Source organism: Labeo rohita, chromosome 16, assembly GCF_022985175.1.
Source record: "Labeo rohita strain BAU-BD-2019 chromosome 16, IGBB_LRoh.1.0, whole genome shotgun sequence".
In the NCBI taxonomy this organism is placed as follows: domain Eukaryota; kingdom Metazoa; phylum Chordata; class Actinopteri; order Cypriniformes; family Cyprinidae; genus Labeo; species Labeo rohita.
The window spans coordinates 32,595,599-32,667,687 of record NC_066884.1 but is presented as its reverse complement, the minus strand read 5'-3'; the positions used below and the strand labels follow the sequence as shown (position 1 = coordinate 32,667,687).

The 72,089-nt window shown below is 38.9% G+C and overlaps 1 protein-coding gene across 1 annotated transcript; it reads right to left on the bottom strand.

The window, feature by feature from the left end:
- Positions 1-18,755: 18,755 nt before the first annotated feature.
- sall3a (spalt-like transcription factor 3a) lies at positions 18,756-42,355 on the bottom strand. The gene is made up of 4 exons (XM_051132394.1): positions 42,210-42,355; positions 33,718-36,822; positions 31,169-31,503; positions 18,756-19,202 (listed from the first exon to the last, which is right to left on the bottom strand). Exons 1-4 carry the CDS (start codon positions 42,289-42,291, stop codon positions 18,771-18,773), a joined length of 3,954 nt encoding a protein of 1,317 aa, XP_050988351.1. The 5' UTR covers positions 42,292-42,355; the 3' UTR covers positions 18,756-18,770.
- Between the last annotated feature and the right edge of the window lie 29,734 nt (positions 42,356-72,089).

Here is a 72,089-nt window from a genome sequence, read left to right as displayed (position 1 = left end):
GTTAAAACAATGTTTTAAACAATCGAATAATTAATTTATAATATTTATTACAATTAATGTTTAAATTATAATAATACATTTCAATAAGAGGACAAGACTACTTATGTACAAATATATGCCAAGTTCCAAAATATATCCGGTTATTTTCAAGTATGTCACTTATTTTTGTTTTAAATATTTTTGGAAAAAACAAACATTTATTTTTGTGAATGAACTACAGTTTGCAATAACAATCCAAAACATGACAGTGTTTTGTGCTTGAGCGCCACCAAGTCGTGTTTTACTGTAACTTAAGCAGCTCCAGGCACGTGGACAAAAGCACCAATCTCATTGGTCTGCCAGTTTTTAACGCGGCGCGTCAAACCAAAAAAACGAGCCCGAGGTGTTCTTTAAAAAATTACGCTTTTACGCCTGGCGTTTTGCGCGTCAGTGTGTACACTTACATTGGCGCCCTCTGTTTAGTCACGGCGCGTTAAACGTCGGCAATATTCGCGCGTGATATTCGTCCCGGTGTGAACAGGCCTTTACAGTGTTTTGATTAAGTTTTGAGTATTTTGGGTGCTGGGTCATATCGCTATACACCAAACAACTATACAATTTGCAGAAAGATAAAGCTGAAAACCATCAGAAAAGTGAAAAAAAGAATGATTAGATGGAGATGAATGACATACCTAGCAGCATATAGTAAGGAGCATTCTTCTGTTTATGATATATAATGTTACCCAAAGCCTTGACATCATCATCTGGGAGATAAATTCAGTTAAATCACTTGCATTTATATAGATATTTTCTTTCAGATAAACTTTCGCAGCAGCATTGCCAGTTCAAGGTAGGGAGGTCTGCCGGGCCCTGCAGCCTAGACTCAGGTTGGCCCAGTGGAGTGCTGAAGATAGGGAACACCGAAAAGATAACTGCCCCAAAGGAAGGAGGTTTAACCAGTGTAGTGGGTGTGGGAGAGACAAACTTGTAAGCAGAGATCAGCCATGGCTCCAGAGCAGAAGCAAACTCTGGTGGCTTTGGGGAAGAATTGGACATTGGTGACAGAGCCATGCAACAAACAATCTAACAAACAAACCTGAATCTGTGCTTTCACACTAAAGACAAGAACCACACAAACAAATAACGTTTCTGTTGACTGTAAAAACAAACAAACAAACAAACAAACAAAAAAAAGCTGAATCTTATGTTTGAGGCCTTAGAGGTGATGAAGGCTTTTTGTACAGGAATTATTTTAGTTTGTGTTCTTTATGATTTACTTTATGAAATCATCCCACCCCCCCCTCTCTCCAACTCACTTCCTGACGTACCCTGTCAACGAAAAAAAATGCAAAAACACCCCCCCCTCCTCCAAAAAAAACCAAAAACAACAAAAATTCAAATATGCAAAATTTTCATAAATGAATAAACAGTATTTATTAATCTTTGTTAATGTTAATTAATGAAAATACAGCTGTTCATTCTTAGTTCACAGCTGAAATCAACTGCACGACAAAGGAGTATCCAATATACAATCTTTAATAATAATTCCACAGGGGAAACAACCAAGAAATCCAGATACAATCCAAAACAGCAAAGCATATCCAACTTTAATAACCGGCAACTGAAAGAACATAATGGGGAGTATTTTATACAAACACAAGAGAGGAACTAATGACTTAATTAACTAAATGCAGGTACATCTAAATGACATAATCAAGGAACTAAACTAAACAAAAGAAACACAACAAAAGTCCATGATTTTCTCAAAATCATTGTGACACGATGACTGATATTCAATATATATATATATATATATATTCAATGGCCACACTTTACATTGATTGTTTGTATTAACTGTAACACTACATGTTGTAAATGCATAATTATTTTGTGGAGCTACTTGCTATGACATTGGTATTGCTTTTTGTTATTTGCTATTTATATTTATAGTAACATGTGAAAGAGAAAATGCATCATTTCAGAGGATGCCATAACTTCTAAATGGTTCTTCACATTCCCCAGAAAAAAAACAAAAAAAGAAAGAAACCGTAAACTTAATATGTGAGAGTTACAAAACATAGATAGATAGATAGATAATGCTATGAATGAACACCTCTGAGAAAGCATTAAACCTTTTGTCATAGTGTTTTTTTTTGTTTTTTTCCTTTGTTTGGCCTGTAGGTGGCGCACACAGCTGGAAAACAGCTCGCCTGAGCGAAGAAAAAAAACAAAAAAAAAAAATCAGACACATCAGTAAAATAATATATCACAGCTGTCAGGAATCATATCATGATCTTTTTTAATGATCTGTTGTCACAGTCTGTGTGTAGCTTCATGCACCTTGTTAAAAATATTTTGAGGTCAGTCAGACATGAAGCGTTTCGTGGTAATTGATTACCATTGCCCTGCAGCAGAGCTCTGCATTTGTCATGTTAAAGGTAGATGCAGTAGCTGATGAACAGCATTGATGATAAATATGTGTATGCAATTACTGACCCATCATGAAACTGATTACTCAGAAAACCTTATATATTATATATATATATATATATATATATATATATATATATATATATATATATATATATATATAAAAATAGTTTTGTTTGTTTTTGAGACAGACATTTTAAGGAAGGAAGTCCTCATAAGAATTACATAAATAAGAGACTGAAGGCCTAACAAGAATTAAATAAATAAGAGACTGGTTAAAAAAAAATAAATAAATAAATAAAAAAAAATAAATAAATAAAAAAATCCAATAGCCTAAAAAGTAGGATCAGTTTCCTATTAGGCAGATTTATTCTGTTTGATTTGCCTCCTACATTATCACAGAACAGCTCTCTCGAGATCACTGACAATAGAAACAGCTGCTATTTCATAGCTAATTACAACATTACATGAATGCAGGACAGAATGTTCCTAACCATATTTATTTATTATATTTTTTATTCAGTTATGTAGTGCAATATGTGAGAATTCAGTGGACTCTCTGCTTATACTCTGTATAAATGCACTGTTCTGTAACAGCCTAATAATCAGTTGGAATTCTGCTTGTTTTTCAATGGCCTCTCAAGCATATTTTAAATTCAATTAGTGATAAATAAAAATAATAAATCATATTCATCATACACATACAATAAGAGGCCTACAGAGACAGTACATCTAGCACTGCTGCTAAATTTGCATCCAGTAATTCAAATCATTTAATTTAAAAAGGCTTCTTTTAAACAATGCTCTTTTAAAACTTTAGAATATTAAATTATATGATTGAATTTCATAAAATTACTCCACTCCTAGGTTAAAATAAAAGTCTTTATATTTTTGATCAACCCTGAAAAATGAAGATTGAAAATTTTTATTTGATAATGGTAAGTGATAAACACAGGAATGTCTGGAATGCAATAATTATAAAAACATGGCAAAAACAGGGCAAGAAAATGCACAGTGGCTTGCAGGCAGAAAGAATTCCTAATGAAAATGTGTGAGAGATTATTGGTTAAGGCTGGGGTTCTCAACTCTGGCCCTCGAGGTCCACTGTACTGCAGAGTTTAGCTCTAACCCTAATCAAACACCTGAACAAGCTAATCAGTGTCTTCAGGATCACTAGAAAGTTACAAGCAGGTTAGTTTGTTTAAGTTGGGAGCTATTTTTTTTTTTTTTTAGGAAAGTGGACCTCGGGGGCCAGAGTTGAGAACCCTTGGGTATTTAAAATGGTAACATTTTATTTTAAGGACCAATTCTCACTATTAACTAGTTGCTTATTAACATGCCTATTACTAGCTTATTAACTATTTAATAGTACTTATAAAGCACATATTAATGCTTTGTTCTGCATGGTCATATTTTAGATCCCTTTGATCCTACCCCATACCTAAAGTTAATAACTACTTTACTAACTATTAATAAGCAGCAAATGTGGAGTTTGTTAAAAGAAAACTCCTAGTGCATAGTGAATATGCATTCCATATATATATATATGGTTTGGTTCATAGTTAAAAAGTATACTAGTTCAGTTTACTAATTTTGACCATACTTTTGGAGCCCCATCAGTCAAATAACCATTATGCATCCACTAGTCAGTAGCTGCTGTGTTAATTGTTTAAACTAATTTTGTAGTATTCTTGCACTGTAACCAGGCCTGCATAATAATACTGTTTTTCCCCTTTTTTTCTTTAAGCATTACATACATTTTTGAGTGTCTGATTAGATCAAGTAGTTATGGTGTCTGCAGCTTGGTCATGAATGTCATCTGTTTAATGTGGTTGGAGAGGCATTTCTTTAATTTCATTTACACTGGTGTTTGGATGCAGCTTTTTTTATCCTTTGGACAGCGTTCAGTTTTTTTTTTTTTTTTTGGTCTTTAGTGCACTGTGTTGTGTAAAACCATATTAGAATTTAATTAGAAACCAATAACTTGTTACTGTAAAGTCTGTGTAAAGCAATATTTAAAAAACAAAAAAAACAAAACAAAACAAAAAAAAAAAAACCAACAACAACACCACCACCACCACCACCACACATTTACATTTTGGCAACGTCAGCACCACATTCCATTTATACTATGGCAATGTTGCTGTCTATGTGCTCGCAACATTGTAGCAAAGTAGAAATGTAAGATGCGAAAGGGCTGTTGTGCGACATTCAAAAAATTACGAGATGCATTCCGACCACATTTATTTATTATGCAGAAAATAACCATTCCCCTTTATGCATGTCGTTATATTTTTGTTTAATAACTAACTAACTAAATAAATAAATAAATGTATATATCAACATATATCAATATCTTTCTTTTTAATGTTTACGGTAAATTAAGGAATTAAAATCAACACCTGCCATCAGAAATTTGGAAGAAAAAAAAAAAAAAAAAAAAAAAAAAAAAAAAAAAGGCAATATAGGGTCATATAATTTACCTTTATTAAAATATTGTGTAAAAAAAGCATTATGTATACATTTGTAGAAGAATGTAATACATTAGATATTTTTACTCCAAGTTTTTTAAACCTTTTAAATCAAAAAGGTTTGTTCTGATTAATTCACTTATATGTTAAGTGACCATTTCTGCTGATTACAGTTGTGTGTTGACAAATTAATGTCTTATGTTTAATTTTGCCACACCTGCAAATGGCCGGTGTCGTGAAAAAATTTACCAGTCAAGAAACTAATTTTGCAAGAACAGGGAGTTACTTTAACTATATGCATGTATAAATAAACTCGGTGCGGAACCAATTGCTGTACTGCTGCAGACGTAACCGCTACTGGAACGCACTGCCGGACCACAACCGTGTACAGTGTAAATGCTCAAATCCGTTAACATGAACATGCAACATGCAAACGGAGTACATCCATCGTCAGTGAAACACCATCTCTCGATAAAACACTATAACGCCAGGTATGTGTCACCACATTCTCAGGTTAGAATAAAGAAGAGAAAAGTTAATCTTCCGAAATAAAGCAGCAATATATTCTCAGGTTAACATTATTAAAATCTTGTCTAGGGACAAGCTTAGCCATCACACTGCTCTGTCTTTATCAGCCCATTTGTATGCATTATTTGATTCGCTCTTTGTTGCTTAGGATGAAACAATTAACCAGTCACTTAATTCACAGAAAAGCAATTTAAGACTTTAAGACATTTTTTAAGATCCATGGAAACCCTGTATAAGAGTCTCTGGCCTTTAGCATACATACAACCTGACCCAGGCTGTTACATCTAAAGTACAAGTAAAGTTTTTAGAGCCCAACAAGTACTTCTCATTTGACCATACAAGGTATTTAGACTACTATTTATACTACTATTTATATAACCAATCATGAAGAATCATGTCACCACTGTAAAATATTTATTGTCAAATTAAAAGTAATGTATTTGAAACAATTATAGATTAGTGGCTTTATTTCATACCACAGTAAAACTGCTGTTATACATTTAAAAATAAATAAATAACTGTTATATATTAGTAAAATAAGTCATTGCTTCACATCAACAGCTTTATTTAGGTTTCATATTTGACATTTCATAACCAAAACTTACAGGTAGAGTAACCATAGTCCATCAATAAAGAAAACACATAGTGCCAAAAAGTTTGAAGGGTTAAAAGTACTGTAACGGTATTCCATTGGAGGTGAGTTTAAGAACCCATGTGCACTTTTAAGTCCAAAAGTGACATCCAAAATACAAATAAATAAAGGCAAGACTCTGACCTGATTTGACTTGAACAAACAGAAACAAGAACTCATCAACAGAGGCACAGGGACAATACTCCACAAGCAGGGCCGCATTAAGACCTCACTGGGCCCCAGGGCTATGACTTACTGCAGGGCCCCCCATTACAATAATAATAATAATAATAATAATAATAATAATAAAAATTAAAAAATTATATTATATATATATATATATATATATATATATATATATATAGCTTTAAATAAATGTTTTCTAGCATTTACATTTCATAATTCAAAAAAAAAAGGAAAAAAAAAACCTAGCCTAATAAAAATAAGCTTACTGAAGTCAAGAAAACAGACACGACTTACGTGAGAAGGAAAAAAAAAAAAAGAAAAAAGTCTTTCAGTGATTTAGTCAAAGACAGTGATTTCTTTCTAATGTTTGACACAAATGTTAACAGCATCTAGGCTGCTTTAGAGAAATAGTTCTGCTTTAGAGTACACAAATTCTGTTGTTATTCTAAACCTGTATGAGTTTCCTTCTGCTGTTGAATGCAAAAAATATAATTGAAACAATACTGGTAAACAAACAGCTGCTGGACCCCCCTTCATAGTATGAAAAAAATATAATATAATGGCAAGATAGCCTACACATGCTTTACCTTACACTACGTTCATTTTTAAGACACAATTGACTGCGTTGACGAGGAGACAGACATTTTGGCACGTAAAAAGAACTCAAGTTTAGTCAGGCGCTGTACGAGCAGGCTGAAATCATCTTAACGCACACATTTGCCAAAATTAATTCCACCTTGCTGCTTAATGTCATTGAACAGTTACATTTGTTTTAAACCACAACGCTTAATATGCATTTAAAAAAAAAAGGCTTAGCCTACATCATGACACGTAAAATGACTTACATATTTCAACCAGGTTATCTCTCAACCAGTAGACGTTGTTCAAACACAAAAAGCAATAGGCTATACATCCAGCAAGTTTATAATCAAACTAAACTTATATCTGTGGGAACGATGACACTGTGTTTTTATCTGCTCCATGTGCCCGGTCCACTTGGTATTCCACAACTTTCACACCATCATCAGCTTTACTAAAATAACCTAGATAGGGATTTGACTAACTCATGTTTTCCCCTCTCTTCATTTTTTCAGATAGTCCCCTTTGTTTTCAGAAAAGCTGACATTTTTACTTATGGAAGATAAATTCTATTGCGTACCATTTCCAGATTATGCCAGAACGAAGTGATGAGAGCTGAATGCGGACATTAGGCGCAGCGATCACCCGAGTTACGTGCACAGGTCGTTCAAAATTGAAATATAGAATAAATGCATTTGATTTGTAAACCAAATTCAAACGCAAAGTTTTAATCTCTAATGGTAATGCATGGAATTTACGGAAAAACTCCTAATAGCGCTAATATGTGGGGGGGCGTGGTGGGGCTTTGGCGATTGGCGCTACCGATGGCCAGTCAATATACTCCACAGCCAATCATGGGCCCCCTCCTTGCTCGGGCCCTGGGGCTTCATGCCCGCCTAACCCAATGGTTAATGCAGCCCTGTCCACAAGAGACAATAGTTGTGTTCGGCTTAACGCAGCGCTGCACAGCACAATCAGATTCTGACTTCAGATTCCATTTCACGATTGGCCAGATTCACCGCATGACAATGATCATGTTTCGGATTTATTCTAGCATAATGCTCACAAATCTGTGTTTTTAGAACAGTAATAGTTTTTTTTTTTACTGTAGTCGTAATGTTATGTTGAGTCACATTTAATCATAAAACACTGATAAAAGGATATATAAACCCACTTTATTAGTATTTAAATGGTATATGTTTACGTTGAACATTATTCTTGTTCAGATGGCGCTGTATTAAGCAGTGTATAAAACATGTTTCTGTTGCTCATGAAAATGCTTTTGAAACCTCTGTGTATGCATTTAATTCACTTCATCTTTGATGAACATGACAAGACAATAACCAATCACATGATACATACACTAGGTACACTAGGTGTGTTCAACTTAATGCAGCACTGCACAGGTTGATCAAATTCTGACTTGAAGCAGTGCATGCTGGTTAGAAATTTTCTCTGACTTGACGACACGGATGGCACGTGATTGTCACGAATGGCATTAAAGTACCATGAAAGCGACAAAGTCCCTTTAAGGCAAGTCATTTCACTCGGCGGCCATCTTTGAAATGCCTCTCAGGCATGCAGGTGATGCTCCCATCTCTTTGAATGGGGAAACATCAAATTCTCCAAAACTGTTTACCAAGCTTACTATTAAATTTCATATTTGAAATCACCAATGAAATCTGGCAACAACCGCTTCATAAATGTTGGTCCTCATGCTCCAATAGAGTTTAAAAAAAAAAAAAAAAGCGTATTTTTCAGGCTAGATCAGTCAGTGTGCATGCGCAGTCCTGAGTGCACGTTTCAGAACGCCGACTGTTTCTATGTTTCTGTGACGCGCTGACTTTACCGATTTGCGACTGGCTTTTTTACTCAGAGGGTGGGGCTTTCCTTGATAGAGCAGCCACAATGAGCGTCACAATTTTCTTGCAACACTGGATATTCTGGCATTGTATTAAGCAGTATATGAAAAGTGTTTCTGTTGCTCATGAAAACACTTCTGACATGTCTGTGTATTTGACAAATTTTGCATTTAATTTACTTCATCTTTGATAGAGTATGCAAACACCGCAAAAGCATCACTAACGAGAGCAGAAAGTGTCCGACTTGTCGGTACTTTGCAATCGACTGCTCTCGGCTGATTTTGTTGACCGCCATCTGTAGCCGTAGTTCAAGTCGAACACACCTAGGAATACATGAGGATCAAGGGATTCACATGACAGGGTGGGAACCATGACTAAACTACAAAATAAAAAGACATGAATACATGAAACAAATCCCAACAACAACAATTCATATTATAGTTAATACTGACAAAATTATCCACAAATTATGTTTTTTTTTTTATGAGGTATGTAAGTGTTGCAAGTCTCAGCTCCGGAGACCTGACAGCCAGATTACTGTGAATACAGCAAACAAACAAACAAACAAACAAACAAACAAACAAACAAACAAACAAACGAGTCTGGAATCGCGTGTCAGCTCCTCGGTTTGTATATTTAATCGACAAACATTCAATACTCACTGTTCACAAACAATTGTTTTTCTTCCAAGAAAAACAAATGAAGCCTCAGTATTACTTTTCATTGTCTCTTTCTTTCATCCTTTCCACCATGTATCTTCTGCATTTAATCTATTTTTAACATTTAAAAATACCTCATTCATGTTCTTTCAAGCATCAACAGTTAAATCTAGTATGTTTATCATATTATGCATATATGCTAACTTTACCCGTGTTTCACAGTGTAAAACATTTGTGACACTTGTTTTGCATTCAGTTTTCTATAAATGAACAACAAAGTATTAACAGCTATATACAGGCTATCACCCGCCTCTCTGCACAAGCTGATCATGTGATCAGTAAACGCGCCAAGCGCAAGTCAAGAGTGAACCTTAAATGGAGCATTTACCTTAACCGATTAACTTTTCAACATAAACTAATAAACATTTACCTCAGATTTACCAAATAATAACATGTTAAACTTCAATAGGCAACTTAACATAAGTATTTACAGCATTTCCACCACTACATGGCCTTCACAACACATAAAGGGAATAAAGTGTACGATTTTCACATAACATCACAAATGGATCTAACTATACATCGCAATTAAACAGATGTTACAAAATGTAAACAGTTTTCCCATATATTCATATTATTTACCTGTGAATACAGGAAACAAACAAGAGAGTCGGGAATCCCATGTCTTCTCTGCCAGCTCTTCTGTACCTATGAGCAGCAGCAGCGGATACAGTCCATATACGTGATCTTTCCGTATCAAAATAAGAGTCTCTGCTCAGATGGTAAAAAAGGTAAGAGTTCTTTTTCAGCGTTCAGTACACGTAATTTAAAAACTGTTATATTTGTTGGTTACCTTTTCATATTTGTGTATACATTTTCTGTGGGCACCACATAAGCTCAGATTAATGAGGCAATAAATCAGTTTCAAAAAATGAACACAAACCTGACCTAATTGAAAGAGGTGGAAGTAGTTATACCTGCGAGAACAAAGCCAGTAAATCCTAGTCCAATGCGATAACATTAAGTAACACAACTTGAGGGTTAAGCAATGGCCCTGAATGGTGGTTAAATGTAAACAATAGCCGCTTTTCCTCTATCGGGCCGAACCGCTCTCTTTGCTTAACCGTTCCATTCCGTGCCGATCCGGGCCAGTCAGCACGGATACGGTTTCATTTTCCACTGTGGTGCTGATAACGGAATTCTTTGAAATGTAAATACAAATTGCCTTGGTAACGCAATTGTAATGTAAACAGCGATATGGACGATATTACTTAGTTAAATAACAGAAAAAAAGGACACAACCCTTGGCGCAAAAAATTAAATAAACAGAAGGCGACGACAGGTATAAAGTTACTAACATGCTGAGGGGATATGCATGCCAATGGAGACGGACACAGAAGGTAAAATTCCTTTCTAACAATACCACATTTATTGATAGTATTAATGCATGAGCTATGAATGCAGTGTAGTTGTTTACTTGGCTGTTTGATCAAATAGCTGTCAGACCCTTTGGGCTGTTTTGTCTGTGTTTTCCCTGTGTATGCCCATATTTGGACTTCCCGTTTCCGTTTCTTGTTTCACGTCACTGTGGCCGTTTCTCAATACCAAGTACGCAAAGTTCGGACTTGCGTCCTTTGTAGTTCGGACTTGGTAGTTTGACTTTGGAGTACGAACTCCCGAGGACGGGAGGACGCAAGTCGTGTAATTCTGCAAATGGAACAGCAGTGTACTTGATAACGTCAGTCAGCTCGCCTTTTCTACTCCGGTTATGTTCACTGTATGTATTTACAATACGACGAAATATGATATCAACCACCACTGCCTATTTTCGTTTTAATTTAACCATATTAATAGCTGCAAAAATGTAGTTCAGGGAATGTACAACATTACAGTGAAACGAAATGTTATATCAAACAACATTGCCTCTTTTCTGTTTCTGTATCTAAACATATTAATAGCGACAAAAATGTGGTTCACGCAACGCGTACACGCATTACAATAAAACGAAGTGATATCAAACACCACTGCCTCTTCAAAACATTAACCACAACCCTCTTTTCGTACTCATTAAAAAAAAAATTAAAACATATTAATATGTGATTTAGACGATATGTGCACTGTGTATAATACATCTTTACTTTATATATAATAAAATGAAACATGACAAGCACAGCTCTGCCTTTTTTGTTAAATGTCAGTTTTAATTAACAATATTAGCCATTATAAAAGTATAGGTATAACGTATAAGAGACATATGTAATCGGAAATGAAGACAAAAACAATTCAGTCGAATGCATGTTAAAAAGTCAGCATTGAATTACGATTGATAAATAATTTATGAAGCATAACTTTGATAAGATTCACGAGACCATTAATAGATTAAGGAGACCAAAAATTAACTGTTAGATTTACCCAAAACGAATTATACCTCTCGATTAACCACTACAGAGACGTGAGGACCAGCGGCAAACGTCAGAAGGACTAGCCGTGGTGAGGCTCTCTCTGCGGGATACACGACCACTGAGCTCCCGGTGTTCGCCTGGAACTCACATGTCCGAAATCGGCGAAACAAATTTTCAAATAGGCGCGGTCTTTGTAAATAAACTGCAGATTTGAGTTTTAAACAACGACATTCTCGCCTGAAATACTCTTAAAACTTCATTTCATGACAGAATAACAGTAATATTTTGAAAATTATGCGGGATTTCGCCTCCGCCATTAACGCTCGCTGATTGGTGCGAAATGCATTCTGGGATACATGGCTGCTCAAGTTCGCACAAGTCTCCTCTTGATGCATCCTTGATAAAAAGGGCGGAGCAAGAACACATCCGGGGATTTGAACTGTACTTGGCCAGATGTGAACTTTAAATTGGAACAGTACTTGGGCGACGACTGATGACGTTTCACAAGTCCGCCAGAACACAAGTACAGACAAGAACGCATATTGAGAAACGGCCTGTGTCTTCGTTACACCTGTCCTCCCCTGATTGGTTGGTTCTATGTATATATGTTTGGTTGTGTCTAGTCTAGGTTGTAGGTGTTTATATGGTCATTCAGTTTCGTTTCTTGTGCGTTGTGTTTGTTTGGTTTTTCCCCGCTGTTCCTGCCTTCATTTCGGATTATAATAAATATTTATGCATTGGACCTTCTCGTCTGCTCCTCATTCCCCGCGCAACACCCGACGTGACAATAGCACGCTTCCACTTAGGACACTCTATGACGACGCAGTAACAACCTTCATAACGCAATGTCCACATTCACACAGCAGCAGAATAGGGTTGTCAGTCCTGTATTTGAGTCCTGGTCATTTATGGGTGTGACAACTAGGGTTGGGTATCGTTTGGGGTTTTTTCGATACCGGTGCCAAATCGATACTTTTAAAAAAGCCACAAAGTGGTGGATGACACAAGAATATATTTTTATTGGACAAAAAAGTTATTTAAATTGAACAATGTATTAAAAGTAAAAAAAAAAAAAAAAAAATAGTAGTACTATACATTATTAAGTCAATGCAAAATGCAACAACAATAAAACCTAAGCCACCTAACCCAACTACAATAATTTAACAGCTTAAAATTTCGGCAATTCTTTTGCAGAAATATGACTATATGTGATGAAATCTGGGAAAACCCGTCGGATGTCGCGGTGGGACGTTTTCAGGAAATTCGTTTTTCATTAAATTATTATTCTATAACATCTTGTCTATTATCTCTGAAAATATCTCTTTGAAATGCACTTGTTTAGTGCAGAAAAATAGACATTTATTGCAGCAAGCAGAAATGACTGTCTTTCTCCTACGTTTAGAACGCCCTGCGGAGGTGCTTTCCCTTAACACCACAAAAACAGTTAACCTATCAAAATAAACCACGTAACATATTTAGTAAAGGCGTATCAGTTCACATTCTCCACCAGTCCTGTGTAAAGTACGGCAAGCAAAGTTATTTATTTATGTATTTATTTATTTTAATATCGTGAGATGGCGGAGCACAACAACGCCGTCTAAAGTACTGCAGCTGCTCACTTAACCGATCTCACTCGTCTCAGTCTGCTCAGTTTTGGTGATGTCAGTGCCCTAAATGATATTACGGGCTATTTCACATCCAGAGATGAAGGATCGGATGATGAAGTTACTAAAGAGGAGTCGTCCGATGACAGTCTGTTTTATGCACAGTGCGCGGACAGTTGCGCTGCGCTCGCTTTTACTACAAGGTAGGCTGCATTATTTACTAAACATAAAATGGGTGATCAACGGAAAACAAACGTTAGTCTGTTTGTGTAATGATGCAGTAGCGCTCCTAACTTGACAGACAGCTCTCGTTAAACCCGTAAAGTGAAAGTGAAAGCCGTCTCACTTTAAAGCCGTTTTTCTCAAAATCCCATTCCTGAAAATCATCGCTATCAGCCAACCTAAGATAGCCATAACGTAGGTGATGTAAAAAATAAAAGTTTTGGAAAGGGACCTGAACTCAGCTTTCATATGGTGTCAAAACCTAAAAAAGGTAAAATTTCACCATGTGGGTTTTCCTAGATCGCATCACATATTTGCCGTCTCTGGCAAAATACGACACCTCTCCAGCTGATGTCTGCAAACTGTCAAACACGGTGCATCCCTCTGCTTTCAAGTTTATTCCACATACCATCAAATGTTTCATTAGGTTTGTCGCGTTTTCCCCTTCACACGCAACTGCTGTAAAACATTTGCTGCACGTCGCAGTGTCTGAATCATTTCTCGTGAAATATAGCCACACTTTAGAATGTTTAGTTTTTGGCATTTTAAGTTAGACGCGTTTAATGTAGCTAGCTAAGCTAACGGCAAACCACCTGCTGCAGTCAGAGCAAGTGTAACGATAGTTGCAGCATTCACGCGCTTCTCGGATGGTCTCATTTCCAGACGATTTGTGCTTTTAATTCGAAATGTGAAAATGGATAGTAACTACAAAGATATCTTGGATTTCTATCATCAAAGCTTTCCGACGTTCACGTGAGTTTTGTCATTCGGTAAATACATTTTCTGATCATTCTGACACCCCATGAATGCAGTATTTAAATTTAACTGGCGATCATGCATGTTGATGAATCAATGCTTCTACATCCGTGTCATAGCACCAGAAGACAAATATTTCAATCGACAGTTAAGGCATTTAAGTGGCACCGAAATGAGGCACCGAAATTCGCGTTCTGATTCGGTCCGGTACATACCGGTCACATGGGTAGTTGTCACTAGGGTTGGGTACCGATTTGGCACCGGGTTTCGGTACCCAACCCTAGTGACAACTACATTCTATAACCAAACTCGCATATGTAAATTTTCAGGACTTGCAGCTGCGTTCTCGGGAAACACATGCGCTGTGTGAACGGAACAGGACTGGACAACCACAAATGTGCATCTACCGTGTGTTCTTTCATGTGTGGTTTCGGTAACTTACAGTGACAGAGAAATGAGCTGCGTGTCATCTGAAAGTTTTATATCCAGTCTCCAATGGAGCTGTTTCCGTCAGTTTTGTGTTCTGTGCTTGGCTCAGATACTCTGCTCTTCACCCAAACATAAAAGCTGTTGTCGGTTAATGAAGGTTTGATGAATGAACTCACTGACTCTTGTCATGTCAGAAAGTGATAAAACTTTAAGTTTTTTGGACGTCGCCATCTTTGATATTACTTTTGTCACTGTTGCTATGGTTACTGGTAAGGAATAGGGCTTGACTCCCATTGCACATTCATATAGACAGTATTCTAAGCTGCTGTGTGAACGGGAGACTCACAAATTCTCTGAATTGCCTTTACATGGACTTTAACTATCTCAAACATTTTTAATTAACGCTAATAAACTTAAAGCAGCTTGTAAATAAATTTGGTTAAACTTTATTTCAAGGTGACACTGTTACAGTGCAATTACATAAATACACAATTGTTAATATTAAATAAGTCTGTTTACTTACATGTACTTACTGTAAGGTTTGATTTAGGGTTAGTTAATGCATAACTTACTGTTACGGAATTTTTTTTATCAGTGACAGAAAAACCTGAAGGCCGTCGACACTTTGACAGATTACACTAAGGGTGATCTATTGTAAATTGTAGTTGTAATTCTCACCCCTGTCCAGTTGGTGGAGTGCGCTCCAGTCTGGCAGAAGAGCAGGGGATCCAGAACATAAATGACACTGTCACGAATGTTTTGTTTACGCATAGACCAGTACACAAAAGCTACAACGATCTATCACGGCACATTAAAGAGCACCAAAACGGTATTTATTGCTTGGATTTCCTAATGAAATGGACAGAATTTAAAATCTGAGTCTTTGTTTTGTATCAAAAGTAACACAAAGCCTAGCCTATTGCTATTTATTGGATGGAAGGCGCACTGTGTACTGCTCATTCATTAGCTGAAAACAGCATAGACCAAAAGATCGATTGGTATTTAAGAGTCAATATTGGTTTATCACAATGAGAATATATTAAAATCGAGAAATAATTTGTGTTTTGTTTTGTTTTGTTTACCCAGCCCTAACGTATTTTGTTGTTTTTAAACAGTGCGCTGTTGTCCTGTAAGTTCATGATTAAAAATGAAAATGTAAACAAAAATATAGGCAATTAAATGTTATTATAATTAAAATATGAAAATTAAAATGATGGGTAATAATAGATTATGACATAATTTTTACCTGTCCTTCAAAATGACGGACAATGTTAAAGTCTAGTGCAACCTCTGATTTTGTGCTATAACTTGGAAACTGGAAGAGACTTGGAAGAGACTGCTACTTAAACTGAGGTGCAATAGTGATCTGTCACGTCACATTTAAAAGAGTCAAAATGGCATTCATTGTTTGTATTGCATGATAGAATGTACAGGATTTGAAAGCTGAGACTTTGTTTTTTATCAAAAATAAGAAAGCACAGAGCTCTTTGCAATTATTGGATGCAAGGCGCGCTACAAATATAGAGAAATGGTGTAGAGAAAAACTGCGGATCTGGCAATGCTGGCTTGAACTACTTGTGATTCATATGGTCAAATAGAACCTGCTTTAATGTCGCTATTTTTAACTGTTAATGCCTTATTGTCACGTTAATTTTGACAGCCCTAAATTCAACAGAGACTTTCTTCACTCACAGTATGAGTTGCAGTCTGACATGTTTTTCTGCCACCTTTTGATTGACAGGATATAATTGGCCCTGATCATCGGCTGATTTTGAACAGTCTTTTATTGGCCGATAACAACTGTTGGCCAATACATCGGTGCATCTCTAGCTTGGATATCTAGTATCTAGTATCTAATGCAGTTAAATACGGAAATTTGTGTCCAGAGGTGTCCAATACTTTTGGAGCCTCTGCAAGTTTATGTGATAATGCTCTAATTTAGGTTACAGAAATATTTTAAATAATATAAATGATTTGAATTGTTTCCACAGTTTAAAATTCTGAGACAAAATTATTTGACATAAAAGAAATGATCATAAGTAGAAACAGAGACAGCATTAAATAGAATCTGTTCTTATTTTATTTGAGCTTCATTGGACAGAATGTCTTGAAATTTGGGGGCAGAAAGCTCATATTTCTGTGCTACATCCAGAACCCACATTTACAACCCCCACAAGTGATCCCACATTGATACAATCTCACAAACAAGACCATTCCACTAAAATGTGTATTCACAAACATGACAAATCAACTTTGTTGTGTGTATGTGTGTGTGTGTATGTGTGTTTTGTTACAAAATATTAATACCAGTTCTGTTTGTACTCAGTAGAACACAAGCTGTTAACACAAGCTGTTTTGTAGAACTGTTTTATTTACTTACAAAATATAAAAAAGGGCTTGTGATCGTAGCAGCTTTAAATATCAGAACTGTCCCATTGTGTAGCATTTGTATAATGACCTTTTTTCTGTGTTTATTTCCATATATATTTAGAATTAAAATTTAGAAAAAATAAATAAAATTAAATTAAATAAATTAATAGAAACTCAGAGCAATTAAATATATACTAATACTTGCTTTTAATTTATATCATACATATTAAGACACAGAACATTAAAAATAGGACCATGGCTAAAAAATCAATGTAAAAATTAAAATAAAAATTACAACCTTTTTGTCTGGTCAAGCATCTAGATAATGAATAAAAAAGTTCCTCCCCTTTTCGCATAAGACAAGCAACCATATATCTATCCGCATAGAAATCCACATCTTCATCTTTTTTTTTTCTTTTTTTTTTTGGCTATGTCAGCTGACACATATATAGGTAAGAGGGTCATACTGCTAAAGAAAGCAACATAGTGATAGAAACCAGTAAGCATCATGCAAACCATTCAAGGCACATATATATATATATATATATATATATATATATATATGTGTGTGTGTGTAAGTTTGGCTCCAAAACGCAATAAATGCCATTAAAAAAAAAAAAAAAAAAAAAGAGAGTTCCTGCCAAAATCAGTATTGTATCTGGTCGGTATTGTACAGTCCATTTTTAATTTTTATGCAAAATGCGATATTTGCCATGTAATTCTGTCATGTTTTCTCCCTATCTTTCCAAACCACGACAAACGCCAGTCTCCCTTCTCAGCAGAACGCGATACATCCGCTCAACCAATCACAGAGCACAGTTTCGTTTATGAATGAATGTACGTTTTTAAATGAATCTAGTGAGTCAGTGAATCAATTACAAATTCCTAAAGACAGTGACTTGCTTTATTCCTGAATTAATCAGCCGTTTGAACGAATCAAATTAATGAATGATTCAGTAATTAAATCAGTGACTTCTATATTCAAAATGTCGTATTTAAAACATTAATCTCAACATGAATACATGAATTCGATTGCACGCATGCCACCACTGAGCCTCATTAAACATATGAAAATACACTTTTGTGCCACCTCTGTAGTACAAATTAATTTTGTTATTACTGATTTCATTTGATTGGTAACTTATTCTACTTGTTCTTATTCTGTTGTTCTATTTAGAAATAAAAAAAAAAGATAATAAAAAAGACATAAAAGATGACAAACTTTTAATAAAGTTAGAAAAATGCCATTACAATTTTTAATGTTATTATAACCTAAAGATGCTATGTGAAAGTTTGAAACAGAAAATAGTCGTTTTCATCTTGCCAATTTCTTGGTAAAGAAAACACATTTTTACTCAAATTAATCAAAATGGATTTATAGAATTTTGGAACCAAACTGTTTATATATATATATATATATATACTGTATATATATATATATATATATATATATATATGACACACAAGTTGTTGTTTTTGTTTTGTTTTTTTGAATGAATGTATAGCAGGACAACACTAAATACTAGAATTCAAAATCTAAACAGCATATCAGATTTAATTTGTACAGTATAATACATACCTCAAACTGGATTCAGTATTATTTTCCAAATTTTAATTAGTTCATTAGTCGATTTTTCTGTATCCTTTTCTAAATGTAAGTCATCAATTAATCTCGATTTCATTGTCCTCTTCCCTGAATCTGGAGAAGGGATGTCCAGTTCCCATTTCCAGGTTAGTCTTCTCAAGTCCAGTGAGTGGAGGGCTGCTTCCAGTACGAGACCTCTCCATCCCTCCTGACATTCCTCCTACAGCAGGAATGCCACCACCACTTAGACTAATGGGAACGGATGGAATGCCTCCATTCTGAATGACAGAGATCTCATTGTTTTTCATTGCTAGTCCATTGGTAATGGCTACGGCATACTGATTCCAAAAGCCTGGGTCTACGTTTACTGCTCGTGCTGCAAGATCCTTCTGAAACATTTCACTGAATTTTATGGCATCTCCACCTAGAAGAGCCAATGGATTGTCCACTGACAGTCGTCTTCCCCGCCTGGCTGGGGCATTGTTCCACATGTGGGTTCCCATGTGGACCTGAAATAAGAATGCTAGTTCAGTTCATATGCATCACAAACAAACAATAAATAAACAATTTTCATTTATGCATGTTTGATGTGATTATGAGTATACTTTAGTAATATTAGTCTGTTTCATAAATGTATATCAAATACATATAGCTTTGAACACTTGCTTTAGTAAAATTGTAAAATTTTCATTTGAAGTTATTAACTCTTAAAATCTGTTAAAAGATCTATTGCTAAAGATCTGTTTAAAATAAATAAATAAATAAATAATAATAATAATAATAATAATAAAAGGACATAGTATCCCAATTATGACCTTATGACATTATTAAAACCAACTAAAACTACATAATACTGTCAGGGTTATGTTCTGTTTTGTCTCGTTTTTTCCTAGTGTTTTTCCCTTGTGTTTGGTTTAGTCTTTGTCTCCCCCCTTGGTTTGTTTAGTTTTGGTTTAGTCCAGGTTTCCCCCCCTTAGGTTTGTTCTTTTGGTTCAGTCTTGCCCTTATTTGTACTTCCCCTCGTTTCCTCGTTTGTGACCACTCCCCTGTTTCTGTGTATTTAAGTTTGGTGGTGCCCCTGGTCTTTGTCGGTGATTGTATTGTTTCACAGAGTGTTTCGTTGTGGTTGCTGGTCTCTGCTGTTCTCCGCTGTTCTCCCTCGGTTCCTGTTCTTTTTGGATTGTTTAATAAACTTGCAATTATTGGATTCCGCTCTCCTCCTGTTTATTCTCGCACACGACGACATACCCGTGACAGAATCACCGACCTCAAGGACAACAACATGGATGCCGAGAGGAGGATCATGGGCATTCGTCGGGGATTGAGGCCGGTGGAACGATATGTGGAGGAATTTTTGGAGGTTTGTCATCTGGTGAGTTGGAGCGATGCGATGATTAATACATGTTTTCTAATGGGGCTAAATAATTCCCAGTTGCTCAGTTCCATACCCTATGAGGATCGCTATAAACCGGTTGCTGAATTTATCAACCAGGTCCTCACCCTCAGTCATTCCGGTTTTTACGTTGATGTGAAAGATTCCGATCTTTCCCCCATTAGAGAACACGTTGCCGCTCCAGCCCACCATCAGCCAGCTTCCTCCACATGCCGTCCCGACCGGTCCGCTCCCTCTGGTCTTCCTGCGCTTTCTCCTGTTCGTTATTCCTCCTCTCGCATCGTCAGTCGGGAGATCGCGGCCAGCCCTCCGAGGTCATGGCCAACCTTGATGGCCAGTGTGCTAGACTCACCACTAATGTCTGTACGCAAAAGGGCTGCCGCCACGCCCGAGTCTGCACACGAAATGGCCGCCGCCACGCCCGAGTCTGCACGCAAGATGGCCGCCGCCACGCCCGAGTCTGCACGCAAGATGGCCGCCGCCACGCCCGAGTCTGCACGCAAGATGGCCGCCGCCACGCCCGAGTCTGCACGCAAGATGGCCGCCGCCACGCCCGAGTCTGCACGCAAGATGGCCGCCGCCACGCCAGAGTCTGTTCGCAAGATGGCCGCCACGCCAGAGTCTGCTCGCAAGAGGGCCGCCACGCCAGAGTCTGTTCGCAAGATGGCCGCCACGCCAGAGTCTGCATGCAAGATGGCCTCCGTTCCTGAGCCCCCGGCCAAGATGGCCTCCGTTCCTGAGCCCCCGGCCAAGATGGCCTCCGTTCCTGAGCCCCCGGCCAAGATGGCCTCCGTTCCTGAGCCCCCGGCCAAGATGGCCTCCGTTCCTGAGCCCCCGGCCAAGATGGCCTCCGTTCCTGAGCCCCCGGCCAAGATGGCCTCCGTTCCTGAGCCCCCGGCCAAGATGGCGTTCTTGCTAGTGCGCCCTCAAGTGACCGCGCCGCCAGAGCCCACGTCTCCTTTGTCACTTCCTGAGCTTAGTCAAGACTCAGCTCCATTTCCTGAGCCAAGGCAGGACACAGCTTCGCTTCCAGAGTTAAGTCAAGTTGCAGCTATAGTCCCAGTGTCAAGTCAAGCTGCTGCTGTTGTTCCAGTGTCAAATAAAGTGACCGCTGTTGTTCCAGAATCAAGTCAAGCTGCAGCTGTGTCTTCTGAGGCAAGTCATGTCGCAGCTGTGTTTACTGAGTCAAGTCAAGTTACGGCGACGCTTCCCGAGTCAAGTCAAGGAACGGTTACGTTCCCCGAAGCAAGTCAAGTGGCAGCTGCGACCCCTGAGTCAAGTCTAATCAAAGCTGTATCTTCTGAGTCAAGTCAAGTTCCAGGTGCGTTCCCTGAACCAAGTCAAGCTACAGCTGCTGTTCCAGTATCAAATCAAGTTAACACTGTTGCTCCTGTCTTAAGTCAAGTTACAGCTGCATTTCCTGAGTTCAGTCAAATTTCGGAGTCCAGCCAAGTTGCAACTGTGTTACCCGAGTCAAGTCACGTCACGGCTGAGTCAAGTCACGTCACGGCTGAGTCAAGTCACGTCACGGCTGAGTCAAGTCACGTAACGGCCGAGTCAAGTCAAGACACAGCTCCACTTCCTGAGTCAAGTCAAGCGGCCGAGTCAAGTCTAGACACAGCTCCACTTTCGGAGTCAAGTCAAGCGGCCGAGTCAAGTCAAGCGGCCGAGTCAAGTCAAGACACAGCTCCACTTCCGGAGTCAAGTCAAGCGGCCGAGTCAAGTCGAGCCACTGTTGCAGTTCCTGAGTCGAGTCAAGCCACAGCTGTAGTCCCAGCGTCAAGTCAAGCCGCGGCTGAATCGAGTCAAGCCACGGCTATACTTCCCGAGTCAAGTCAAGCCACGGCTGTAGCTGCTGAATCGAGTCAAGCCATGGCTGTAGTTCCTGAGCCGAGTCAAGCCATGACTGTACTCTCTTCCACCAGAGAAGCCGCGCCCATGCCCCCAGAGGTGTCAGCCCCGGCTGTAGAGCCTCCTATGGGGGCGGCGTCAACCCATAAACTCTCTGCTTCTCCCCTTCCTCTGTTCACCTCCTCTATCCCTGCTCTCCCCAGGTCCCAGGCCGTGACGCAGTTGCTCGCGCTGCCCAGGGAGGCCCTAGCGCGCCCTCCAGAGTCGGCTCCTCCTCCAGCGCGCCCTCCTGCGCGCCCTCCAGAGTCGGCTCCTCCTCCAGCGCGCCCTCCTGCGCACCCTCCAGCGCGCCCTCCAGAGTCGGCTCCTCCTCCAGCGCGCCCTCCTCCACGCCCTCCAGAGTCGGCTCCTCCTCCAGCGCGTCCTCCAGAGTCGGCTCCTTCTTCAGCGCGCCTTCCAGAGACGGCTCCTCCTCCAGCGCGTCCTCCTGCGCGCCCTCCAGAGTCGGCTCCCCCTCCAGCGCGCCCTCCTGCGCGCCCTCCAGAGTCGGCTCCTCCTCCAGCGCGCCCTCCTGAGTCAGCGCGCCCTCCTGAGTCAGCGCGCCCTCCTGAGTCAGCGCGCCCTCCTGAGTCAGCGCGACTCGGGAAGTATAGCCGTGGCTTGACTCGATTCAGCCGCGGCTTGACTTGACGCTGGGACTACAGCTGTGGCTTGACTCGACTCAGGAACTGCAACAGTGGCTCGACTTGACTCGGCCGCTTGACTTGACTCCGGAAGTGGAGCTGTGTCTTGACTTGACTCGGCCGCTTGACTTGACTCGGCCGCTTGACTTGACTCGGCCGCTTGACTTGACTCCGAAAGTGGAGCTGTGTCTAGACTTGACTCGGCCGCTTGACTTGACTCAGGAAGTGGAGCTGTGTCTTGACTTGACTCGGCCGTGACGTGACTTGACTCAGCCGTGACGTGACTTGACTCAGCCGTGACGTGACTTGACTCAGCCGTGACGTGACTTGACTCGGGTAACACAGTTGCAACTTGGCTGGACTCCGAAATTTGACTGAACTCAGGAAATGCAGCTGTAACTTGACTTAAGACAGGAGCAACAGTGTTAACTTGATTTGATACTGGAACAGCAGCCGTAGCTTGACTTGGTTCAGGGAACGCACCTGGAACTTGACTTGACTCAGAAGATACAGCTTTGATTAGACTTGACTCAGGGGTCGCAGCTGCCACTTGACTTGCTTCGGGGAACGTAACCGTTCCTTGACTTGACTCGGGAAGCGTCGCCGTAACTTGACTTGACTCAGTAAACACAGCTGCGACATGACTTGAGTCAGCGCGCCCTCCTGAGTCAGCGCGCCCTCCTGAGTCAGCGCGCCCTCCTGAGTCAGCGCGCCCTCCTGAGTCGGCTCCTCCGTTAGCGCGCCCTCCTGCGCGCCCCCCTCCTCCAGCACGCCCTTCAGCGCGCCCTCCAGAGTCTGCGCGCGCTCCTCCTCCAGCGCGCCCTCCAGAGTCTGCGCGCGCTCCTCCTCCAGCGCGCCCTCCTGAGTCAGCGCGACTCGGGAAGTATAGCCGTGGCTTGACTCGATTCAGCCGCGGCTTGACTTGACGCTGGGACTACAGCTGTGGCTTGACTCGACTCAGGAACTGCAACAGTGGCTCGACTTGACTCGGCCGCTTGACTTGACTCCGGAAGTGGAGCTGTGTCTTGACTTGACTCGGCCGCTTGACTTGACTCGGCCGCTTGACTTGACTCCGAAAGTGGAGCTGTGTCTAGACTTGACTCGGCCGCTTGACTTGACTCAGGAAGTGGAGCTGTGTCTTGACTTGACTCGGCCGTGACGTGACTTGACTCAGCCGTGACGTGACGTGACGTGACTTGACTCAGCCGTGACGTGACTTGACTCAGCCGTGACGTGACTTGACTCGGGTAACACAGTTGCAACTTGGCTGGACTCCGAAATTTGACTGAACTCAGGAAATGCAGCTGTAACTTGACTTAAGACAGGAGCAACAGTGTTAACTTGATTTGATACTGGAACAGCAGCCGTAGCTTGACTTGGTTCAGGGAACGCACCTGGAACTTGACTTGACTCAGAAGATACAGCTTTGATTAGACTTGACTCAGGGGTCGCAGCTGCCACTTGACTTGCTTCGGGGAACGTAACCGTTCCTTGACTTGACTCGGGAAGCGTCGCCGTAACTTGACTTGACTCAGTAAACACAGCTGCGACATGACTTGAGTCAGCGCGCCCTCCTGAGTCAGCGCGCCCTCCTGAGTCAGCGCGCCCTCCTGAGTCAGCGCGCCCTCCTGAGTCAGCGCGCCCTCCTGAGTCGGCTCCTCCGTTAGCGCGCCCTCCTGCGCGCCCCCCTCCTCCAGCACGCCCTCCAGCGCGCCCTCCAGAGTCTGCGCGCGCTCCTCCTCCAGCGCGCCCTCCAGAGTCTGCGCGCGCTCCTCCTCCAGCGCGCCCTCCAGAGTCTGCGCGCGCTCCTCCTCCAGCGCGCCCTCCAGAGTCTGCGCGCGCTCCTCCTCCAGCGCGCCCTCCAGAGTCTGCGCGCGCTCCTCCTCCAGCGCGCCCTCCAGAGTCTGCGCGCGCTCCTCTTCCAGCGCGCCCTCCTGAGCCAGCACCTTATCCAGCGCTCCCTAGGGCTGTCAGAACCATAAAATCCCCCAAGAAAATTTTTTGGGGGGGCTACTTCCTTGTTCAGCCATGGCCTCCTGAACTGTTTACCCGGCCATGGCTTCCCGAACCCCTGGACCCGCCATGGCCACAAGGACTGTGTGCTTGGCCATGGCTCCCCGAATCCTCAGACCCGCCATGGGCCCCTGAGCTCCCTGATCCGCCCTGGAGGCCGTCTCCACATCCGGTGCCTCCTGTGTCCCTGCCTACCGGCCTCCAGAGCACCCACCCCCCCCACCCCAGTGTGTGTTACGGCGCGAGTCGCGCCTTGTAGGAGGGGGGGGTAATGTCAGGGTTATGTTCTGTTTTGTCTCGTTTTTTCCTAGTGTTTTTCCCTTGTGTTTGGTTTAGTCTTTGTCTCCCCCCTTGGTTTGTTTAGTTTTGGTTTAGTCCAGGTTTCCCCCCCTTAGGTTTGTTCTTTTGGTTCAGTCTTGCCCTTATTTGTACTTCCCCTCGTTTCCTCGTTTGTGACCACTCCCCTGTTTCTGTGTATTTAAGTTTGGTGGTGCCCCTGGTCTTTGTCGGTGATTGTATTGTTTCACAGAGTGTTTCGTTGTGGTTGCTGGTCTCTGCTGTTCTCCCTCGGTTCCTGTTCTTTTTGGATTGTTTAATAAACTTGCAATTATTGGATTCCGCTCTCCTCCTGTTTATTCTCGCACACGACGACATACCCGTGACAAATACTTAATACAGTTTATGACAATTTTTGATTAGGCAGCATCACAAAATTAGTACGCTGTTGTCAGATAATGATATAGCTATAAAAAAATAAAATAAAAAAAAGCAGTTTAAACAGTTTAAACAGTAATTTTGTAAATTGATTTTTATTTTTATTTTTTTACTGAGTCATAGCAGGTTACTGAGTCATATCATCTAATGTTATATTGTGTAATCCAACTGTTCAAAATACCCAGGGGAGGGGGCCCTCACACCCTCACAGCCAAACCGAAGCCGGGGGAGAGGTCTAGATCTGTGAGTATTCACTTCCACAAGTTCCAGACCAAGGACTTGGTATGCTAATTTATTATTCTACTGATATAAATAGGGCCGGCAAATCTTAAATTTGAGGCAATACTAAGGGATCTACAAAGTTTAAATTGTTAGTATGCTACTGATCCAAATAAAGACCTGTATAAAGATCGCCTTCGTCTGCAGACAGAATTTGACCTTTTGACTACAAATAAGGCTGAAGCACAGTTGATTAAATCCAGCCAACGTTTTTTTGAACTGGGGGACAAGGCAGGTAAATTATTGGCCCATCAAGCCAGAGCGTCAGCAGCATCAAGGTTGATTTCTGGAAAAAGGTCACCACAGGGAGAGGTTTTTCATGATCCATACAAAATTAATAGCATTTTCTTCAAGTTTTATTCAGATCTTTACACTTCGAAGCTTCAAATTTGCACCGACTATGAGGAATGGCCTTTGGATAGAATAACAACTCTTAAGACTCTTAGTCTCCCACTTATTTCATTTCTATCAAGTCAGGCACTTTGTTCTAAAACTATTCCCACATTTCCCAAATCACCCACATTAATCCCCATTGGATGAATTCTTAAAACTTGAACCATACTTAAAACATTGTAATTCTGTCATTTATAACCTGATTCATATTATTCCAGGCCCTGCAAGTCAGATTAGAGGGGACTGGAAGAGGGACTTGAAATGTGAGTTATCTGATGAACACTGGGAATGTATTCTTAATCTCGTTCATACATCAATATGTGCAAGACGTAGCCTGATACAGTGAAATATGTAATATAGTGTTTACAATACTAATGCTAAACTTGCTAAAATATATCTATCTGCCAGTGATGCATGTAAGCACTCGCCAGCGGATCTTATTCATATGCTGTGGGAATACCCAAAATTATTTGATTAATGGTCTAAAATACTTAAAACTCTGAAGGAAGCCTTTGACATAGATCTTGATCCAAATCCATTTTTGGCCATTTTCAGCATTTTTATCTAAAGGTCGATTCTGACCTTTTGGTGATGGTTCAAAAGGCTCTAGCCTACTTTGTTAGTGAGATGTCTCATTCTTTAAAAAAAATGGAAACATGCCTCACCCCTTCTTTTGATACATGGCTGGTGCTGTTACTCACTGGTTCTTTAAGGACCTTTTATAAACGGTGGCACTTCTTTTTACATTATTAGTTGGATAACTCTTTGGACACTTAAACTGAGCAACATTCCTTTTCATTCATTTTAATTTAACATGTTATTCTTGTAAAATGTCTTGGATTCTCTCTAGGACTTTTCACTTGAAGTTGTTAATCCTGGGTCATCCTAAACCCCGGATAAACAGAATCCTGGGTTATCTGTAATCACGTTTCACACTGCTCATACTATACCTGGGGTTAACTGTTAACTGGGTATTCATTATTAACATTCATTATTAACAGACGTTTCACACTGTACATTCTTAAACCCCGGGTTAATGTTCTTATTTTCATATTTGCAGTGCCACTGTCACTGATGAACAGCAGGCAGTGGCGTAGCGGACGGCACACAGGGCACGCACTGCGTGGGGGCCCCCTGTGTTGGTGGGCACCACGATAACCTCCCCGTGCTTACTTGCATCGTATCAGTTGTCGACAATAGCCAGAGATGCTGTGAAAAGCATCAAATATTGGCAATATTAAGAGGATTTAGCACTGCAATCATCAATGAAAATTAAGAGCACTTTTATTTCATGCACTGATTTTCAAAAACAACCTGTTTAATGCGAAATACATTTATTCTCAAGGTTTTTACTATACGGGCCACAAGAGAAATATTAAGGGAGTCATTTAACACAGTTATATACCATTATCAGCATATGTTGAAGTAGACTGTCTTTCATCGTCTCCAAGAGAGTATGTGCCACTAATGCAGCATTAGAAAGCTGTGTCAGTGTTTTTACTTTCACTTTCTGTATAGTATTCACTAGAGTTGGGGTACTCGGACTCGTACTCAGACTCGAGTCCGGTCTCGAGTACAATTTTTAGGCAACTCGGACTTGTCACAGACTCGGATGCATTTTTACTCGAACTTGACTCAGACTCAAGCCTTTCGGACTCCATCCGAGTCCAGGGACAGTTGACGGAAATGTGACTGACCCGATGCATTATCACGAAAAAAGATTTTTAGTATTTGCATGTGTTTTTAAGTCTTGTCCAGTAGGCTACTTGAAAGCCGACGGTTTATGTGCGCACACACTCAAAGCGCGCTCACAGAACGCGCCTCTCAGTCAGTGTGCGAATGCCGAGTTCTCTTTCGCTTTTAATAGCTTGTGTTATTGCTACACAAATGCTCGTCTTGAAGACTTTTCATGTAAATTAAGTCGGTTTTGTCTTAAGTAAACCTAAACAGTTGGGAGAAATGATGCGTCAAAATATTTGATCTATGCATCAGATCTTAAAGCGACAGCAGTGTAAACCTGCAGCCGCCGACCGCGTCATAAATATTAATCAAACAACAAAAGAAAAAGAGAAAATCACTCACTTTTCTTGACTGAATCACTTATTAACTTCAAAAAGAATCGTCTTTAATGTATACAGTGCAGATTTTGCAGTTTTATTTTAACATTTATTACTTCATGAGTAGTCTATTTCTGTAGTAGTCTTTAGATAGACCTGCCTAAAAAAACTTTAAAAAACTAAAAATTCTATTTTTAAAAAGATTTTTTTTTTTTTGTATTTTTAATAAATTAATTTATTTATCCTTTTGCTTGTAAGTAATACTTGGAGTGTTTATTTGTCTTCAGATAAGCTAGAGAATGTTTTACCTGCATTAGTTAATTACTTTTTGCTGTATTAAAATTATTATTATTTTTTAAACATGGTGGCAGTTTCTAGCTTCAAAGAAAAATAATTTTTCTAACATCTTAGCGGCAATGGTTTTTATGGGTCCAAAACCACCTTAGGTGTGCATGATTTTCTAATAATTCAATGGCCCATCATCAATTATTCCTTATACACACTTAAAAATAAAGGTGCTTCATGATGCTATAGAAGAACCTTTTTTGAATGGTTCCATAAAGAACCTTTAACATCTGAAGAACCTTTCTGTTTCACAAAAGGTTCTTATAAAAGAGATGCATTTTCTGTTCTTAAGGTCCCATTCACCAAGATACCTACTTCTTTACCCCCACCCTTGAATTTATACATTTACTATAAGGATGAATAATTTTTCACATTCTAAAACCTGTTTCACTCTGAAATATGTCACAATACATGAGTCAGCCATAACTTACATGACTTAAGTTTGCTAAGCAGAGCAGGACACTAACTATGAGATGGCGTGAAATCAAAAATCAAGATCCACTAGTGGTTTGCTTTTCTTACATTTCAAGTGACATTGCGTTTTTCTAATTGTAAAGGTTAAAAACAGCGGTGCCCAAACTCAGTCCTGGTCCTTGGTTTAGCTCCAACTTGCCTCAGCACATCTGCCAGGGAATTTCTAATATGCCTAGTAAGAGCTTGATTAGCTGTTTCAGGTGTGTCTGAATGGGGCTGGAGCTAAACTCTGTAGGATACAGGCCCTCCAGGACCGAGTTTGGGTTAAAACAATGTAAAGATACTGATAAACAGTATTATTTCCTTGGACTTGGACTTGACTCGGACTCGGCTCTTTGGGACTCGGCCCATTTTGGACTTTGACTCATCTTGGACTTGATTGGTTAAAGACTCGGACTCGACTCGGACTCGACTTAAGTGGACTTGAACCCAACACTAGTAAGATTAAGATTAATCACTAAGATTAAGTCTAAGATTAAGACGCATAACTATTGTGCAAAGTTTGCACGTTGCTTGTGTGATATCCATTGGCCCACCTGCACGGTTTAAAACAGAAATATTTTCAATAATGCAACGTAAACACCTCGAACTTGCGGTTTGCAGGGGGGCCTGCGATTTTACGCTACCGCATTCTCTCACAGGCTGCTGTTTACAGGACGCTTGTTTCCTGTTACTGACGTTCTTCACATTGAGCAGGGTTTCATAACCCTGGGTAAAAAGCACTTGCTAACATCACTTTTTAAATTACAGGTGTGAAACGTTACCTTAGCAACCGCATAGCAACACCCTAGCAACCACCCATAATACCCTAGCAATGGCATAGCAACACCTTAGCAACCACCCTGAGTACCCTAGCAACCACATAGCAACACCCTTCAAACTCTTCAAACTGCAAACTTTTAAAACTACTTCAAATAGGTCAGACATTCTCAGGCCAACTTCAAAATTTGTTCACAATCTTTACTTGTCTAGTTATATTGTTATGCTATTTAAAATTATTATTATTATTATTATAATTATTATTATTATTTATTATTATTATTCTGAGACCAAATTTTCCAACGCTAACTCGCCCTACGTCTTTAATGCCAAATAAAATGCACTCCAGTGGACAAATACATACAGAAACTACATCATCTGCATGTGTTTTAAAGCTTTGTGAATTAAAACATTCCAGTGATTGAAGACAATACAATTAGAAGAACATATTAAAGAGGTAAAATTAATGCTTATGAGTGCTTGTGAGATATTCTGTTTAACTGCAGAGCTGCAGAGCAATGCGTCACGTCTCGATTGCTCGCGCTCCGGAGCACGTTGATTCTGGCTTCTCAGCACTCGAACAGGCAAACACATACACAGTTAAAATACGTGATAGCTTGGCAAATTTCAAATATCGAAAACAGTTGTTTATATTTCACGTGATTATTATTGTTATTATTGTATGGGAAGTTTTTGCTTAGGTAGTTGATTGAGGGAGATGCTTACTGGGGTATTAACAGTGCATTGTTGTTGATGGCTTTGATGTTTAGTGCAGAAAATCTAATTAAATTAATTTAAAATAAAATATTAAATATATTCAAATATCAGTGTAGGTTACTGATACTTCAGTGCAAAAACAAAAGTTTCTAGTCAAAATATCTAAAAATTCTTAAATAAATAAATATGATTTAATTTACAATATCGTCATATACAACCATTTACAATAATTCAGCATTAGTAACTTACTTTTCACGCCATCAGTCATGTACGCACTCGAGGTCTAAGGATCTCCCATTCTTAGCTAATTTTGATTCAGACTTGTGAGTTCACTGAACTGTTAACTGGAGACTTGCTCTGACCAGATGAATCAGCGAGTTGATGACTTAAGAACAGCTGCAATCCGATCAGTTCAATTTGTGAATTAATTGTTCAGTGCGGTTTGTGAGCCGATTTTAACCGGTTAATTGAAAAGAATCAACTTGTTCACGTATCAGACACCACTATCATGTCTCAGAGTGGGTGACGATTTTTCCAGTTCAAAAAAACAGGAACAACATATTTGTTTAAGAAATGTAGTGGGAAAAAAGTATGATATTATGCTTTGGTGTGTAGTGACAAAAATACAAAATAAAAATACGATAATATGATAAAGAAACTTACTAGAAAAAAAATACTTAAGTACACTAACAAAGTAAAAATACTGTCCACCACTGCAAACAACAAATATATTTGTATATGCAATAGCATAAATACAAACTAATATACACAAATAGGCAATTTTTTTTTAATCATACCTTCAGATTTCCCTTTGTGGTGAAGGCTCTGCCACAGATAGAACAGCCAAATGGTTTTTCTCCTGTGTGAGTGCGCTCATGAATCTGAAGAGCACTGGCTGATGAAAAATTCTTCCCACAAGAGGTGCAGTTATGTTGTTTGGGGGTCCGCCGAGGTGGAGGAGGTGCCAGCATTGGTGTAAGGTTGGGGCTTATTGTTGTCTGAGGGGTTGTGGTAGGTACCTGGGGGCCAGCTGGTAAGTGGGGTCCCTCACACATGGCTGGTGGTTTACTGTGTCCGTTCTCAAATTTGACTGTGCTTGGTTCTGAGCTCATAATACTGGGAGTGTTTAAACCTAAAAACAAACAAATAATAATAATAAAATAAATAATTAATAATAATAATAATACAACCCCAATTCCAGACAAGTTGGGATGTTTCATGAAATGCTGTAAAATTAAGAATATGATATCTGTTCATTCTCTTTAACCTTTATTTAACTGACTAAAGTACAAAAAAATTCCAGTGTTTTCAGTGGCCAACTTTTAATTTAATTTTGTAAATATAACCAAATTTAGATTTTCATAGCTGCAACACACTCCAAAAAAGTTGTGACAGAGGCAAAACAAAAAGTGAAAAGGTTATAGAATAACCAAATCAAACTGTTTTGAACAGTTTAAAAGAGTTCACAGTAAGCAGGTGAAATAGAAATAGGTGAGGATATCATGTTTGGGTATAAAAGGAGCATTTCAATCTTTGCAAGCGAAGTGGCAAAGATGGCCTTGCATAAGAAACCGTCATGCTGCAGTATTAAATATAGCCACATGGGCTCAGGAGTACTTCGGAAAGCTGCTGTCACTTAACACATTCTGCAGCTGCATCAATAAATGCAACATGAATTTCTGTTACTCTAGTAGAAAGCTATACATCAGTTCTATGCAATGATGCCATGGGGTTCTTTGGGACAGAGCTCATCATAGATCAAAATATGGAAACCCAAAAAAAAAAAAAAATGATGGAAATGTCTGCTGTGGTCAGACGAGTTCATGTTTCAGCTTGTTTTTGGGAAAAATGGACGTCAAGTTCTCAGTACCAAAGACCAAAGGGACCATTCAGACTTTCCAGAAGGTACCATTGAAATGGAGGCATGTATTGAGATTGTACAGACACAAATACTGCCATCAAGATGACATCTTTCATGGGAAGTCCATGGTTATTAGATAAAGACAATGCCAGGTCTCATTCTGCATGTGCTACAACAGTGTGGTTTCGTAGACACTGACTGAATGTGATAGACTGGCGTGCCTGATAATGTATGACCAGTCATGAAAAGGAGAGTCAGACAACGACAATCACAGACTGCTGAGCATCTTATGTTTTTTATCAAGCCAGATTGGACAACAATTTTGCTTGCAAAACTTGAAGTATTAGTATCCTCAATTCCCAAACAATTAAATACTTACTTACCTGCCAAAATAAAAGTTTGCTAATTTAGGTTTGAAAATGATGAAAGTTCATATAAAAAAGTAAATATTATAATTTTATTTTTATATATATGTAAACAAATAAATGATATTATTATCAATGATATTATTAACATTTTTTTCCCCCTGAGTTATATTTAATGGGTCACACTATGTGCAATGTTAACTGTTTATTGCACAAGTAGTTTCGAGAGAGAGAGAGAGAGAGAGAGAGAGAGAGAGATATTTAAGAGCACAGAAACTTGTGAACGTTGTTGTCTTACAGCAGTATTTTATCTTTGTGTCTGATTAGAAGTGGGCAGAATGCTACATCTAACGAGCCATAGCTCGAAAAGTATCGAAAAATATTGTGCTGCAGACATCATTAACAGTTTTAACTTGTCAATGCTGGCAAATGACCATGGTATAAGTGGGATAATGCACGGCCAGCTGTGCATTAAATGATTTTAATGCACTCTTTGGAGGCAACCACACAATGGCGGTGTTTTGCGAAAACCTAGGGTATGGAATAATTCCCTTTGGCCATACATACAATGATAACATTCCTGTATGCTAAACCCACATAATACCTAATGAAAGTGCATGATGCACTATTAAATAAAATTCACAGTGAACAACATTAAATATAACTTATGTCTTACCTTGTCTGTGCAGTTTTTATTTTATAAGTGGGTATGAGGAGGTGGGAGCTAATACAAATTTGCGATAATTGATGCAATAAACTGCAACTGCACACACTCATACATTTAAATGATTTAGTAAAATCTGCCATTAGAACTTCTACGTTGTTAAAATAACAACATTTTAATGACCAAACCACAGGTAAAAATGACTTTAACCACAATCTTGAAGTAGGATCCAATCAGATAAGTCGCCGTTATCATAACAGCAGCACTCATCGTGACAGACCCTACAACCATGAATTGCCACTATTGGCAACCTTGACCTATGTTCAGGACTGTTCTCCTAAAAAAATATTTGCATTATCTTTAACGAGCATCATCATGATGTTTTGTTGGAACTCTGAATGCATTATTCCTTATGTGTACCCACGCACATCTGTCTGCAAATATATACATGATTACCTCTGTCTTGTCCCAGGAACAGCAGACTGAAGTGATTCTCGTCTTTGACAAATGACCTAGTGTGCTGTGCAGCAGTGAGATCTAATGCGCCTGTGTTTTCTGATGCAGGAGAAGGAGAAGGAGACTGTTCAGACTTTACTGTTGCATTCACTGAAGGTAGATGCAAAGCATCATCCTTGCTGTTATTTGACTGAGTAGGGGACTTGGAGCGATGACTCTCAGACTGACTGTAAGTTGGAGACAGAGCCTGCATTGAGCCAGATGATTCAGACTGTGCCGGACTCTCAACACTGTGGTTCTCCAAGTCTCCTACAGTGGAAGATGAGTCATTCTTAAACATGTCTTCATTTTCCCCATCAATTTCAACCGCATTTTCTGGAGGCTTCAGGGTGATGGAATTGGTTGTTTTAACTGAGTCAAATAGCTTCATTTCATTCTCTAAAGAAACAATGTTAGATATAAAAGAGGCTGGGGGTGAAGTGCTTGGAGATGTCTCTGTGTATAAATGTTTTTTGTGTGGGTCCACATTCCCTTCTTTAAGACCTGTTTCATCTTCTATTAAATGGTCCATCTCATCAATTAGCTCATCGTCATAGTTGCTCATGGTATCTAAGCTCTTTTCATCAAATGACAGATCTGTGTCCATGTCCTGAAAACTCTCAGGCTGGGGTGTGTTGGGAATCTGTCCACCCATATGCATACGGATGTGTTGCTGCAGAACTACTGCATTAGTAAACTTTTTCTGGCATATGGGACAAGAGTGCTGTACCCGGAGAGGGGGCTTTGATCTGTGAACCCCAAAGTGAGTTTTCAAATTACCCTTAGTTGTGAAAGCACGGCCACATATTTTACATTTAAAGGGTCTTTCTCCTGTATGGATGCGATAATGCATCTTCAAAGCACTCTGACAACTAAGCACACGATGACAGATGACACATTGATTGGGATCTGTCATCTTTTTATCAATATTTTCCACCAACTGCTGTAGTTTTGAGGTCTCTGATGTTTGCATAGAGTCCAGGAGGCCACCAAAAGGAAACTTGGGCTTAAACTGACCGGAAACCATTCGTAGGGATGAATGGGAGACAGCAGAGGGAGTATTTGCTGAGTCTGTGATCTTTGTTCTGGTGCTAGTTGTAGTTGTAACTGTGGTTGTAGAATTCACTTGAGGTATGGAAGTAGTCAATATGCTGGTTTCTCCAGGCTTAGTGGTGGAGGTGGGTAGTAGATGAAAGGCTTCAAGTTTAAGAACTGGAGGTGTGTCACTCGCCACACTATGCTGTGGTGAACTGGAAATTTGTGTAATACTGGTCTCAGCAATGAGGTGATTAGGGGACATAGATGTACACTCACTTGATGGTGGTGATCTACTTAAAGGGGTAAAACTAGTTGAATCCCCATAGCTTCCTATAATACTGGGCACTGTTGGAGGGAGTTGCAGTGCTATTGATGTTGGGATTGTAGACAAAACAGGTTTGCTGTCCAGCCATGTGGTAACAGGTTTTTCTGGGGGTAATGACATCCCATATGGTATACCTGAGCTAGTTGGAACATTGTCCAGATACTCAGGCACTGGATAGGGGTTCATTTGGATGTGAGGATACTTTTCTTTGTGTCTCTGAAAATGAACCTTCAAGTTACCTTTTGTGGAGAAGCGATTACCACAAATGTTGCATTTGAAAGGCCTTTCACCAGTATGGGAACGAAGATGAATTTGCAGGGCACTGTCACTCCCAAACACCTTGGCACAAAATCTGCACTTGTGTTTGAAGAAGGGATCTTCTGAACTGGGTTTGGTGTCAAACACAGAGACATTTGGGGGCTTTCCTTTGCGGTGCTTCATTAAGGCAGAAAGAGGATCAAGAGCATTTGTTGTGGCTGCAATACTGGCTAGAGGATTAGGGAAGATAACACTGCTGGATGAGCTGTGAGGTACAAGAGGAAGGTTGGAGGGGGATGTTAGCAATCTTCCATGAGTCAGTGTTAGAGGACTAGATGTGTTTTTTGAAAGTGAAATACCACAACTTATTTCCCCCCCAGTTCCTGTGTTACTACTGGTGCAGCTACTGTTGCCAATTGATGCTGAGCATGGTGGCATCTGAGAAGGAACCACATTACTGGTTGTTGGATATAAGGAATTAATTGTGATATTATTTTTTATCCCAGAACTGGCCAGTTGGCCACCTGTCTGAGGAACACTGGCACAGGCTACCTCCAGAGCTGAAGATAATGAGGCTGATACCTGTCCATTTAAATTAGAGGGCCCTTTGATGGGAAGCTGATGCCCAGGGGTTGTAATGAAGCTACGTAGATGAAGCTGCCCAGGTATTGTGGGTGTGTTGGAAGATGAGGTTACTTCTAAGGCAGCATTCATGCTGTGGTCTACTTGATGGTTGACAGCTGTCTGTGTGGAGGCCTGTTTGTTTATTAGCGCCACCTGGCTCCGAATCTGCTCTATCAGTTGAAGTTGGTGAAGCTGTTGTTGCTGCAAGGCCATGAGCTGGTCAAGGATCATAGGGATGGCCATAGTTGACACTTCACCAGCTAGTGCTTCCCGGGCATCCTGAGAGAACTGAGCCACAGCCACACGGGTTCCATGCAGTGTTTCCAGTGTGACATTAGTGCTGGGTATAGTGTATCCTGCCCCAGAAGACTGCTTATGATCTTCATGTTGAGGTAGGCTTATGTCTGGCTCTGCCAGTGTAACCTGTTCATCAGAATTTATGGGTTTCTCAGGAGACAGTTCCACTTCCATGGGCTCGTGTTCTTTCTCCAGGACAGCATCCGGGTCCAGCATCATCTCTGCTCCTTCAACACTATCGGCGTGCATGTGGCTTTCCTCTACTGCATCATCGCTGTCTGCCGGCTCACTGCTGCAGCTGGGCATGGGTGATGGCTCAGGTAGGTAGTCCTGTGCTTGGTCCGAAGTCACTTCATTATCACTGATAATTAACACAAGTGGATTCTTGGTACAGGTCTTCAGATGTTCACAGAAATCAGACCACTTAAAGAACTCAGCACAACACTTTTCACACACATGGGTCTCTTCACTCCCACTGCGGCTCTCATTTCCACTGTCTGAATCATCCAATCCTTCACCTGAGACTGAGAAGAAGAAAATGAAAGGGAAAAAATACAACAATATATTATTAAAATTATTATTATTTGCACAAAGTCAGTTTTACCCTTTCTTATAACTGTTTTCATCAACCACCAATTTTGATAATTCCACTCTTCTCTGCATAGCCAGCTAATAACTGTCTTTGTGCAGTCTATATGATTTGGGACTCATTGGTGGATATTGCCATTTATTCAATGCAAGTCACTGATATCCAGTGTTTTCATATAAACCAAGGCCCCTTTACATCAATAGATAACTATAGATAGATAACTATGACATATTCCTGTACTGTATATTTCAAATCTTTTTTTCCCTATAATTATTTAATCATAATTATTTTCCCTTTATTTTTATATGAGAAATACAGAATAATGTAGATTATATTTTAACAAAGACAATGTTATATTTTACCAGATGCTATATTGTTATATCATAATTTGTTATACCAGAATGTGCATTTATAACTTTTAGTATTAAAAAGAGATATAGGGTAAACTTACTTATTGTGCTCACGTACCCATTAAGCACACTTCCATTTTTGAGCTCAGATTATGAAAAGAAAAAGTAACCTGTTATCCTATTGATGTCAGTTGGCTATCCATGTGTTCACACTATCTGGCGGACATTTTGAAAGCTGTCTGAAAACTTTCACCAAAAGAGGAGTCCTTTAGATGTGCATTTTTTTAGATGGTTAAGCCTTTATTTTGGGTAGGTTTCACTACTTACTGTAAAATTAGGAGATTAATGTTTAGACTTCTGCATATTATAACTTTGATGTGGGGAATAACAACAGTAAGATCCGAAAGATAGTTTTAACAACATAGCGCTGATGCTACAGGACACTGGCTGTAAATTATTAGTAATGTATAACTTCACAGGCATTACTGGCTTGCACTTTTAAATCCATAATATTATAAATTTACAATTTATTTCTGATCTGTTGTTTTTACACCGGTTATTTTTAAAGACTTAATATTATTTTAAGGTGAGCTTAAAGGGTGCAAATCACACAGCTTCATTATGAAATCAATAAGAAAAAAGTATAATTTCATAGATATTGTTAATAATAATTGTTCATATTAAAATATGTATGGATTTAGTATATGACCTGCATTATTTATTTAGCAAAATCTTGTCATTTTAATAAATATTACATAAAATGTATTAAAAAAAAATAGTTGCTGCTCCAATTAAGCTCAGTGTGCTCTAATTAAGCTCTTCCACATTGAACATCTATGTAAATACTTTACTTACATAAACTTTAAATATTATCTGATGGTTGTCACTTTAAGTTAATTTGAATAAATATTACATAAAATGTATTAAAACAAATTGTTGCTGCTCCAATTAAGCTCAGTGTGCTCTAATTAAGCTCTTCCACATTGAACATCTATGTAAATACTTTACTTACATAAACTTGAAATATTATCTGATGGTTGTCACTTTAAGTTAATCTTTATAAAATGATTAATAACTTATTTTCACAGCTTAAAGATGATAAAACCTAGACGTAACTATAGTTTATGCCCAAACATGAAAGAGGCATGTCGTCCATTCAAAGAAGGAGCCATCAGAAACCTGTCCTATCTGTCTAGGAAAAAAGCGACTAAAGGCTGGAATACACTATATGACTTCAAAAATTTGAACAGATTTTTAAAACACCAGGTATCATACATTTACCGACTTTGTAAACAGTCACAAAGGAAAACTGGCCTTCATACACTAAACAACTAAGAATCACACACTAGCAGACTTTAAATTCATTCCGATCACAACAAACTCACAGAGAATTGTGCGCATTGTTGCTAAAAGATGAGCATGACATATGAGAACAATGTGTGTTCTAAAATCGGCTGAAAATATCAAACATGTTTGATATCCCCCGACTGGATGGAATCAAAGCCTAAAGTTAAAAAAATCGGAGTCTGTAACCATCATACACTACGCAATTTGTTGCTTAATTTTGGTTTAATTAAATGTTTTTTTTTTTTAATGTTTCAAATGAAACATTTTTCAATTATTCTTTAAAAAGGATGTTTAAAATAAACAAGATTTTTTTTTTTAATAAAACATGATGTGAGCTTAATGGAACAGGGGTGTGCTTAAAGGCTCCAAAATGTACCCATTAAGCACAGCCAGACTTTTTGCATTTAATAATACATCTTAATTGAAATGCTTTTGTCATTTAAAATAAAATTAAACATTTTTCTGTGAGAGATTAATATTTTATTTTAACATAACTTCTTGTACTGAAACTAATATCTTGTGCACTAAAAATGCCTCAGTGTACGTTTTGTTGAGCTTAATAGGTACGTTTACCCTAGAACAACGTAAATACACCTCTTAGTCTTTATTAATCCAAAATAAATGTTCTCATAAAATATATAACATTTTATAAAAGCAAGTCAAATTCCCAGATTCACAAATGGTTAAAATGCAACTCATTGACTACCTTTTTATAACAACAGCAACAACAACAACAACAACAACAACAAAAACAACAACAATAATAATAATAACATTTTTTTTTTTTTTTTGCACTTAAGCCAAAGCGGCTAAATGTATTCTACATACACTTGTGCACACATATATATATTACTGTACACTAGTGCCAACCTACAGCATTTGCCAACTACTTCAAAGACTTTCTAATATTAAGCTTTGTAATTGTAAGTCAGTGCCCAGTGATGATAAGATCAATGCCAGAAGAAAACATGGATGAGACATTGAAAGGTTTTTCTAAGCTTTGCACTTATAGCACAAAAAGGACCCACATATATTTCATAATATTTCGTCACTGTTTGCAGGTATGTAGCCACACATTAACAATTACATAATTATTTAGATAATTTCCTACGTTGAAAAGATCTAAACAACAAAAATACAAATTCTCCCTTTAAAAATGTTTTATGATAAAGTCAAATATATTGTTTATTATCACTGAACAAGCGTGTCTACATTACAAAAAAAAAAATACAGTTCCTTGACTTAACAAGTGCACGTTTTTGTGTGATATATACTCAGCGACCTGGGAATCATAAAATATAGGGAAAAAGTGTTCAAAAACAAACTATTTAAATTAGATAAATATAATAGTAAATATCAGCAGGGGAACAAAACTCTTTACGTAAGCTTTTTGTTGTGTGAAGCTGTAAACTGTGTTAGATGGACAGCATGCCAATGAGTTTGAAAGGGGCTCTTTGGTTGTTTGGAAAAGAAAGACAACAGTAAGATTATTATAATTAATACTTCATAGGACATATGTAAGCCACTTTCCTCAGGTCAACAGAACATCTGTAGAAACTGCATTTAAAGCTTGACATCTATTGGCTACCCATGATGGTGCCATAAAGCCAAAGGTTAAGTGCATGCAGTATCATAGTACTTGAAAGCAGCTCTCCTTAGGGACAAATAGAGTGTCAGGTCAGGACTGACTGGTGTGGGTGGGGGGCAGGCAAATGAAATGAAATTTCTTGTTGCCACACCATTGAATTCCCACACAAAGATTTTTTTTTCTTTTTTTTTTCTCCAAAAGCCAGGCAAACAAAAAAGAATCAAAATGAGCATTTAAATACTTGTGGAAAGAGGAACAGAGGAGGAACAGAGGATATGTCTAAAGAAACACTGCGCTCATTAAGAAAAGGACCAAGTTACTCAAACATTCTTGCTGGAAAACATTCCACTAAGCTAATGTGAAGTATGATAATAGTGTACTGGACATATAGACCTTAGTCAGACCAAATAGTTAAATCCTCACAGCATGACTGATCGTGTCATTAGATTACAGTAATGGGGAAACAATCAATACTTCTGTTGCTCTTTATATGCAAGCAGAATCCAGATCATACATCAACAGTACACCCCCCCCAAAAAAAAACAAAACAAAACAAAAAAAAAAACACAAAGAACGAAATACAAGTCTATATAATATGCTTAGTACTGTAAGGATTCATTGTGCAAGTTTAATTGTCTGTCCATTTTCCATGCTCATTTCTTGTTAATTCTCTCTTGACCTATTGTGATTATTCTAATATGTATATGTATATGTTACAAGAATGGCAAATATGTACTTAAAGTATGTGTTAATAGTTTTTTTTTTTTTTAAATAAACATTATATATGTATTTCTGCTGTGACATATTACTTGTTTATTGCTTCACAGTTAGTCATGAGGTACTTTAATTTTGACATTCATTTTGATTAGTTTCATAGATCAACGGCACATAAGAAATACAGTGACTACTAAAGAGTCAGAACATATAAAACAATGATATAATAATAACTTAAAACTTAATGATACGAAATATATAATATAATATAATATAATATAATATAATATAATGTAATATACAAATAATTTAGAAATACATATGATAAAGTAGCTGATATGTATTAACTAGAAGAAATGTTATGATAAATATGTTGTGACTGAGCATAACTGACAGAGATATGAGAAAGGCTTTTACTTTTATGAGATTAACTGATTGATTTATTGGTTGATTGATTGTCTATTATTATTATTATTATTATTATTATTATTATTATAAACTTATTGTTTTGAGAAACTGTTTTTGTAGAAAACAGAAACATGTAGAAGCCCGAACTGTTTTAATTCATGAGTGCAGTCTCAGAGAGTTTGTGCCATCGTATGTGAAACTAAAAACTTTCCTTCCTTCTGTCGTTGTTGGCAGTGATTTAGTGAAGAGTTAAGTAAAAATATCAGGTACAAAACAAATATCTCCACACACACACGGAAAATAATAATAATAATTAATTAATTAAGTACTAAGTAAGATTTTATTAAGCTTCTGGGTGAATCTGTCAACTTGAACAATAATCGCTGCATTGCGAATTTATTCGTATGCTTTGTTTAATATTAGCTTTGTTATTAGTTTGTTATTTTTTGTTATTATTTATTTGTTATATTAGCTAAAATTTGAAGTTTCATATAAATTCCAAAAACCATCGTTTGCTGTTTGTTATTTAATATAAGTGTCATATTTAAGAAAAACAGTCTAAATATTTCCAGTGATCTATCGAGGAATACACTAATGAAAATCTAAGTAAACTTAACGTCATATTGACCTTCCGCTTTCACTTAAATATGTTAAAATATAACATCAGAAGAAAAAAAAATTAAGTGTTTCAGTATTAAGTCGTACGTGTAGTATATACAAAAAGAGAAAGAAAAAAACAAAACAAAAACAAAACAATGCATAACAGTTTTAGTAAACTGCAAAATAAGCTTGCAAAGTATGTGAAAATACATTAAATTTAATAATTTTAAAACACTACCTTAGAATTACAAAGAGCTAGTTATTTGCGCTGATTTAATAACGCACCACAGAGGGGATAGCAACAAACACACTCACCGTGTTCAGGTAGCAGCTCCAGAAGTGAAGGGTCCTCGTCCGATCTCAGCTGCTGCGGTTTTGCTTGCTTCCGACGGGACATTCTTCTGCTGCTAGATCTTCCTCATTCATATACATCAGCAGAGATCCGCTCAAAAAGTCAAAATAACGGAGATGATCTGCTGTTATGTGGATGTATCATTATGACAGTGAATGATACTTTGAATTGGCAGAGCTCCAGTGGGCACACTAATATGGAAATGAGGGACGGACTCCGCAGTTTTCTACTTCACCTTCAGATATCACCATCCACCCAAAATCACCTCTAACGCCCAGAGAGAGAGAGAAAAAAAGAGGAGGGTCAGTTTTTTTTTTTTTGCTCTGTAGGCTTTTCCTCAGTAGTTCATTTTAGCATGATTTTACTCTGAACTTCAAAGGGTATAAATGTATATTCCCAGCAGTTAGTTAGAGGAAAGTGTGTGATACGGTTTACTCCTGTTCACAATAACTTTTCTGCTGGTTCGCAGATTCCACTCTTCCATTAGTCGATACGATGAGCGCATAACATAATCATCGCCTCTCTATTTCTCTCAGGAAGAAAATGTAGTCCTCCGGTGTTAAAATAAAATCCGGCATACCGGCAAACTGGTGCACAAAAGTTTACAACGGTAAGTCTTCATATTTTTTTATGCATATGGCAGCACAAACCGAAGCGTATTTAAAAAGTAAGTTAAAGTGTTTCAGTCATGAAAAGTTCATCAGTTTAATGCATGATCCGTCGTATGTCATTCGTTTCAGGAATATGCAGTGGTTTGGTCTTCTAATAAGCCCGTTTAAAGACTCTCGCTCCAGGCCTACAAATCAGCTCGCATCGCCTAAAGAAGTCCACGATAAAAACCGATGATTTTTACTGCCGTTGTATCTGTCGCATTAAGTTTACATTCAGATGAGCGAAGTGGTAGCGCCAGAAGTTTGTTAGTTGTCGGTGATGGCGCTGGAGAGGTGTGTGTCCGTGTGTGAGAGTCTGTGTCGTGTGTGAGGGATTTGCTGAAGGTTTGAGTTGAGCCCATTGCGGAGAGCGACCGCTAGGATGTAGCAGGACACACCAATTCACCACAGCCCGTCTTCTGATGCTCATGACCACAGCCCGTCTTCTGATGCTCATGACTGCACGAAACTGACCTGATGAAATCGCACAGTCTATCTCATTATTAACAGACACTTTATATATAACCTATTAATACGAGCATACACGTTTTTAGTAGGCCTAAAAAATTGGTGGTAGACAAGCGCAATAATAATAATAATAATAATAATAATAATAATAATAACAAAAATAATAAATCATAACAAGAACAAATGTTTATATCGTGTTTATATGAGCTTAATATTAATTAAATTAAAATTTGTTTTCTTATTCTGTTTTTCCTCATCTGTACATTGCTTAATTATTGTAATGTATCTGTCGTATCTGTTTGATCCTGAAATAAATAAAATGTAATACAGAATATAATTTAGTATAATACAGTTTTTTTTTTACAGTATATTTTACTTGTATTGTGATGTATCAACCCTATTTTTATGTACAAAGTTTCTTTTAGAGCAGATTCTCCCATAAGCGATTTCCCGTCTCTACTCCATCACCCCTACAAAAGTTATGTCCAAAAAGACCTCAAATCTTCTATTAATCTATGCAGAAGACAAAATCAGACATTGAAAACTGCAAGAGTATAGCTTAGGTCCTATATCGATCGGCGTGTCCTGCAATAGAGAGATAAGAACACTCACTCTTTACTGCAATATCATTTCTTTTGACCTATCTGCTCGCTACAGACTTATGATGAATAGCCGAAGCAGCTAAAGTCCTTTATCACGAGAGTATCCCCTTGATATAAAATTGATTCTTTATAACTAACTTGAAACACATAAACCAAAATGCCCGCTTTGCAATCATCAGCAGTATAAATATCATCAGAGATTTGACCTTTTTTTTTTTATTTTGTTTTTATTTTTTTTACTATCTGTATTTTAAAGATAATGTAGGAACCAGACAAATAACACAATAAAAGAAATTTATTAATTATTTATTAATTCAATATAAAACACTCAAAGATTAGTTATTTTATTATGCAAAAATGATTGCGATTTTAATTAATCAGTTAACAAAATACTTTCATATATTTGATAAAGAGGTTAAATAGCGTGAAGAAATTATTTTAAAATGTTCTTAGTGTGAAGCTCAGAGAAGCGATGGCTAGAACGGGGAGGGTCAGTTCAGCGGTTTAGAAGACCAGCAAATGTGATTTAACGAATCCGCTTAAATCTTCACAAACTGAACTAAAGGCAATGCGCCGATACTGTTTATTGTGCCCGTTGATTCTTTAAATCTCGAGCGCTAGGAGTCAAACTGACGGCAGTACTGAACCGCGACGTCAATCACAGCGACACTTTCCAGGTAAATGTGTATCCTATTGAGTTTTCTTTCTGATTTATTTATTTATTTATTTATTACGATGGATGTATTTGTGGTTGTTATATTACATGTTTAGAGCACATACAGCAAAATTACAATTTAATTTAAGAGCTCTGATAAGGATGTCCAACAACACAAGAGTGCAGTTCACGAACAGTACAGCTTTCACACAAACACATTAACATGTGAAAAAATTAGTAACAAGACTTGCAGAGATGCAAGTCAGAGATGCAATACTATTCAGTTTGAGTTGCTTTAAAATTATTTTCAGGCATATCAAATGATGTGTTGATATTACATGAAATATCTTCATCAAAATGTAGAAAGAATTGAAAACATTACAGTCTGGCTGTAAGTAGACCTATCATGGACTAATATTAATTTATCAAATTATCTAGAGAATCACCATAAATGAGAAGATAATAGTAAAATGTGATCGGACTGCATGAGTCAAACCTAATTGAAACAAATAGAACTGACCAATTGAATTGTCACTGTGATTGAATTAGCAGCTGGGGTGTAATTGGCCTTTGTGCAGAAACTACAGCTTATTATTGAGAAAAAGTGTGTGTGTGTGTGTGTGTGTGTGTGAGAGAGAGAGGGGAGGAGAGTGTTGATGTGTGTGATATTGAGAAAGATCAGAGACATGTGAGCATGGCATGATGGTACAGGTTAGTTTAGTCTCTGCAACAAAAGAAATTGTGTTGAATTCTGTTGCACTGCATGTTCACACAGATGTTCATGTCTTGTCTCAAAGTGCTGAAGCTGTAGGGAATTTGCAATCTATATCAATTTGCAATCTATATCAGCTGAACATTATACATCTATTACAACTGTAAATCAACTGTGTGTGTGTGTGTGTGTGTGTGTATATATATATATATATATATATATATATATGAAGAGTTCAGATGCAGAAGCCTCTAAATCCATCTGACGATTTCTTTAAAATTAGCATTTCTTTCTATGTAAGTACTGGTAATTCTGTTTGGGCTGAGGCTAGAATTTAGCAAGTTTGAATTTTTTTTTTTGATAGACGTATACTATGTGTCAGGAGCATTCACTCAGTATCATTATCTAATTTTTGACTGAGATGGCTTTTAGCTGGTTTTGCATTTGAACTCTTCATAACTGACCGATTGAATTGTCACTGTGATTGAATTAGCAGCTGGGGTGTAATTGGCAGCTAATTACTGAGAAAAAAGTGTGTGTGTGTGTGTGTGTGTGTGTGTGTGTGTGTGTGTGTGTTTGTGTGAGGGGAGGAGAGTGTTGATGTGTTGATATATATATTGTCTGTAGCATCATTCCTTTAAAGGTATTAATAAATTTAAAAAAAAATAATAATAGTTTTTTTTTTTTTTTCCATTTATATCAACCACAAACAGGTCAGTCTGTGCATCTTAACTTATTTAAACTAATTTCTTTAGCGGTACAACAAATTATTGTTAAAATAAATGAAAAAGTTTCTTTGTAGGGGTAACGATAGTTTTTGGGTTACACGTTAATCATTAATTAAGATTTCTCTACAACATCACGTCTCAGTTCAGTTCAGTTAAATAGTGTAGTGTAAGAGGAAGTGTTCCTCCATCCCAGCTGTTCTGGATCTACATTCATTACAGATTCATTCTTAAGTAACAATGCCTTCATATGTTGTCCTCTTACAAATGCCAGCTGGTGGTCACTGAGTCTGTACTTAGTCAAGTGTCTGTGTTATATTCCAGACTGAGACAGTTTAGTCTCAAATATTATTGGAGATGACTTAGTACACAACCAAATGAAACAACTACAGTAGTTATTAATGTTATGACATCACTCTCTACATGGCTGCAAGAAGTCAATATGCTGCAGACCAGTTCTTTAAGGCATTCACTGCTGCAGTTGCTATATCGCCAAAACTTTTCAGTTTTTATTTGGCCATGGACATTTAACAGAAAGGCTATTTAAACAAAGCAAAACAACACAAACAAACAAACAAGCAATTATTATTATTATTATTATTATTATTATTATTATTATTAACTTCACTGAATGAGGATTTGTCACATTTAGCAAGCTTCTAAAAGATTTTGTTCCCAAATTATATTACATGTTAATCTAATTAATCATTCATTCAGTGCACAAAAGAAATGAATGAATGAATGAATGAATGAATGAATGAATTAATAAATGACATTGCCACAATCTCCAGCTGGAGTGCCCATAAGCTCTACCAGAGGGAACTCCACCCCAGACTCTTGCCACTCAATTCTGGACTCCATTTCCCATAACCCTCTGCCTAGGAACCAATTGACAGACACACCCCGTTTCCAATAAGGAGGAGTATTTAAGTCCGTTACAGAATACTTCATCATATCTGGATCCAGCAGATTTGTGTTTCAAGACCAACAAAACATGAATCTAATCCTAATTTTACATTATGCTTTAGTTTTAGCTTTATGTGAGTTTTATTTCTTATACAAAAGTTACAGAATTAATCTTTTAATTTCTGTAATACACTATAGTATTACATTTCATAGATGATAGTGATATTTCACAGTATAGAAAGGAAAGATGTGTTTCTGTGAGAAAGAGAGAAACATTTTGTCTCATATGTTTATTGCAGTATAATATGACATAATAATAACAATTAAGTTATTACCCAATAGTTCATGAATTAATATTTGACAGCTGTTTATAGATTTGAAGATATGAGAAGAATAGATACGATTAAGCTAATATACAATGTAGTTTTATATTTGATTATATATTTTACTGTTACCGCTTTATATGGAGTTACATCTCTCTCTATCTGTAATGTTTCTCTGTATAGTGTATTATACTTTACTGTAGTTATTATTATTATTATTATTATTATTGCTGCACTGACCTTGATGTAACTATTGTCTGTAGCCAGCCTACAATTGCTTTTGCCGTCTAAATGCAATGTTATTTGTCATGCCAATAAAGCCCACTAAACCCGATAAAAGAAAGACAGAGAGAGGGCAAAAAGACAGACAGAAAATGGTAAAGCACTGTGAATGACAGGCAGTTGGGGAGATAGGGTTGTTAGTTTATGTAGCCAGCGGTCTGAGTTGACTTGAAAATTTTGATCACTTTAATTCAGTAAATTCAGCATTGACTCTTTCCCTGTCCAGTGCTTTTATCAAGGCCTTGTGTGCCTGTATTGATTTTTTATTTTCTGCCCAGAATAGAAGACAGGGAGGCTGTGAATGAGGAACTTTCCTCAGATTGCTGCTATTCTCCAGTTTATTGCATCCTGTCACTGGTAGTTTTAGCTGATGTCCAGTACAGCAGTGCTGCTCAGGCCAGTAAAGTAGCTGCCTAACAATGGACAAAAAAAAAAAAAAAAAACACACACACATACACAAGGAGAAATAGAGAGAGAGAGAGAGAGAGAGAGAGAGAGAGAAAGAGCGCAGTCTCTGGTAATCTTTTATTTTACATAATTTTTGAAGTGTAAAATGATTTTATGATAATGTGAACTACGTTTTGCACATTTAATGAAAAAAAAAAATGAACCAATGAAAATGAGAAAACAAATTCACTCTGATAGGAGCTAACTCACACAGCAAACTCTTATATTGAAGATATGACTCATTTACTGTCTGTCTAGTAGTCATTTCAGAACTTATAACTTTAATATTAGGTTTATTATTTTGTTTATTTATTTAAAAAACAGCTTTACTGTCACATTTTAGTCTTTTATATATATCTCTTTGATTAGAAATGTGTGATGGGAGATAACGAGAGAGAGAGAGAGAGAGAGAGAGAGAGAGAGAGAGAGAGAGAGAGAGAGAGAGAGGAGAAAGGTTACCAACAGTCTGATAAAAGATGTCTGCAAAACACTAATTAAAATTGACTACCCCCACAAATGCAGCACAACATGTTATCTCTGGCTAATTCATTTAGAGCCACTATCTCAGTGTGAGCATTTACCTTTAATCGTTAGTGCTTTAGTGCTCAAAAATGCTCTCTGCTTTTATTTCATTTTCCACACTTTCCTTCTCATTGTCTCTTAGGGACCTCAAAATGACAATACTTTTTGCTTCACTCTGTCTCTTCAAAAGAGGATGCTAATCGAATCAAATCAGCTAATGTTTTCAATCCTGAAGTGCTCTCCATGCCACATCTACAAGATGTTTGGAAAATGTACTGTGGCTCATATAAGCAACATTTCTAATCATTAGCACAAGACACAAGCATGAGCTCCCACAGGGCAATTTGAGTAAAGCTTCACACAACTGAATATGCACAGTCTCTGAATTAAAATAAATAATGATAATAAAAATAATAATAATAAAAACAAATTAAAATAAATAAATACTAAGAAAAAGCGGCTGATATTTTACACAAGAATTTAATTTACACGCAAACAAAAAACAAATTAAGCATTTAGTATTTTGAATGAAGGATGTTGTTTAGTATGTTTCATAAAGGATGAATCAAACAAACAGATAACAATAAGGCCAAGATTAAGTAATGTGATTTTAAAGACTGTTTCAATATTTTAATCAGACAAGCACTCAAATGTGCCTAAAAATATAAATAGTACAATAAATAAATAACAATAAATACCTACATTATGTTGAAAAAAAATGGATAATAGACACAAATAATTATATTAATAATAAATAATGCATAGGAACCAAATGTATTAAATGGGTTAGATTAGGCTATCAGTGTACTTCTGTAAGCTCTCACAGATGAAGAAATGTCAACCACTCTCCTCAAGGCTGTTTTGTGCCATTGATTGCCGTTTCTCCATGGTCATGATTTTAGCAGAAGAACTGTTGAGGGGATGGTACATTCATCAGTGTCTTGCCTGAACAGGAACATCTGATGCTCAGGCACCTACACTTCTTGCTGTCGGCCGTTATGCCTGCACACTCATTTGATCTTTCTTTATATATAAATTCTTCTAAAAAAAATTGTCCAATTTATGACATCCTCACCTCTGAACAAGTTTTATTCAAAAAATTGCCAAAAAATTTGAAATAAAGATTTCTGAAATAAAGCCCTTCTCTGTATAATTTCAACCACAATTATTACACTATTACCACCACATTTATGACATTAATTATGACTAAAAGGCTCAGATAATCAAATAAGGCTTACTTAGAATAAGTCACTATTAGAGTCTTGTATGTGCACTTTTATTTTTTTAAAAATATCATTAATGTCATGTACTCTGACATAAGTAAAAGAGTACAGACATATTAGTCTTCTGGAAAAACAGCTGTACATTTATATGTATTCATTTAGCAGACACTTCTACCAAATGTGACATGTTGTGACAGTGTGACAATATTTAGGGCCCAAGGACCCTATTAGAATTGCTCCAGGGGGGAAGCCTTTAAAAAGCCGACTGTTGATGGGCTCTGTAGTGTACACAGTTTGATCTACAGTTACCAAAACTCATATAGACTTCATCAGGCTGAACAATGTTCTTGCTTCACCCAACAGAAGTGAGCTATTAAAGGTTTTGTGAAAAATGGAAAATTTAAGCTGGTCACACCAAACTTTGTTTACATGATGCCAAAATATTGAGGAACTTAAATTGCAAACGTATTTTGGATAACTTGAACGGTATTGCCATGGCGATTTATTAACCCTTGTGCGACCCTTTGGACATTTTTGTCCTTTTCTGTTTTTTTATTGGAATTTTACTATTTCACCCCCATTTTAACTATTTCACCCTCATTTTCTTTAATAAATTTATTTTGCACTAGGTACAAAAAATGGCTCCTCTCCAGTGTATCAGAAAGAAAAATACATTTACAGAATCAGTTGATTTGTAATGTACTGTCAGTATACTTTATATAATTTTTGTAGCAATGCTTATAGAGCATTAAAATATTTTTAAAAAAAATATTCAAAGGTAAAATCTGTAACACTTTATTTTAAGGTGTCCATAATACAGAGTAATAAGTAAGTACTTAGTAGTAGCCGTTTGTAACGGACTGGATAGACCCAAGTGCAAGCTTTATTAGACACAACGTAGTCAAACAAGCAGGGTCGATCTCCAAACAAACAGTGATCAGCCGCCACCTCTGGAGATATCACAGTGGACGCCGCCTCCTTGAGCGGTTCTACAACAGAAGCTGACACCTCTAAAGTTTCTTCTGTGAACACCGCCTCCTTGGGAGGTTCTGCAGCCAAAGCCGCCACCTCTGGAGGCACAGGCGTGAACTCATGGACAGGAGTGGCCACTCGCGCAGACTCGTGGACAGGAGAGGCTTCAGGAGCAGATTCGTGGACAGACGAGACCTTAGGAGCAGACTCATGGACAGACGAGGCCTCTGGAGCAGGCCAGATGAGACGAGACCTGGCGAGGCTCTGGCAGATGAGACGAGACCCGGCGAGGCTCTTGCAGAGTAGCTGAGACGTGACGAGGCTCTGGGAGGTCAGCTGAGACGTGACGAGCCTCTGGGAGGTCAGCTGAGACACGACGAGCCTCTGGGTGAACAGCTGCATCTTGACTTTGGAACAACAGCTGTGACTTGACTTGGCTCATGAAAATCAGCTGTGACTTGACTTCACTCGGGAACAACAGCAGTAACTTGACTTGGCTTATGAAGATCAGCTGTGACTTGACTTGGCTCATGAAGATCAGCTATGGCTTGACACACGAACAACAGCTTCGACTTTGCTTGACTCGGGAAGAGCAGCTCTGGCTTTACTTGGCTCAGGAACAACAGCTGTATCTTGACTTGACATAGGAAGAGCAGCTCTGACTTGACTTGACTCAGGAAACAGCTGTAACTTGACTTGGTGGGGGATGCAGGCGTGGTGGCCATCTTGTAGAGAGACTCTTGAGTGGCTGCCATCTTGCTAACTGATTCTGGAATGGCAGTCATCTTGTAAACAGATTTTGGAATGGCAGCCATCTTGTGAACAGGCCTTGGGATGGCAGCTATCTGGTGATGAGGCTCTTGAGTAATCATCATTCTGTGAACAAGCCCTGGCTTGGTGGTTGAGTTGCTAACAAGCCCTGGCTTGACAGGTGCGTTGCGAGCAGGCCCTAGAGCAGCAGGCATGACCTGAACAGGCCCTGGTGTGGCAGGCATGACGTGAGCAGGCCCTGAAGCGGCAGGCATGACGTGAGCAGGCCCTAAAGCGGCAGGCATGACGTGAGAAGGTTCTGGCTTGCTAGACATGATGTGAGCAGGCTTTGGTTTAGTAGGCATGACGTGGCCTGACCTTGGCTTGGCAGGCAGGGCATGAAAAGGCTCTGGCTTGCTAGACATGATGTGAGCAGGCTTTGGCTTGGTGTGAGAGGTCTCTGGCTTGCTAGACATGAACAGGCTTTGAAATGGCAGCAATCTTGTGCACAGGCTGTGGGATGGCAGCCATCTTGCAGTGGGGCTCTAGAGTGGCTGGCATGACGTGAACCACTCCAGACATGAAGGCTGGGGTGTGAAAATGCTCTGATGTGATTGGTAGGACTGTAGGATTGCAGGGCTCCTCATCCGCAATCCCCACAGTAAACGAGGATCCACTTAACCGGAGAGCAAAATCAATATATTGTTCCAGAGACCAGTGAATTACTGAATTACCTCCAGGTAGGCAGGAACGAATAGGATCATTCAATCCCACTCTAAAAATGTCTTTGAGCGTCACATCATTAAAAGCCACCAAATAGCACAGTCCACAATAGTCCTCAACATAATCCTCTATAGCCCAATTACCCTGTTGCAAGCAAAGGAGGCAAGAAACTGCTGGGTTCATTTTGCTGGTTGCGTATTCTGAAAGCTGCTGGTTCTGTGGGTGGCGAAGTATTCTGTAATGGACTCGACAGACAGCGTGGATAGATTCAAGTGCGAGCTTTATTAGAACACAACGTAGTCAAACAAGCAGGGTCAATCTCCAAACAAACAGTGATATCCAGGGCAAGACAAAAGCGTAATCCAAAAACAGGCAAAAAGGTCAAAATACCAGTGAGCAGTCTAAAGTAACAAATGAAACAAGGCAATAAAACAAGGCTATGGAACTAGAAAATGACAATGGCAATGGAAAAACAATAAAACAAGGCAATGAAACAGGGAAAACGCTTGGTAGAGTCTGCAACAGCAAAACAATAATTCACAGGGGTTTGTTTGGCATGGCCCTCTTTATATGGCTGCCAAACAGAAGTAACCATAGGGGAGTGGTAACAGACAGTAGTATGCAAGAGCTCCCTCTGCTGGCGGGGTGTTACACCGTTGCACTTACATGAAACAAAATGTACTTACCATGTAACTAAGTTATAGAACAGCCTGTAATTACAGTTTGTAATTATGTAGATGTAATAGGCAGCTACTGTTACACATATGTAACAGGCTGTTACACAGCTACTTGTACACTTAAGTACAATCTTGATACACTTTATTTTAAGTATCTTATGTCTGTGTAATATTTTGTAATTTTAATGTAATTAGAAAGATATTACATGTATTTAAGCTGTGTACTGGTGGGTTAAATCAAGCTAAGGTGCAGCTGGATAAGGTGTAGAGTATAGATACACATGGAGTACACTTAGGTACAATCTTGATACACCTTATTTTAAGTAGCTTATGTTTGTGTACTTACATTTTTAATTACATTGTATAAAGTGTGCAACACATATGTAACAGTCTTTTGGTTACATATGTAGCTGTGTAACAGACTCGGTCTGTTACATATGTGTAACAGTGGCTGCCTATTACATCTACATAATTACAAACTGTAAGTACATTTTTTCATGTAAGTACAACGGCTACTACTAAGTACTTAATTAGGTAATTACTCTGTATTATGGACACCTTAAAAAAGTGCTACCCAACATGATATAACACTTTTATTTCAGTATTTCAGTGGATACACAGTACTGTATACTGTAATGTTTTTATAGAAAAAAAAAACATATTCCCCTCTTATTCCATATAGTTGCAGGGTAAGTATAACATTTGCATGCTGTAAATTAAAGTGGGACTTGTTACCCCCTAGTCCCATGTAGATAAAGCGTGAGTACAACATTTGCGGTCTGTAAAAGGAAGTGCTTGTACCCCCTTGTTCCATGTGGATACATGGTAACTTCAACATTTTTGGGCTGTAAATTAAAGTGGTGCTTGTTCCCCCCTTTTCCCTTGTAGATACATGATAAGTACAACAATTGTGGGCTGTATTAAAGTGGTGCTTGTTATTTCTTTGTTACATCTAGTTACAGCCTTATTGGCTACAACAAATTGCTCCAAAGCAATTGAAGTACAGTAAGTCATACAAATACATAAGAGGTAATATAACAATAAACATGTTGGGCTGTTTTATTTAATTTAAATATTGTTTGAAATATATTATACTGCTGGGTTTAAATGAACCCAAAATGGGTTTTTAAATTAAAATCACACACACGTCAATGGTAACAACACAGGTAACAGATGATAGAAGGTGAAAAATTATTACAGCAGAATTTGACAAAAATGTAAGCAAATGAAAAACCGTAGGCCTACATGAAAGTTCAGAAAAATATTTTTTATTTTGAAAAGATTAATTTTAAGTAACCTATGTTTAAAGGGGTCATATGATGCGATTTAAAGTTTTCCTTTGTCTTTGGGGTGTACAAGCAGTTTGTGCATATATAAGATCTGTAAAGTTGCAAAGATTAAAGTCTCAAACCCAAAGAGATATTCTTTATAAAAGTTAAGACTCAGCCATGCCTTCCTAAAACGGCACATTCAAATGCCCCATACAAATCTATGTCACTGTGTGAGAAGATTTGCATAACACCGACCAAAGGTATACGCAAACAAAGGCGGCGTAACTTTTATTCTTGCTGTAGTATTGTTGTCGCTGTGTGGTTCGTTGCGAAAGCTAAACTACTTTGTTTGGCCTTCCAAATAAGTACACAACTAGAATTTAGTGGTTAAAAGAGAAGTCCACTTCCAAAACAAAGATTCACATATAATGTACTCACCCTGTTGTCATCCAAGATGTTGATGTCTTTCTTTGTCACACCCCTGTGGACTGTTTTGTTGGTTTTTCCCTTGTGTGTCCTTATTTGGTGTTTCCTGTTCCGTTTCTTGTTATTATGTCATTGTTTAATCACTCACACCTGTCCTTGTCTTATTAGCCTGGCTGTTTAAGTTTGATTCAGTTCCTCGTTTGGTTGTTGGTTCTTAGTCATTTAATGTTGTTTTCGTTGTGGTTGTGCATGGTTTCCCTGCTATTCCTGTTCATTCCTGTTCCCTTGTGTGGATTATATTAATAAAGTGCGTGTTCCTGACTTCCTCGTCCCAACACCTCCTTCCCGCACATGACGCCTGACATCTTTCTTCAGTCGTAAAGAAATTATGTTTTTTAAGGAAAAAAATGTCAACATTTTTCTCCATATAATAGACTGATATGGTGCCTTCTAAACTTCCAAAATGCGGTTTAAATGCATCTTCAAACGATCCCAAATGTGGTTTACTATTATAATTTATTTACGACTGAAAAAAGAAAGACATGAACATCTTGGATGACAAGGGGGTGAGTACATTATATGTGAATCTTTGTTTTGGAAGTGGACTTCTCCTTTAAGATATATTTACAACACTGTTCCAGAACAGTGCAACACAAATATTCAAGTGTGTGCAGCACATTTTATGGAGGATTGTTTCCTGAACCTGGGGGAGTAACCTAAAATGCCAGCTGTGCAAAAAAGCTGTTTCTATAAAGTGGGGCAATTCCAACTTTGCAAGGACAGTCTGGCACTTCTGACTCACAGACTGTAAATATGTTTTCATATTTAAAGAATTTGCTACCGACTATTCAAACCCCAAGTTTCAAACAGTGTAGAGTAGTGCTTCTGTTTGTCGTTTCTAGGATCACAAATGCAGACATGGTTTACGCGATGCGACACGGCATGACACAAAAAAGACAGTATGAGTCATTATAATCAGTAATTATGTCCCCACTGGATGCAACAAATGCCTAATTTATAATGAGTTTTATTGTTTTTGTTTCGTGGCGCCATGACTAGGGGTCGACTGATTATCGTACTGGCCGATATTAAGCATTTTTATAATTATTGTTATCGGTCATTTTCAAAACTGATTCGCTGATAAAATTATTTAATTTTGAAACACGCTATTCAACTCTGATGCAGCCTGTGCAACTCACCATTCTGTGGCCTAAAGCAATCTCTGCCCATCTGATTTGTTGGGATTCTCAAGCCCGGCCAATCAACGGGGAAGGCTGGAGTGCTTGGTAACTGGAGCTGCTTCAGTGATCACGAATCAGTTGTCTCTTAAGTTAAGGCAGCAGTGTCAGCAGTGACAAAATGTTAAAGAATTTGTCAGCATTTTAATGAATTAATCAAAAGTAGGTCAATACATTTAAATCAAGTCATATCGTATAATTGTGGCATGGCCATAGGTGATGACATGAAGACAGCGTGAGATCCAAATGCAAGAGGTTTATTAGCGTTCTGCAAACAAATCCCAATCACTAGGCTGTATTGTAGTAGATGAAACAGGCAGGTTTCAAACACACAAAAAGTCAATCCAACCAGGCAAACAAGGCAGAAACGGTAATCCAAAAGGCAGAAGTCAAAAAAAGGCAGGCACAAAGGTCGTAACAATAGGGCAACACAATAAATGAAAAGAAAAAAACACTTGGTAAGGCAGTGAGAACTGGCAATATGTCGAAAAAACAGGAACAGCATGGTTTAAATAGGGTACCAGTAACCAATGAAGAACAGACAGTATTCGGGAAAAGGCTCCCTCTGGTGGCCGAATGGATGGCTAAGTCCTGAGGTAACGTTGAATTTCTTGGTTCAAATCAAATCAAATCACCTTTATTTATATACCGCCTTTAACAATACAGAATTGTGACAAGGTGGCTGTACAGTATTAAATAGGAAATAGTACATCAACAATGCCAAGGGCAACAGTAAACACTCAATTTTCAGGTAAAGGTAGTTAATCAAATACAATAAAATAAAATACAATATTGTGTGAAGATAAAGTGAAGATAAAGTGTCCCCAACTAAGCAAGCCAGAGGCGTCAGCGGCAAGGAACAAAAACTCCATCTGTGACAAATGGAGAAAAAAACCTTGGGAGAAACCAGGCTCAGTCGGGGGGGCCAGTTCTCCTCTGGCCAGACACAGAGGACTCACCAGATCCCGTGGTCCTGTGTCGACAGCCGTCTAGGTGATGAGGTCTTCACTGGGGATCCGTCTCTGGGGCTCATCTAGTCGATGTGATCTCCGCTGACATTCAGTGCTGTAGAGGTCGTCTTTAGGTGCTGATCCACCGTCTGGGCTGGGTACGGACTGGATCCGGAGGACTGCAGTGACCATCTGATCTGGATACGGACTGGATCTAGTGGTTAAGGTGACCTCGGAATAAGAAAGAAACAGACTAATATTAGCGTAGATGCCATTCTTCTGACGATGCACTGAGTACATTGGGTGTTATGGGAAGTGTTCCCGGTTCCGGTTGACCTAATTAGTGCAGCCTAACAATCCTTTAACGGATCTGAATTATAGAAATGTGTTAATGTGTTATGTGTAAGCCAGGTTAAAGAGATGGGTCTTTAATCTAGATTTAAACTGACAGAGTGTGTCTGCGTCCCGAACAGTGTTGGGTAGATTGTTCCAAAGTTTGGGTGCTAAATAAGAAAATGATCTGCCGCCTGCGGTTGATTTTGATATCCTAGGTATTATCAAATTGCCAGAGTTTTGAGAACGCAGGGGACGTGAGGGACTATAATGCGATAAGAGCTCACTCAGGTACTGAGGAGCTAAACCATTCAGGGCTTTATAGGTAGTTAGCAAGATTTTAAAATCTATACAATATTTAATAGGGAGCCAGTGCAGTGTTGACAGAACCAGGCTAATATGATCATACTTTTTGGTTCTAGTAAGAACACTAGCTGCTGCATTTTGGACCAGCTGGAGTTTGTTTATTAAGTGAGCAGAATAACCACCCAATAAAGCATTACAATAATCTAATCTTGAGGTCATAAATGCATGAATTAATGTTTCAGCATTTGACATTGAGAGCATAGGTCGTAATTTAGATATATTTTTGAGATGGAAAAATGCAGTTTTGCAAATACTAGAGATGTGGTTTTGAAAAGAAAGATTGCCATCAAATAGCACACCTAGGTTCCTAACTGATGACGAAGAATTGACAGAGCAGCCATCAAGTATTAGACAGTGTTTTAGGATATTACACGCTGAGGTTTTAGGTCCAATAATTAACACCTCTGTTTTTTCAGAATTTTGCAGAAATTACTTGTCATCCAATTTTTTAACTCAACTACACAATCCGTTAGTTTTTCAAATTGTTATGTTTCGTCGGGCCGCGAAGAAATATAGAGCTGAGTATCATCAGCGTAACAGTGAAAGCTAACAGTTTCAGCCTCTCCACCTGACCGTTAGACGGAGGGTGGTACCCAGAGTTAAGGCTGACGTTGATGTCCAGCTGTTTACAGAATGCCTGCCATACCTTTGAGGTGAACTGAGGACCTCGGTCAGAGACAATGTCCTCTGGGATTCCATAGACTCTGAATATGTGTTAGTATAGCCATTGGAGTTAGGTAGGTCAGTGATAAAATCAATGGACAGGTGTGACCAAGGGTGGCGAGGAATTGGCAGGGGTTGGAGCAGTCCGGCATGCATTTCACAGGGGGTTTTGGATTGAGTGCGGTCGGATGTAACCTGAGGAAAGGGCTTCTTTAATGTAAGTTTCCATGGCCTGGGTCTCCAGACGCAATAGGGGTAAATCTTGCTTTCAGGTGGAGCCATGTTGGGTAGCAGATCTATGGCACAGTCCCAAGGTTGATGTGGGGGCAGCTGAGTGGCCTTAGACTTGCAAAATACTTCAGAATATTTGGCGTAGACTGGGGGCAATGTGGCTTGTGTCTGGACCTCGGGGCTAGCTACGCTGGTGGCCAGACAGGGGAAAGACAGGGTAACATAAGGCAATTTGTAGACATTGAACTGACCATTGGATACAGCTTTACATGCTAGCTCTGCCTGTAACTTCACATTCAGTCCTTTTTGAATGCCACCTTAAGAACAACATCGTTCGAGCTGCTCTGAGCAGCAAGCGTTTTGAATTTGATCGCATAGTCAGCCGTGGTGCGAGTTCGATGTTTCAAATTCAGCAGCTTGTCAGAAATATCATGCCCCCCTTCAGGATATGCAAACACCTCACGCAACCTCTAGAAATTTTGGTTATAAGTCTCAGGTTGACTAGTGAAGAAAATCTCGCATTGGCGAATAAACCCTCAACATACTTCTGGTGACCCATCAAACTTATCAGGTAAAGCGAGTCTTACCAGAGAGCATTATGCAGATGCATCAGCTGTTCCTGGTATCCCTTGAGCAACTCAATTTGAATACTTCTGCTGGATCCATGTTAGGTGAAGTATTCTGTGACGTGGCTGTAGGTGACGACATGAAGACAGCGTGAAATCCAAATGCAAGAAGTTTATTAGTGTTCTGCAAACAAATCCAAATCACTAGGCTGTGTCATAGTAGATGAAACAGGCAGATTTCAAACACACAAAAAGTCAATCCAACCAGGCAAACAAGGCGGAAGCGGTAATCCAAAAGGCAGAAGTCAAAAAAGGCAGGCACAAAGGTCATAACAATAGGGCAACACAATGAATGAAAAAACACTCGGTAAGGAAGTGAGAACTGGCAATACTTCGTAGTGAAAACCAGGAACAGCATGGTTTAAATAGGGTACCAAACAGGAAGTCACCAACAAAGAACAGACAGTCAGCATTTGGGAGAAGGCTCCCCCTGGTGGATGGATGGATGGCTACCAACCCCATCCGTTACAATAGGCTACATAAACTTAATAAGGTCCTCATGGCAACCCGTCAAAATATAAGTTCCATTTAGCTGAAAGGATCTGTCAGAAAAAATATTACTGTGGCGCAGTAGAATATACGTAATACTACTACTACAACAGATAAACAATTTTGTTTAAAAGAATAATCACACAATACACAATTTCTTCCATGTTTTAATAGATAGTTTAACTCTCATTTGATTAAAAGATAAATTAAAGTGTTTTATGCCTTCATTTACACTGCACATTCAATTAAAACTAACTGAAATTTCTAGAAATTTCACATCGCCCAAGATTAGGATGACAAAAATTGAGAAATTTCAGTAGGCCATTGAACTAAGTGTGCCTATAATAGGCTATTAGTGTTATAGTTTTATGAAAATAGTTGCATTCTTCTTAACTTCTACAATGGAGCTATGAAGACAATTCAATTATTTACACTTATATACTGTCACACTTCAAAGGAGGGAATGAGGAGATGCAGGAGTAATAAACAAAATAGATATACAAATGTGGAACAAATGGATATGATGATAAACACCAGACGCTAGACACTGGGAAACACAGGACTTAAGTAGCAAAGAAATAAATTAGGGACACCTAAAATAAATCTGAACATTTTGGGAATATGACACAGAAAGAACCAAATAAAGGCTTGGAGGAGAAAACTAGGACAAGGTAAGCACATGGGACACGTGGGAATCAAAACAAAACACACAGAATAGTCCATGGGTGTGACATTAGGCCCCCCTCTGGTAGACATACCATAGAGGAGTGGGAGGGTGGGTGCCTTGGAGGTCCCTCAAAACAGGCTTGTACGGGACAGGGCACATCCAGGCACTATGGCAGAGCAGGCAACTTGGGGAGCTATGGCGGATCAATGAGCTCAGGGGGTCATGGTGGAACAGGTAGTCCATGGAGCTATGGCGAAGCAGGGAACAGGGAGCCGTGGCCCAGCCACTATGGCCAGAGCCCTATAGTACCCCCTTTCTCTAGACTGGATGTTGGAACAGGAGCCCTCTCTGGGCTGGACGGGGAAACAGTAGCCCTCTCTGGGCTAAACTCAGGATCTGTGGCCCCCTCCAGGCCAGAGTCAGGAACAGAAGTACTCTCTGGGCCAGACTCGGGAACAGAAGTCCTCTCTGGGCGGGACATGGAAACAGAGTCCTACTCAGGGCCGGACTTGGGAATAGAAGCCCTGTCTGGGCAGGACTTGGGAACTGGAGCCCTCTCTGGCCTGGGCTTGGGAACTGGAGCCCTCTCTGGGCTGGACAGGGAAACAGAAGCCCTCTCTGGGCTCAACGTGGGAGCAGAAGCCCTCTCTGGGCTGAACTTGGGAACTGGAGCCCTCTCTGGGACAAACACAGGAACAGGAGCTCTCTCTCGACTCTGGTCAGGGGCTAGAACCATCTCTTGACTCTGGCCTGGGGCTAGCGCCATCTCTCGACCCTGGTCTGGGGCTAGCGCCATCTCTTGACTCTGGCCTGGGGCTAGCGCCATCTCGTTCCAGAGGGGGCTGGACGGCGAGTCTTTGAATTTACCTTTATTTCTTCTACTTAAAAATCAGAACCGTTTAAATAAAGGACAGATTAATCAGCTCGATCAAGGGAAAATCACACATGGGAAGATCGCAGCGGATGATGATGGAGTGAGCAGCGGCCGGCGGGCTTGACTTGGGAGCGGCCAGTGGTTCTGGGCTGAGGACTAGGGAGGAGCTTCGGAGGACTTGGGGTAGGGCAGGTGGTCGGAGCCATTGGTAAGGTATGTGGGCCCTGCTGAAAAATCCAGCATTGCTGGTCACCAGCATAATGTATGTTTTGCATGCTGGGACCAACATGGATGTTGCTTGCCGGTTTGCTGGTCCCCAGCATTGGATGCTGGATGCTTTTTTGCTGGATCCCAACACGGGATGCTGGTTGCTGGCTTGCTGGATCCCAGTATTAGATGCCGGTTGCTGGTTTGCTGGATCCCAGCATTAGATGCTAGTTGCTGGTTTTCTGGATCCCAGCATGGGATGCTGGTTGCTAGTCTTGACAGCCAGGTAAACTCTTCCTTAACCTCAGGACTCTGTACTGTATTCATATGGACTTTTAATGGTCTAGAAATAATACAACATTACCATAATTAAATTGTCATCAACAATAGTGTGGTAAATAGAAAATAACAGACTTATAACAATTAGCATAATGCAATATAACACTGTCCCCAAATAATGATCTGCAATCATCAATCAATTTATTAAAAACAATCAATACATACTCAAGATGCTACAATAGGCGCAAGATGTATGCAAATATCACAGTATTAGCTTCAGATACAATGAACATGCTGCTGTCTGTGCCATGCTTGCTTACTTCCTGATTACTGGTCACATGGTATGACTCCTTACTGAAATGTGAGATTCTTAAAGGGCCACATCCAAAATAAAAGAAAACATGGAGATTAGCTTCAAAAATTAAAACAAGACTTGTAACATATTAAGTGGTAGCAAAACATCCCCGGTGTTAACAAACACTACTCAGTTTTTGTATGGTCCTGATCTTCAGAGAGTAAAAGTAACAGTGAAGCAGTGTTCGGTGAAATAAATTAGATTCACTGTAAAAGTGATGACTAAGCATTAGTGATGACACCTATGGAAAACAAGCAGAATCACTGGCGATAACACAGCAAGAACAGAAAAAAGTGAAGCTGAAACACCACAACTACAACTACAACTGACTTATAGCCACACAGCCATAGATGAAATCAATATCTAAACAGAAGATGATTAAACAACTCTGAAAACAGCATTACAGTGGAGGAAAATTTATTTGATCCCCTGCTGATTTTGTATGTTTGCACACTGACAAAGAAATGATCAGTGTATTGTCACGTTCGATGTACTAGAAATGAGGTCAGGGTCCAAAATGCAGGGAGGGAAATTTTAATGAACAAAATACAATAAACAGAAACCAAAAGGCCAGCACGGCACAACACGACTAGAATCAAAGATCAAAATAAACAGAACAGAAACACAATCTAAAGCAGGATCAAACAGAGGAACACACACGAAGACAATGCAGCCAGAATGAGTAGTGGGAAATGAGAGTTCTTATAGACCAGATAATTGTGAACAGGTGAGAGCTTTGATGAGTGCCAATGACCAGACAGGTGTACAATCAGGGAAGTGCAGTGCAAGGAAGGGAAAACAGCGACCTCAGGTGGCTAAGGGAAGCCCCACAGCCCAGATCATGACAGTACCCCCTCTCAAGGGAACGGCTTCCAGACGTTCCCAAAAAAAGTCTGGAGGGAGGAGGAACGGTGGAAGGTGCATCAGGGGGAGGGATGGCGGGCCAGGCCCGTGCAGCGGAGGAACGTCAGTGGACACTGCCGCCAGGGGAACGTCCGCGGTCACCGCCGCGTCAGGAACAGAGAGCGCGGTCACCGCCGCGTCCAGAACAACGAGCGCGGTCGCCGCCGCGTCCGGACAGGAGATAGCGGTCGCCGCCGCGTCAGGAACGGAGATAGCGGTCGCCGCCACGTCCGGAACGGGGAGCGCGGTCGCCGCCGCGTCAGGAACGGAGATAGCGGTCGCCGCCGCGTCAGGAACGGAGATAGCGGTCGCCGCCGCGTCAGGAACAGAGAGCGCGGTCGCCGCCGCGTCAGGAACAGAGAGCGCGGTCGCCGCCGCGTCCGGACAGGAGATAGCGGTCGCCGCCGCGTCAGGAACGGAGATAGCGGTCGCCGCCGCATCAGGAACGGAGATAGCGGACGCCGCCACGTCAGGAACAGAGATAGCGGTCGCCGCCGCCTGCCCGCGGAAGAGCGTCTCCGCCCCCGCCAGAAAGCAGGGCCGCATCTGCGCAGCCTCTGCCCTACAGGTGTCCATCCCCGCCAGACAGGCATAGATGCACTCGAAACGAGCGGCCGACGCCGCCTCGAAGGACATCCCCGCCGTCTCGGGAACAGAGCGGGTGGTCGCCGCCTCCCTAAAAAAAAAATTCCTCCCCGCTGGGTCCATCCTAGCTGGCTGCATTCTGTCACGTTCGATGTAACAAAGACAATGCAGCCAGCATGAGTAGTGGGAAATGAGAGTTCTTATAGACCAGATAATTGTGAGCAGGTGAGAGCTTTGATGAGTGCCAATGACCAGACAGGTGTACAATCAGGGAAGTGCAGTGCAAGGAAGGGAAAACAGCGACCTCAGGTGGCTAAGGGAAGCCCCACAGCCTCATAGGCAGCATTGTTTTTAATCTGTTTTTAATCTTTACAACTAGAAAAACGCAATGTCACTTGAAATGTAAGAAAAGCAAACCACTAGTGGATCTTGATTTTTGATTTCACGCCATCTCATAGTGTCCTGCTCTGCTTAGCAAACTTAAGTCATGTAAGTTATGGCTAACTCATGTATTGTGACATATTTCAGAGTGAAACAAGTTTTAGAATGTGAAAAATTATTCATCCTTATAGTAAATGTATAAATTCAAGGGTGGGGGTAAAGAAGTAGGTATCTTGGTGAATGGGACCTTAAGAACAGAAAATGCACCTCTTTTATAAGAACCTTTTGTGAAACAGAAAGGTTCTTCAGATGTTAAAGTTTCTTTATGGAACCATTCAGAAAAGGTTCTTCTATGGCATCATGAAGCACCTTTATTTTTAAGAGTGTATAAGGAATAATTGATGATGGGCCATTGAATTATTAGAAAATCATGCACACCTAAGGTGGTTTTGGACCCATAAAACCATTGGCGCTAAGATGTTAGAAAAATTATTTTTCTTTGAAGCTAGAAACTGCCACCATGTTTAAAAATAATAATAATTTCAATACAGCAAAAACTAATAAACTAATGCAGGTAAAACATTCTCTAGCTTATTTGAAGACAAGTAAACACTCACAGATGAAGTGAATTAAATGCAATATTTATCAAATACACCGACTTTTCAAAAGCATTTTCATGAGCAACAGAAACACGTTTCATATATTGCTTAATACAGCGCCATCTGAAAGAATAATGATAAACATAAATATATTCTGTTTAAATACTAATAAAGTGGGGTTATATATGATTTCATCAGTGTTTTATGAATAAATGTGACTCAATATAACATTGCGATTACAGTAAAAACACTTTTATTGTTCTAAAAACACAGATTTATCAGCATTATCGGACTTGAGGATGTTAGAATAAACCCAAAAACACATGATCATTGTCATGCGGTGAATCTGGCCAATCGTGAAACAGCCATGTGGTCATCAGAGCTCCTGCAGCCGCTCTAAAGAAACCGCGCCGGCTGAGTTAGCCAGCTGCTCTCGAATCACTATCGCGGTACTTTGATGGCACACGTGACAGTCACGAGGCATCGGCGCCGTCTTAAGTCGGACAAAATTTCTAACCGGCATGCACTGCTTCAAGTCAGAATTTGATCGAGCTGCACAGCGCTGCGTTAAGTCGAACACACCTATTGACTGTCCCATTGAAAGAGCTCTTCTTATTATGCCCGTAGTTGAACAAACTGCTTATGTTTAAGCTTCTGTTAGTGTCACAGTCGCCTGCTGGAGTACCTGTGATCTCCACTGGAGGGCACTCCTCCCTGGACTCTTGCCTTTGCTTCTTGGACTCCATTTCCCATGTGTCCCTTGCCCCTCATGTGATCATGTCATGTGCTACCTTTGTCTGTGTGTCATGTGCTGATTGGTTCCTTGTTGATATGTGTCTTGTTCTCATTGGTTGGTTTTGTCATGTGTTCTCCTTGTCTTCTATATAAGCTGTTTGTTCTTTAAGATGGCTGATTATTGAATAGCCATTTCCTAGTTCCCGTGTGTACCTTTCCATGTGTCCTAGTTCCCCTGTGTTTTTTGACCCTGGACTGTTTCCTATTTTTGTGATAATTCGTTGCCTGCCCTGACCCTTGCCTGTTTTTCGGATTACGCTTTTGGATTATTCTTTGATGATATGGTTTGCTGGTGCTCGACCCTGCCTGTCTTGACCACATCTGTAAATAAAGCCTTGCATTTGGATCCCCAACTCCATTGTCCTGACTCCTCACGTCACTTCTGGTTTTCACATCTCTAAAAGTTTTTGTTATGCAATGTACACAAGCCTTTTTTAACAGATTTGTGTACAAATCTTATGAAACAGGAGACAATTCATTTGATGCTTTGAAACGTTTTACCAGTTTACCAGTGACATTGATTAATACTGTAATCATAACTAAATCAATTAAAATTTTCAGTTCTACTTTCAGCAGAGGAAACAAAATACGTTTTCAAAAGTTATCATATAATTCAATAAATCATATGTTTTAACCTTATGTTGTTTTTTCTTTGTAAATTCAATATTTAAGTTCAATATCTGGCAATATTATATATGCTTAATCGTTTCAGCTTGACATGTTAATGTTAGCTTCAAAAGTGTTCGGTTTTGGCCTCATGTTAATCTAGAGTACCTATAGAGTAGTATTGCATCCTCTATATCTCCAAAACATCTTTAGTTTTGTCATATTTATAAAAAAGAAAGATACAGCTTTACGATTCTCTCAGAAAAAAGCTGAGCTTTTGGAGGCGTGGCGTGGGCTAAGCTAAAGAGTCAAGCAGGAGCACAACACTCAATACAATACTCAGTACAACACTCTTCTAGTGTTTTCTGTGGCTAGATAGCTTTCTAGATGTGAACAAGGTCAAGTGCTTGGTGAATGGTCAGTGCAAACCACGTTATGTGAGCTGTTTGGAGTGGTTTTACAAAACAATAATGTATTTAAACACACTAAATACATCAACGCATTATCCCTGGATACCTTTTGAGTCACTATTTGTTTGTGTTGTTTACATTATATGCACTTATGCACTGATTGCCAGCAAAAGGCAGAATTTTGATGCAGTTTCAATTACCACCTGCGGTTCCGACTCGTGAACGGGATCTTTTATCACTGTGACTGCTCCATCTTTTAATAGCAAACGATGTGCAAATCCAGCGTCAACCTGGGCCTTGTTTAAAAAAACATTTGTCACTGAAATGACGGGAACACCCTAACGAACTTGCTACACTCTGTTGCTGCCCCGGAAAAACAAACTGGATCCACTGTTCACGTAATGTTGTGTTCTGTGGGAAGCTGAAAGAAAAGGAAAACTTTCCCTCATATCCAAAAACACAGCTCTTTGGAGACATTCTCGAACAAATCCTATGCAGCGCTGCCGACGACTTCCGGATGAAGTATGTTGATGAGTGCGCTCTTGCGCTCGGTCTGGTCGACGCGCTTTTCCGGGAGAAATGCCCATATAAGGAGTTCCACCCTCGTCTATGTTATGAAGAGCCATGATCGAAAAACTTTCTGAAACATGTATGAACCTGTAAGTAAGATTGTTGGATGTAAATACTCCGTCATACGTCCAAATCATTTTTTGAAACTTTGGCCATGTTTAACATGAGAACCCAACTCTTTAACAGTCTAAACAACTCTGAATGTATGAAACAGCACTGTGCACCCCTTTAAGGAATAATACCCTTTAAAATCCAATTTGGGTTTATATTTTAATTTAATTTTGTCTTTAATTTAATGAACTTTGTCTGAGTTGAAAGGTGTCAGGTCTGATGATAAAGCCCAAGCATGGGCAACTAGATTTTTCAAGTGTTATTATGGAAATGGTAGATGAGGGACGAAACAGGGACGTTCGCAAACTGGCTCAGATGAATGTCCTCCGATTGTCCACCAGCTAACTTCAAAAAGAAGACCAAATGTGGGCGTAAGTGGACGTCCTCAAATCCCTCGCCAGTGAACATTACAAAGTGGACGAAATTGTTGCGGACCAAGCAACAGTAATCTACAGTATGTTGAAAATAATGTATTTTATGAACATTAAACCACGTAAGCACATTACATTACATCAAATACACAAAATAATTTATTGCTATTTTAGCATCATCATTTGATCCCTTTAAAAACAAATGTAAGATTTTGTTAAATTTGTTCATGTAATAACAGATTGATTGTGCAGTATAGAGAGATTCCTTGCTTATAACTAAACAAAGAGGAGGTACAGCTTTCAGTTATTATAAAGGGAGCCCTTTTGCACACTGTGAAGTTTAGCAGATAGGAGTTCTACTTGTTTAAACATGTTCTAAGGACAGAAAGGAAAATGACTGGTTTACAGAGTCAACCAATAAACCAGGCCCAAGGCCATAGGTCACCTTGCCAAATATCTTCCAGTTTCTCAAAATCTCCAGAAGCGTTTGTAAGGTCTTCTTGCAATTGAAACACAAATAATTTGGTTTCAATTTACACTGATGGTAATAAAAAGTTAATAAATAAATAAATAAATATTTTATCTGAAGGCTTTAGTTTTGGATATTGAATTATGAACATCCTTATTTTTATATATTTCTTTTGTGGAGCAAACTTGCATACCAGGAACATTACATCACTGACTAGCTCACTCCATATGGCAAGATGTTTTTATTCATTCACAGGATATGAATTTTTGATATAAAAAAAGTCATGAAAGTCGAATGAAAGTCTTGATGGTTTCAAGGTTTGGACTTGCGATCATGTTCTTCAAGGTCTGAGGAGTGGTGAACTCCAAAGATTATAATCTGACTCGGTGGTAATTGGAAGTTCCTTTCCAGGTGACGAAGAACCAAGAGCTGAGAGAGAGACCCAGCTGAAATCCTGTGGTCTTTGGGCAATGGAATGACAAGGCCGCAAGGCCTGGTGCAAGCTTAGGGTTCCAGAACAGTTCTAGCTCATCCTCCTCATCCTCTTAGGATCTAAAAGAACCACAGACTGACGTTTGAGGCCACCAGAAGATGGGAAGGTGATGAGAGACGAGTGAAGAGACTAAAAAGCTGCAGCGGGTCACTGGTGTGAGGCCTTTAAGTTCTGTGTAGGTCAGAGAGCCAGTGGTGACTTTCAGTTTTGGAGGGAAACTTTACAACTCTTGGAGCATGGTATTTTGCATATGTAATTTGATTGGGTGCTGATGCAAAAAAAAACTAATAAAGATTCTGAAAACACTAATATGTTGCATAGGTATAAACCTATAATGTACACTCTCAATTAGATCATCTGAAGACAAATTTATAGAGACCACACATGGTATAGGTAAGGTTACATGAAACAGTGGTTCTATCATTAAGCATGCATAAAACAGTATACAGTACAACAGTAATAATATACACAATGACCTGAGGATATGTGTTTTCGTTCACAGAAAGGTTTGTCTAAGAATTAATGAAAGAAGTCATTTCCTATAGCCGTATGTTTTATAATGTAGTATAATACTATAATAATAGTGTACTATAATAGTGAGGTGCATATATCGGCCACTATTTGCACTATGCAGCCTGGAATAAACATTATGACTTGTTTAATGGAGAGAATACACACACAAACACACACTACATTTTATTTAGAGGACTTTTTTTGCCATGTTGGTACGATTTGGAGTAGTTCTTAATTCTTTTGCTACTCTGGTTTGACCTGAGTTGTGTTACACATACATACATATTTAAATATAATACACACACTCTCAACACCTTTTGTCATTTGTTATGTTTGTTTTTGTTGCCAGATTGTTTTGGTACAGTTGTTAAATTAGAAAATGCACAATTATGCCTACCTATCTGTTTGAATGACAGTTTGCTGTAGCTGGTTTTAGCTGGTCTCCCAGCCTGGCCAAGCTGGTCAAGATGGTCTCCCAGCCTGGCCAAGCTGGTCTCCCAGCCAGGCTGGTTTTAGTTGGAAGTAGCTGGTTTTAGCTGGTCTCCCAGCCTGGCCAGGCTGGTTTTAACTGGAAGTAGCTGATTTTAGCTGGTCTCCCAGCCTGGCCAGGCTGGTTTTAACTGGAAGTAGCTGATTTTAGCTGGTCTCCCAGCCTGGCCAAGCTGGTTTTAGCTGGAAGTAGCTGGTTTTAGCTGGTCTCCCAGCCTGGCCAGGCTGGTTTTAGCTGGAAGAAGCTGTTTTAGCTGGTCTCCCAGTCTGACCAAGCTGGTGTCCATTTGACCTAATTACAAATTAATCAGTTTGTTTCATTTACTGACAAAGTTCAATTCAAGGTAAGTTTAGTATCATAATCAGGTAGGCTAGATAATACATCTTAAATTATTCTAGTTGTTAATGATAATATATCTGAGAAGAGTCTAAAACAAAAGTATTAAAGTGGTTTCACAAATAAATTATAGTATGCAGTATAGTATAAAATCAAGCTAGCACTCAAAAAATCAGCATAGACTCATATCAGATTTAATTATTGTCTGAAGAAATGCATTCGCCATAGTTGTATGACCAATTATAATAAGCTGTTTTATTTTTAACAAGTGTTTTGGTATTGAATAGACCTTTACACAAAATATAAATGAAACAAACACCGTCTTTATATAACAATCACCTGCAATTAAAAAAATATATCTTTAACAAGAAATGCTTAAAGCATAATCTGATCACGTGGGTCACGTGGTGGTTTGACGCAAAAGTACAGCATAATGCTGTAAATTTCAAATCTACAGAGGCGGGATTTTCTTCAACGGTCGACATTCGGGAGCGGCAATAAGTACGATTCACAACTGTGGTAAGTGATTTATTTCACTTTTTATTTTCATGTTTGGTAACTGCAGTAGTATATTGGTGTCTACGTTCGCAGTAACTGCAGATTAACAAATCCTCCATCCGCGGTGCACGAGGGAGACTTGTGCCGGGTTTAAGCAGCGCGGTCGCGGGAGGATTTCACACATTCCCCGGCCTCATAGCGGCTATAGGCGGAAAATCTCTGGGTTGTGATTCACGGGAACGTTGTGTTGTTCAGCACACTTTCTCGTGATTATTTTGTGATGTAAATCAAATTTGCACAAGCAGTCATCTGTTAACATGGGCGCCAAAATGAAACGCGTGACTTTGCTAAAGTGATGTTCACTAATGTGAATTACATATTGTCTGTTTCCTGACTGATTTGTAGATATTTAAGAGGAACAAAGAAATTGAAAGGAAAAGTGCCATCTAAAACAACAGGGCAAATGGTACAGAAGAAACCAGTTGAAGTGAACCCAAGTTGCCACTCTTCTTTGCAAAGTGAAGGATTTTCAGTGGAATTTCTGAAATGTAAGACATACACACATACACATACACACATCTCCTTTTTTCTTTTATTATATTCTTTTATTATCTACACTGCCGTTCAATAGTTTCAATAATCTCTATTTTCTGTTTTCTATTTGTTGGAGGTAATTGTTGAGGGGGGGGTTTGACACCCTCAGGTTCACAGAGAGCTAGGGCCAGAATTACATCATGGACTTCACCACTTCCTGTGGATTTTTTTTCTATGATTAAGCATCTAATGAAATTTTGATAGACTAATTACTAATTGATGATCAGAACTCAGGAGACAGCCCTTGTAACCATAGTCAATTTTGCTAAAGCTAAAAATTGTTCATGCTAAGATATTCTTATTCATATTCATCCATTTATACTCATTTATCAGTAAAATAGCTACATTAATTAAACACCTACAGAAATAATATATATATATATATATATATATATATATATATATATATATATATATATATATATATATATATATATATATATATATATATATATATATATATATATATATATATGTATGCACTTCCATTTGGATATATCAATTTTATCTTTATTTTAGCAATAAAAGGAACAGCTATCAGGGGCATGTTTCTAAATTATTGCAGACTATGTCTGGAAAATGTGAAAATGGGAAAAAAAAGGAAAATGTGCAACAAAGACATGACACTATAGTTTGCTTTTTTAAGTAGTTTTGCTTGTTGAAAATTCACACATTAATAATAAAAAAGGAAAATAAATTGACCTCAACAGAACGCCGCCAATTAGACCATTACAGCAAATACAGTAGTATACAGCAATTAAAAAAAAAAAAAAATACAGTAAGTCTCTTATGTGGGGTCTGACATCACAGAAAATTCCCATGATGCAATGGTTATTAAAGTTATTTACTGCAAAGGGAATTTGCAATATTATACTGCTGATATACAGTTAGTAACTGTAGAAATTACAGAAATGTCTAACAGTGTACATGTGCAATCAAGTGAAACGTTATACGTTTCATTTTATTGCATCAAAATGTTTCATGATGGCAGGATGTTTTTGTTGTAACGCTGTAACACTAAATGATAGAGTCTAAGATTGTTTAGACAGAACTTGTCATATACTCTGTTCCCGAATAAATGTTTATGACGTGCTTAACAATACTAAATTAGTTTCCCAGACATAAAATGGTTTTGTATTGTATACAAAGCATACTGTGTATGTGAAGAGTGCTGTACCAACATCAGATGTTCAACTACACTGATATTCTATAGTAAAACAAGTTCCTGGACTACTAATGACGAGTTTTGTTTCTTGAATCCATGGAATGAAGCAGCAATCACTTAAATATCAGGTATAATTTACTTGTTTCACTTGTTGAACAGAATTCAGAAAAAAAAAATTCAGGAATGACACAGTCTGTTCACGTCATCAGTGTAGTCAATAATGTGCTTTTGACCTTCATTATGTATGTTTTGATTATACCGTGTTGTAAATAAAATACAAATAATCTATTTTAATATAACTCCATTCTCTGAATCTTCTCGCATTGTTTCTACCTGACAGTC

What these genes read in the sequence shown, in the direction of transcription:
- sall3a (XM_051132394.1), bottom strand. Translation starts at nt 42,291, where the DNA reads ATGTCCCGTCGGAAGCAAGCAAAACCGCAGCAGCTGAGATCGGACGAG. An exon ending in GGAGCTGCTACCTGAACACG is followed by an intron (nt 36,823 to 42,209) that starts GTGAGTGTGTTT and finishes TCTTCTTCTCAG; the next exon opens with TCTCAGGTGAAGGATTGGAT. An exon ending in GTTCCTGGGACAAGACAGAG is followed by an intron (nt 31,504 to 33,717) that starts GTAATCATGTAT and finishes GTTTGTTTTTAG; the next exon opens with GTTTAAACACTCCCAGTATT.